A 72089-nucleotide genomic window follows, 5' to 3' on the forward strand; every position below is an offset into this window, starting at 1 on the left:
CATCACATCCAATTTTGCCTGGGAACAAACAGATTAAATAAATCTTAGACTTAAATAAGCCACTCCTTCTCAAACAAGTAAACTCTGCCCATTTTGCGCAGTAGATGGTCTGTTAATATCTAGTATTTAGACAAAGTCATAATTTAAATTGCTTTTAACCTTCATTCATCGCTTCAACCAACATTACTCGCTCTTATTACCAACTTGTATCGATTTAACTGAGCGTTTAATACTTCCTATCAGGTCTCAAGTCAAGATTTGGCAAAATACAATTTCAGCAAATCCAATTTTGCCAGGCAACAAAAAGAGATTAAATAAACTAAATAAGTCTTCTTCCCATTAAATAAATCAGAAAAGTCTGTCTTGCAACCAGTCCTCTTCAAACAAGTAAAGTCTGCCCGTTTTGTGCCGTAGATTTTGTGTCTATGCCTAGTATTTATACAAAATCATAATTTAAACGACTTCATTCCTTCATTCACTTTGGAAATTTGGAATTGCAGCAAATCGAATTTTGCCAGGGAACAAAAATAGATCAATTAAACTAAATAAGTCTTCTTCCCATTAAATAAATTAAAAAAGTCTGTCTTGTAACCAGTCCTTTTCAAACAAGTAAAGTCTGCCCATTTTGTGCCGTAGATTTTGTGTTTATGCCTAGTATTTATACAAAATCATAATTTAAAGGATTTCATTCCTTCATTCACTTTGGAAATTTGGAATTGCAGCACGTCAAATTTTGCCTGGGAAGAAAAGTAGATTAAATAAATTTAATAAGTCTTACTACTTCCCAATAAATAAATTAAATACGTCTTACTTGTTCCCACTCCTTTTCAAAAAAGTAGTTTAAAACGAGGGCCCTTCACTCAACCTTTAACCTCAACACCGCACATCACATTGTGTTGTATCTGTGAATGTTGGTTGTGGCCAAATGATAGTTTTCTTTCATTCGTTTAGGTTCCACGGTGTTTGTTGGCTATATGTTTTCCACTGTCAGAAGGATGAAAATACAAAGTACAACGCTTGGACGTGGGCGACGACGTCACCGGTGAGTCCTTCCTTCCTATTTATTTACCTTCTAGGTGCTAGGTGCCGCACTGAACAACATTATGCCGCACTGAACAACATTATGCCGCACTGAACAACATTATGCCGCACTGAACAACACCATGCCGCACTGAACAACACCATGCCGCACTGAACAACATTATGCCGCACTGAACACCATGCCGCACTGAACAACACCATCCCGCACTGAACAACACCATCCCGCACTGAACAACACCATCCCGCACTGAACAACACCATGCCGCACTGAACAACACCATGCCGCACTGAACAACACCATGCCGCACTGAACAACACCATGCCGCACTGAACAACACCATGCCGCACTGAACAACACCATGCCGCACTGAACAACACCATGCCGCACTGAACAACACCATGCCGCACTGAACAACACCATCCCGCACTGAACAACATTATGCCGCACTGAACAACATTATGCCGCACTGAACAACATTATGCCGCACTGAACAACATTATGCCGCACTGAACAACATTATGCCGCACTGAAAAACACCATGCCGCACTGAACAACACCATGCCGCACTGAACAACACCATGCCGCACTGAACAACACCATGCCGCACTGAACAACACCATGCCGCACTGAACAACACCATGCCGCACTGAACAACACCATGCCGCACTGAACAACACCATGCCGCACTGAACAACACCATGCCGCACTGAACAACACCATGCCGCACTGAACAACACCATCCCGCACTAAACAACACCATGCCGCACTGAACAACATTATGCCGCACTGAACAACATTATGCCGCACTGAACAACATTATGCCGCACTGAACAACATCATGTCGCACTGAACAACACCATGCCGCACTGAACAACACCATGCCGCACTGAACAACACCATCCCGCACTGAACAACACCATGCCGCACTGAACTACACCATGCCGCACTGAACAACACCATGCCGCACTGAACAACACCATGCCGCACTGAACAACACCATGCCGCACTGAACAACACCATGCCGCACTGAACAACACCATGCCGCACTGAACAACACCATGCCGCACTGAACAACACCATGCCGCACTGAACAACACCATGCCGCACTGAACAACACCATGCCGCACTGAACAACACCATGCCGCACTGAACAACACCATGCCGCACTGAACAACACCATGCCGCACTGAACAACACCATGCCGCACTGAACAACACCATGCAGCACTGAACAACACCATGCAGCACTGAACAACATTATACCGCACTGAACAACATTATGCCGCACTGAACAACATTATGCCGCACTGAACAACACCATGCCGCACTGAACAACATTATGCCGCACTGAACAACATTATGCCGCACTGAACACCATGCCGCACTGAACAACACCATCCCGCACTGAACAACACCATCCCGCACTGAACAACACCATGCCGCACTGAACAACACCATGCCGCACTGAACAACACCATGCCGCACTGAACAACACCATGCCGCACTGAACAACACCATGCCGCACTGAACAACACCATGCCGCACTGAACAACACCATGCCGCACTGAACAACACCATCCCGCACTGAACAACATTATGCCGCACTGAACAACATTATGCCGCACTGAACAACATTATGCCGCACTGAACAACATTATGCCGCACTGAACAACATTATGCCGCACTGAACAACATTATGCCGCACTGAACAACACCATGCCGCACTGAACAACACCATGCCGCACTGAACAACACCATGCCGCACTGAACAACACCATGCCGCACTGAACAACACCATGCCGCACTGAACAACACCATGCCGCACTGAACAACACCATGCCGCACTGAACAGCACCATGCCGCACTGAACAGCACCATGCCGCACTGAACAGCACCATGCCGCACTGAACAACACCATGCCGCACTGAACAACACCATGCCGCACTGAACAACACCATGCCGCACTGAACAACATTACGCCGCACTGAACAACACCATGCCGCACTTAACAACACCATGCCGCACTGAACAACACCATGCCGCACTGAACAACACCATGCCGCACTGAACAACACCATGCTGCACTGAACAACACGACGCCGCACTGAACAACACGACGCCGCACTGAACAACACCATGCCGCACTGAACAACACCATGCCGCACTGAACAACACCATGCCGCACTGAACAACACCATGCCGCACTGAACAACACCATGCCGCACTGAACAACACCATGCCGCACTGAACAACACCATCCCGCACTGAACAACACCATGCCGCACTGAACAACATTATGCCGCACTGAACAACATTATGCCGCACTGAACAACATTATGCCGCACTGAACAACATCATGTCGCACTGAACAACACCATGCCGCACTGAACAACACCATGCCGCACTGAACAACACCATCCCGCACTGAACAACACCATGCCGCACTGAACTACACCATGCCGCACTGAACAACACCATGCCGCACTGAACTACACCATGCCGCACTAAACTACACCATGCCGCACTGAACAACACCATGCCGCACTGAACAACACCATGCCGCACTGAACAACACCATGCCGCACTGAACAACACCATGCCGCACTGAACAACACCATGCCGCACTGAACAACACCATGCCGCACTGAACAACACCATGCCGCACTGAACAACACCATCCCGCACTGAACAACACCATCCCGCACTGAACAACACCATCCCGCACTGAACAACACCATGCCGCACTGAACAACATTATGCCCCACTGAACAACATTATGCCCCACTGAACAACAATATACCGCACTGAACAACATTATGCCGCACTGAACAACACCATGCCGCACTGAACAACATTATGCCGCACTGAACAACATTATGCCGCACTGAACACCATGCTGCACTGAACAACACCATGCCGCACTGAACAACACCATGCCGCACTGAACAACACCATGCCGCACTGAACAACACCATGCCGCACTGAACAACACCATGCCGCACTGAACAACACCATGCCGCACTGAACAACACCATGCCGCACTGAACAACACCATGCCGCACTGAACAACACCATGCCGCACTGAACAACACCATGCCGCACTGAACAACACCATGCCGCACTGAACAACACCATGCCGCACTGAACAACACCATGCCGCACTGAACAACACCATGCCGCACTGAACAACACCATGCCGCACTGAACAACACCATCCCGCACTGAACAACATTATGCCGCACTGAACAACATTATGCCGCACTGAACAACATTATGCCGCACTGAACAACATCATGTCGCACTGAACAACACCATGCCGCACTGAACAACACCATGCCCCACTGAACAACATTACGCCGCACTGAACAATATTACGCCGCACTGAACAACACCATGCCGCACTGAACAACACCATGCCGCACTGAACAACACCATGCCGCACTGAACAACACCATCCCGCACTGAACAACACCATGCCGCACTGAACAACACCATGCCGCACTGAACAACACCATGCCGCACTTAACAACACCATGCCGCACTTAACAACACCATGCCGCACTTAACAACACCATGCCGCACTGAACAACAACATGCCGCACTGAACAACAACATGCCGCACTGAACAACAACATGCCGCACTGAACAACAACGCCGCACAGAACAACACGACGCCGCACAGAATAACGCAATACCGCACAGAACAACACCATGCCGCACAAACAGTTTTAGATAATATTACGTCGCAGTCATGCGACGCGGACATGACGTCAATAGGCGGAACTCATGCCAAAATTATAATCCGTGGGCGTGGCTTGCAACAGGAAGTAGGAAAGCGGCAATGCTGGCAAACAAGACACAGCGGTTAGTAACACGACGACTAACAAGACAAATATTTTTGTTTTCAGCTTGCAACTTGACCGTCTAGAGCGTACAAGGTAATTACAACTCATTGTTTTGAAAAATATGTTTTTTTGTTGGCCTGAAAAGCGAGGCAGTGTGGCATTTGGGAGGAACGTCGAACTCGGCGTCTGCTTCCAGCCACAGACGCCAAATTTCGACGATTATTTCGACTGGTCAACGTTTGTAAATTATTGCGTTGATTAAAAACTTTATTTAACTCTACTCTTAACTTTGCCGTTTCAGATATGCGGGTATTACACCGCGGAAATGACGTCAATAGGCTGAACTCTGGCCAAAATTCAAATCTGTGGGCGCAATGGCCTTGAGCGAGACAACGGATACAAACACGACGATTATCAACAGAAATATCTTTATTTTCTGCTTGCAAGTGGACCGTCTAGAGCGTACACGGTAAGTACAACTCATTGTGTTTTAAAAGATTTATGTTTGTGTAGTTTGCGTTGCGTTGTATCTGTGAATGTTGGTTGAGGCTAAATGTTAATGTTTAATTTCCTTCCTTTAGGTTCCACGGGTCAACGGCCCGATGTGGCGCAATGTCTGCTCAGGTGAGGAGCGGGGGCGCTTTGCTGGCGGAAGTGGAGGAGACGCGGCGGTGTCGGGAGACCGAGCGGTGTCGCCTCCACCAGGAGCGCGGAAGAAGCCCTGGCAGCGGCCCAGCAGGCCTGGCAGTCCCGAGCGGCCGAGCTCCGATCGGCTCATCACCAGCATCGGGAGGAGCTGAGCCGAACCAAGAGAGACTGCGAGAGGGAGATCCGCCGACTGGTAGGACTGATCAGATGCGCGGTGCGTGGCTATGTTCCCAATTTCGTTGTATACCTGCAGTGCAATGACACCTAAGGCATTCTATTCTATTCTATTTCACAAGAAGAAAACGTCCGGTTGCTCGCTTCGCTTTTGTCACAGCAATGGTGTTCTAGTCGATTCAAGATAAAAATTGGCCGGTTGCTCTCTTTGTTTTTGTCACAATTCTGGCAAATGAGTTTGCCCGCCTGCCTGAGCGCTCCCCGTTTGTACATCCAGATGGATGAGATCAAGCTGAAAGACAGAGCGGTTAGTGTTTTGGATAAATCCCTGGGGCCGGCCACGTCCACCGCCTTCAGCTGCAGACTCAGGCTGCCGAGCAGCAGATCGCTGCCCTGAGGGATTCCCAAAGGGCGGGCCTAAACTACCCTGGAAGTGGGGTCAACGGCGCTACTAGCAATCCTCTTCATAGCGTAAGCCACCTCATCACACACTTGCAGTACGCATGACTTAGTTCGTTGCTGGAGGAAGGTAGCACAAAAACAGTTTTGAACTTTGAACGAGTGGTTGTGTGTGTGTGTTGCGGGGCGTTTTCAGTCTCAGGAGGATCGGGACACGCGAAGGTTTCATCTGAAAATCGCTGAGCTCAGCGCAGTCATCAGGAAACTGGAGGATCGAAACGCCCTGCTTTCTGAAGAGCGCAATGAACTGGTAATTTATTGACGGCACGCTTGAAGGTTTGCGCTACGTTTGATGCGCGCCATCCAGCGAGGCACCCATTGCGCTTGCTTATTAGTTGAGCGGCGCGGCGAGTCGGTTGCCTGGTAGATGTCTTTTATTGGGAGCCAAAGCCACGATTCCGTTCAAACCGATGCAAAAGGAATGGATACGTTCTGGCCCGCGTGTTGTGCGTCTTTCGCATCCCGCACTTCATGCTTGCAGCTTAAGCGACTGAGAGAAACAGAAAGCCAGTTTCTGCCACTCCTGTACAAAAACAAACGCCTGAGCAGGAAGAATGAAGAACTCTCACTGGTGCTGTGTCGCCTTGAAAACAAAGTGCGCTTTGTCACCCAGGAGAACGAGGAGATGGCAAGCTTGGTAAGTCGACGCGGACAACGGCGGCGTGCCAACAGAGTCCACTGCATTTGTGTTCCACAGAGAAGGCCTAGTTCGCTCAATGACCTGGAGCGCGGTTGCGGCCAGCAGGACGGTGAAATGGAGTTCCTTCAAGTTGTGGAGCAGCGGCACATCATCGACGACTTGTCCAAGGTCTTCAGGCAGGTGACTCGGTGCACGTACGGCAGCGCCGCGCTCGCTCGCTGTCGCCAGGAAACCTTTTCCGTCCAAAGCTTGGCCGGCGGCCGCCATCCAAAAAATTGGCCCCTTAAACTCCGACCTTTCAAGCAGGAGCATTGTGCGCACGCGTTTGAACACGCTTTAGACTTGTTTTGCCGTTTTCAGCAGCTCAAAGCTCCCGTTTTGTCAGCGCCTTTGCCACTCGCTGTGCGCTGAAAACGACGGACTCGCCCGGCTGCTCAGCCCGTCAACCATGAGCCGCGAGCGCGACGTCATTGTCCGTAGGCAGCTAGTGGCAAAATGCACCCTGTTAGAGTTGCGCTCGCTCCAACTTATTTTGCAAGAACCACACGGGAGACAAGTAAGTTCTTTTGGACACCTGCAGGTGGAGAGTCCATCCGTTGTACGAATGAAGTCTGACTCTCGGCTCCCGCACGAGCATTTTTATTAAGAGAAACAGGGTGGGTGTAAGAGTGGATTGAATAGAGAAAGCCCTTGATGTTAGGGTTTTCAGGTTAGTTTGATCCTATGATTATGTTGGAAGGTAGACTGTAATAATTAAATCAATCACGTCTGGCCCTCACAATGCAGAGTCTGTTTCCCACAATAGTGTAAAACACCCCCTGCTCTGATCTTATCAGAGGCCGGGGGTTCACCAAACCTGTCCACTCCCACCCCCACTCTGTTCCTCCTAATAAATATGCCCTTGCAGGAAGGAGAGTTCAGACTTCATTCGATAATCGCTGTTCAGACAGCGACGAATGGACTCTCCACCTGCAGGTGTCTAAAAGAACTTGCTTGTCTTCTGTTTGGTTCTTGCAAAATAAGTTGGAGTGAGCAAATCTCTAACACTTGACCTCTAGTCAAAACATAGCAAGGGATGTTTTACGACTTTGTGTAGGAAGGGATAAGCGATAGGGATAAATAAGGGATAAATAATATTATTTATTACAGGTTGCAGTCAAAGTCAAAGCAACATAATCATACGATAAAGATAATCTGGAAAACCCTGACACACCCTGTAGTTGTCACTTTTGGAAAAGACGAGCGTCCCTCCAATCATCGCCGGTGACGGGTTTTTCAGGCTCTGGAGACAGGAGCTCATGTCAGAAATGTCATCGTGAGTCGCGTTTGTTTCTGCGCCGGAGCCGTTCGTTCCCTTTGCATCCAAAGAATCTCAAAGGCGGATTATTTGTGTCGACAGGAGAGAGATTTGCTGCTACGATACCGACGTCGAGAATCTCTGAGGAGGAACAAAGCGTGAGGTCCTGCAAGGTGAGTCTGTTTGTTTGCGGCTGCTTGGTGTTGCGCAAGATGAAATGGCCTTTTTCTCGCTATCGTTCCTCTCGTCGATTCATCGTGAGGTGTCGCTTCAGTTTGTTCAGAGAGATGTTTGCTTCCGCGCCCGCAGGTCATCGAAACATTTTACGGCTACGACGAAGACGTGTTGGTGGACTCGGACGGATCGTCCTTGTCTTTTCACACCGACAGAACCCCCGACACGGAACCCGAAGAGGTAGCCCGCCATTTCTGCCAGCGTATTGGCGCCAAACATTCCTCTTCAGCCTGGAATCGGACTCGTCTTTGCGTCGCGGGTGCTTTGTCGCCGGTCTGACTGATTCTGGTACTAGTGCTGTGTTGCATTGGTGTGTGCATGAGGAGGCGGAGCTTCGCTACCGCCAGCTGACGCAAGAATATCAAGCGCTGCAACGAGCCTACGCTCTGCTAGCCCAGACCAGCGGAGGGGACTACGACGCCGAGAAGGAGATCAAGGTGGCGCCCCTTCCCGCAACCCCCGGCCGGGTCGCAGCCTCCCCGTTCTCACCCAGCCTCGGGTGTTCTCTGGTCTGAAAGGAGGAGGAGGAGCCTCCCTCCTCCTCCTTTCAGACCAGAGAAAAGCTGATGGTAGTGTCAAACGCACCTCTTTCAATAATCACTCTTCCCTTAAATATCTACGAAAGTTATTTAATTCTCTAACATGTTCGGAGTTACTTTTTACGCGGCCCGTCAAAAGGGGAAACGGGCCTGCGCCCTTCAAATAATTAAATTACTTTCAGTTCTACACCAAACCGATAATCCGATTCAAACACTTCCGTTAATTTATTCAGACGAAGCAAACTTTCAAACGGATTGAAATTCACTCGTGTCTCAAATAACTACGAAAGTTATTCAATTCTCTAAAATTGTCTGATGTTACTTTTATTTATTACGGTCCTATGTTATACCATAATAACCCCCCGCACATTAATCAAATTGTCAAATCAACCCCGAACCATCGATTGTACATTCAGTACAAATCAGCGCACAACAAAGTAGATGAATATACACAACACATTTATTGAAGAAACATGAAATAGAATTACAAATCTTAATCACTCCAGAAACCGAACAATTTCACCCACTGATACCCGTGTTAATAAAATCATTCAATCCCAGAACAATTCGATTGCAAAACACAGTTCATGAAAGAGGGAATCAATTTTTAGCCAAGCAAAGAAATCAAGAAGTAAAAATCACATTTGTGCTTCTCCAAACAATTTATGTCACGCCACTATTCTCATAGTGACGGGTCCCTTGATCGAATTGACTAACAATATTGCTTTAAGCTGTTACAGAATACATTTTTAGCCAAGCAAAGAAATCAAAAAGTAAAAATCACATTTGTGCGTCCATGCGTGACTCACAATCCGACACCGTGTTCCTGTTTTATTTCTATTTTAACTTGCTTAGCTTATTTTGGCCCCTTTTTTGGTCTCATGTTTTGGTCTGGCGCCATCTTTTGGACAAATTTGGAATTTCAGCTCTGCCAATTTATTCCTGTGAACAATCCATATTTTACCATTTGCACCATCTCTTCCCCCCATGTTACATGACAGTAGAAATGGGTCACTATCAAAGCAGAGTAGCAGATCTGGAGTCAGCGCTGAAGCAACAAGGACAGGTAAGCTTATCAATGAGCACACCTTTTTCTCAGACAAAATAGCTACATTCTTCAGTCACTCATTCGTCTGGCATTACTGGACCAACACCCCCCCCCTGAACGTGGCTGGGAAAATGTGGAGAAAAGCAAATGTCATTTTCCAGTCAACCAAAGAATTTGTGGATGAAAATGACACAACATTCCAAAGCTGTCCACGCGTTTGTCTCTTCTAGAATGTCAAGTGGGTGGAGGAGAAGCAGCTGCTGCGTCAGAGCAATCAGCAGTTGGCCGAAAAGGTGACGGAAAGAAAGGCGCTGGGCGGAGTCGCTTGGCGTCACACCCGTCCGGAAGCCCCGCAGATGAGGTCTGACTGTCTTTTCAGGTCAGGCGGATGGAGGCGGAAGAAGCGCGTCTGAAAGAGCACATCCAGGATATCCGAGACCAAAACGAACTGCTTGAGTTCCGCATCCTGGAGCTGGAGGTGGGAAGACTCGCACAAGCGTTTTGAGGCCAGAGATGTGACGGACGGACGGACGGACGGACGGATGCATGCCTCTGCCTTTCAGGAGAGGGAGTGGCGCTCCCCCGTCTTGAAATTTCTGCAAGTCCGTTTCCCAGACGGCCTCAGCCCTTTGCAGATCTACTGCGAGGCCGACGGCGTGAGCGTACGTAAGGCGTCCCTCGCAACCCTAACCTTAACCTGAGGTCCCAGAACACCTTACATTGCTCCTTGCGCCTTTCCCCAGGACATCGTCATCAGTGATCTGATGAAGAAGCTGGACATCCTGGGCGATAACGCCGTAAGTGTATGTCGAACTCCTTATGTTCGCACTCCACGAGACTCGGCGGCTCAAATGTGACTTTTGGAAGGCTTTGCGCTGAAAGAACCTTGTTGACGCTGTGCCTTTGGGCTCTTGCAGAATCTCACCAACGAGGAGCAGGTGGTCGTGATTCACGCCAGGACCCTTCCCACCCTAGCCGAGAAGGTAACGCGCACGTCCACGCACGCTCTCGCATTCTGCTTATGTGACAGCAGCCTTTCCTCAGTGGTTAGAATACATCAAAGTGACCAAGTCAGCACTTCAACAGAAGATGTTGGACATTGAAAGTGAGAAGGTAGACAGAGACGCGACATCAGCCAAGGGGAACTCGGGGCAATGTGCCCCAACAATTCTGACCTTGAGCTGTGCTAGGATATGTTCTGCAACCAGAAGGGCTACCTGGATGAAGAGTTGGACTTCAGGAAGCGTTCCATGGACCAGGCTCATAAGGTAAGCCGCCCTCAAATCTCCCGCCGGACTACTGATGGACGAGGATTGCGGCCCAGAGGATCATGGAGCTGGAGGCCATGTTGTACGAGGCGCTACCGCAGCGGGACTGCCCCGCCACGGACGGCGAAAAAGCCAGCCACGCTGGCGTGAATGACGTGCTGACGGCGGATCAGAGACAAGAGCTTAGGAGCGCCGTGGACCAATGGAAGCGAGCCCTGATGTGGGAGTTGAGGGAGCGCGACGCTTGCATCCTCCAAGAGAGAATGGATCTGCTGCACAGCGCGCAACAGGTAAGGGCCCAAAGCCAGCCCGGCACTTACTTGCACGCTTACTGGCTTTTGAAGGCTACTTTCCATTTGTCCGTCCTAGAGGAACAAAGAGCTGAAAGAATTCATCGAAGCTCACAAGAGACAAATCAAACAATTGGAGGAGAAGTTTCTGTTTCTCTTTCTAGTCTTCTCCTTGGCCTTCATTCTGTGGCCCTAACACCAGCTGGTGAGTGAGCTCCAGCGGCACCGCACTCGACACCTCCGATACACTGCCAGCCGGTCTCAGACGTTGGCAGACGCTCCGATGCCGACGTATACCCCCCGCCACGGTGACAGAGGCACCGCGTCACACCGGCGCTCATCCAATCAGAAGGCAGGAAAGGCAAATTCACATGCAGGGCACTCTTGAACCAGAAGAGAGCGCCACAAAAAACGGTTGTTGCCCCAAACGCGCACTAAAAAGGGTCAGAATAACAAGAGTCCCACCGGCCAGCCGGGGCCACCCGTCCATCCATTTCTTCAGGGGGGGAAAAAATTGGAGTCACCGGTGAGTACATTTTGCATTTAGCTCTGCTTTTCTGCTTCTGTCTTCAAGTGTGTGGCATCCTGCGACCAAAGATTCAGCCAACCCCAAAGCGGTTGACCTCAACGTCCCACCACCATTCCTACCAGAGCAGGTGACGTGATGCTTTGGACATCCTTCCGTCTCAGATGCCCAAAAGTACTCTTTGCCACATCTGCGGCAATACGGTGTCTTTTCAAAGGTGCAAATAAATCCAGCGTGGGCGGAACACGCACGTCTTCGGTTTTTCCCGCTTTGTTTGTGTGACAGCTGTTGTGAAAATTTTACACAAATAAAGTTGTATAGTACAGGTTTGGCCAAGCCGCAACTCCCGAACCGCATGCGGCTCTTTTATGTTCATATCAACATTTGTGTGTGTGTGTGTAGGTGTGTGTGTGTGTGTGTGGGGGGGGGGGGGGGGTTGTGCGTGTTGGCTTCACTTGAGTTCAATTTAGTATTTTCGTCAAAAGCGCATGTGGTGAAATTCCACAAAGTAGGATGGGCAAACACATTCCAGTAAACTATTAGTGTCAATTGGGCTCTCGAAATGGCAGGGAAAAGATGCACAGCAAAACGAAAATATGTAGATGAACACAGGACGTTTTTATCAGAGTGGGAAAGTTTCTATTTTTTGTTGAACGTGATGGCAAACCATTCTGCCTGATACGTCAGACCTCAGCGCATTTCAAAGATTCAAATCTTCAGCGCCATGCACTTCAGCTCACTCCATGCTAACATTGATCAGGCGTCGAACCCGCAACATCATGCTTAAGAGGTGGACATGCTAACCAGTGCGCCATTATGTCAACGCATAACAACTGTAAGAACTTCCGCCGGAATTCAAATCCGCGGGGAGAGTTAACTTGTTTAAAAGGGAGTGGGCAGAAGAATTATTTAATTTATTTAAATCTATTTGGAGTGTGCGCCATTATGTCAATGCATAACAACTGTAAGTCTACTAAACAAAACAGCGGTTGCTATATGACGTCTGCCACGTCGTGGTCACGTGACGCGGACGTGACGTCGACGCCTACTTTACATCCCACCGATCACAGGACCCCTCGGCTGCATAACCGCGCCCCCTTCCCAACCAATCGGATTTGCTATACGCGAAAACGACGCCAATGGGCGGGCTCTTCCGCCAGAATTTAAATCCGTGGGCGTGGCTCGCAACAGGAAGTAGGAAAATGGCGATGTTGACAAAGACACAGCGGATGGTAACATACGACTAACGAGAGAAATATTTTTATTTTCTGCTTGCAACTGGACCGTCCAGAGCGTACACGGTAAGTACAACTCATCGTTTTTAAAAAGAAGTACTTTTGTTGCCCTGAAAAGCGAGTGAGTGTGGCGTTTGGGGGGAACGTCGAATTTCGACGATTCTTTCTGGTCAACGGTTGTAAATGATTGCGTTGATTAAAAAAGAAAACTTGATGTAACTCTACTTTTAACTGCCGTTTCAGATAAGCGGGTATTACGTCGCAGTCATGTGCCGCGGATATGACGTAATTGGCTGACCTTCCACCAAAATTCAAATCTGTTGGCGCGATGGCCGTGAGCCACTGAGCAACGACGAATATCAACAGAAATATCTTTATTTTCTGCTTGCAACTGGACCGTCTACAGCGTACACGGTAAGTAACACTCATTGTGTTTAAAGAGATTTACGTTTGTAATAGCAACGTGTAGCTGAGGCGCTAGCAGAAGTGTAGCCGCGTTGCGTTGTACGTGTGAATATTGGTCCAGGCGAAATGTTAATGTTTAATTTCATTCCTTTAGGTTCCACGGTGTTTGTTGGCTGCAAGTTTTCCACTGCAAGAAGAGGCTCGTATCATTGACCAGGAGCGAGCTACAACGGTGAGTAGCCATAACATTTATGTTAAACACTTCCTATTTCATGTCTAACAGTACTTGATTTAACAAATAACCATAAATAAATACAGTGTGGGCACTGAAGTTAACATATGTGATTATACTGCCTAATCTGTCACCGAGTATATTGTTGCAAAGTAATATAAGATCCAAAGTTGTAATTCAGAATAGTTTTCAAAAGAAGGCCATTAGAATTATATACAAGTCTGATTACCCTGAACATAACAACAAGCTATTAATTAAATCACAAATTCTTCAATTCAAAGATTTGGTAGATTATCAGAATAATAATGTCTAACAGTAATTGATTTAACACATCACGATAAGTAGATTGAGTGTGGGCACTCTCAAGTTAACATATGTGATTATACTGCCTAATCTGTTACAGAGTATGTTGTTGCCAAGTAATGTAGAATAGATCCAAAGTAGTAATCCAGAATAGTTTTGAAAAGGCCATTAGAATAATAAACAAATCTGATTACCTTGAACATAATAGTTAAGTGTTGAATATGTCCTATGAAGTCAAAATTTGGCACCATCATGTGGTGAAATTTGGAATTGCATCACATCCAATTTTGCCTGGGAACAAACAGATTAAATAAATCTTAGACTTAAATAAGCCACTCCTTCTCAAACAAGTAAACTCTGCCCATTTTGCGCAGTAGATGGTCTGTTAATATCTAGTATTTAGACAAAGTCATAATTTAAATTGCTTTTAACCTTCATTCATCGCTTCAACCAACATTACTCGCTCTTATTACCAACTTGTATCGATTTAACTGAGCGTTTAATACTTCCTATCAGGTCTCAAGTCAAGATTTGGCAAAATACAATTTCAGCAAATCCAATTTTGCCAGGCAACAAAAAGAGATTAAATAAACTAAATAAGTCTTCTTCCCATTAAATAAATCAGAAAAGTCTGTCTTGCAACCAGTCCTCTTCAAACAAGTAAAGTCTGCCCGTTTTGTGCCGTAGATTTTGTGTCTATGCCTAGTATTTATACAAAATCATAATTTAAACGACTTCATTCCTTCATTCACTTTGGAAATTTGGAATTGCAGCAAATCGAATTTTGCCAGGGAACAAAAATAGATCAATTAAACTAAATAAGTCTTCTTCCCATTAAATAAATTAAAAAAGTCTGTCTTGTAACCAGTCCTTTTCAAACAAGTAAAGTCTGCCCATTTTGTGCCGTAGATTTTGTGTTTATGCCTAGTATTTATACAAAATCATAATTTAAAGGATTTCATTCCTTCATTCACTTTGGAAATTTGGAATTGCAGCACGTCAAATTTTGCCTGGGAAGAAAAGTAGATTAAATAAATTTAATAAGTCTTACTACTTCCCAATAAATAAATTAAATACGTCTTACTTGTTCCCACTCCTTTTCAAAAAAGTAGTTTAAAACGAGGGCCCTTCACTCAACCTTTAACCTCAACACCGCACGTCACATTGTGTTGTATCTGTGAATGTTGGTTGTGGCCAAATGATAGTTTTCTTTCATTCGTTTAGGTTCCACGGTGTTTGTTGGCTATATGTTTTCCACTGTCAGAAGGATGAAAATACAAAGTACAACGCTTGGACGTGGGCGACGACGTCACCGGTGAGTCCTTCCTTCCTATTTATTTACCTTCTAGGTGCTAGGTGCCGCACTGAACAACATTATGCCGCACTGAACAACATTATGCCGCACTGAACAACACCATGCCGCACTGAACAACACCATGCCGCACTGAACAACATTATGCCGCACTGAACACCATGCCGCACTGAACAACACCATCCCGCACTGAACAACACCATCCCGCACTGAACAACACCATCCCGCACTGAACAACACCATGCCGCACTGAACAACACCATGCCGCACTGAACAACACCATGCCGCACTGAACAACACCATGCCGCACTGAACAACACCATGCCGCACTGAACAACACCATGCCGCACTGAACAACACCATCCCGCACTGAACAACATTATGCCGCACTGAACAACATTATGCCGCACTGAACAACATTATGCCGCACTGAACAACATTATGCCGCACTGAACAACATTATGCCGCACTGAACAACATTATGCCGCACTGAAAAACACCATGCCGCACTGAACACCATGCCGCACTGAACACCATGCCGCACTGAACAACACCATGCCGCACTGAACAACACCATGCCGCACTGAACAACACCATGCCGCACTGAACAACACCATGCCGCACTGAACAACACCATGCCGCACTGAACAACACCATCCCGCACTAAACAACACCATGCCGCACTGAACAACATTATGCCGCACTGAACAACATTATGCCGCACTGAACAACACCATGCCGCACTGAACAACATCATGTCGCACTGAACAACACCATGCCGCACTGAACAACACCATGCCGCACTGAACAACACCATCCCGCACTGAACAACACCATGCCGCACTGAACTACACCATGCCGCACTGAACAACACCATGCCGCACTGAACAACACCATGCCGCACTGAACAACACCATGCCGCACTGAACAACACCATGCCGCACTGAACAACACCATGCCGCACTGAACAACACCATGCCGCACTGAACAACACCATGCCGCACTGAACAACACCATGCCGCACTGAACAACACCATGCCGCACTGAACAACACCATGCCGCACTGAACAACACCATGCCGCACTGAACAACACCATGCCGCACTGAACAACACCATGCAGCACTGAACAACACCATGCAGCACTGAACAACATTATACCGCACTGAACAACATTATGCCGCACTGAACAACATTATGCCGCACTGAACACCATGCCGCACTGAACAACACCATCCCGCACTGAACAACACCATCCCGCACTGAACAACATTATGCCGCACTGAACACCATGCCGCACTGAACAACACCATCCCGCACTGAACAACACCATCCCGCACTGAACAACACCATGCCGCACTGAACAACACCATGCCGCACTGAACAACACCATGCCGCACTGAACAACACCATGCCGCACTGAACAACACCATGCCGCACTGAACAACACCATGCCGCACTGAACAACACCATGCCGCACTGAACAACACCATGCCGCACTGAACAACATTATGCCGCACTGAACAACATTATGCCGCACTGAACAACATTATGCCGCACTGAACAACATTATGCCGCACTGAACAACATTATGCCGCACTGAACAACACCATGCCGCACTGAACAACACCATGCTGCACTGAACAACACCATGCCGCACTGAACAACACCATGCCGCACTGAACAACACCATGCCGCACTGAACAACACCATGCCGCACTGAACAACACCATGCCGCACTGAACAACACCATGCCGCACTGAACAGCACCATGCCGCACTAAACAGCACCATGCCGCACTGAACAACACCATGCCGCACTGAACAACACCATGCCGCACTGAACAACACCATGCCGCACTGAACAACACCATGCCGCACTGAACAACATTACGCCGCACTTAACAACACCATGCCGCACTTAACAACACCATGCCGCACTGAACAACACCATGCCGCACTGAACAACACCATTCCGCACTGAACAACACCATGCCGCACTGAACAACACGACGGCGGTGGCACGGTGGTGCTCCGCCCGCAGGTCCTGACTTCTCTCTCTCTCCAGACAGCTGACCTGACATGACTTAGACTTAGACTTAGACAAACTTTATTGTCATCTTGTCTGCACATGGTGCATACAAAACGAAATTCCGTTGCATACGTCTTACAACAAAGTAGTGATATTGCAGTTGAATAGAAGTAACATATCCTATGAAAATATATATATATACATATACTATATATATATATATATATATATATATATATATATATATATATATATATATATATATATATATATATATATTAAAAATAAGTATAAAGTGCAGCAGTGATAATTATGCAATAGTGCAAGTAGGCAAAACAGTATTCAAGAGTGTGCAGAGGAATGCTAAACCATGTATTAAACTTCTATTTAAAGGGTTTATACAAGTTCAGTAAAGTTGGTAGTGCGAGATAGTGCAAGATAGAGGTCCGTAGTGTCATAAAGTACAGTTCTGTGAATGTGTGATGCAGAGTTCAGTTTAGAGCTCAACAGTTCTAGTGTTCAACAGTCTGATGACAGCAGGGAAAAAGCTGTTGCAGAACCTGGTGGACCTGCAGCGGATGCTGCAAACCTCTTCCCAGAGGGCAGCAGGGAGAACAGTCCATGGTGGGGGTGTGATGGGTCATTGATGATGTTACGGGCACGGGACATGCAGCGCTGAGATGAAATGTCCTGAATGGAGGGAAGAGGAGCCCCTATGATCCTCTCTGCTGTCCTCACCACTCTCCTCACGTTCTTCCAATCGGAGGCGGTGCAGCCTCCACACCACACAGAGAGACAGCTTGTCAGAATGCTCTCTATGGTGCTCCTGTAGAACGTCCTCATGATGGGTGGGGGCAGGTGGGCTCTCCTCATCCTCCGCAGGAAGTACAAGCGCTTCTGTGCCCTCTTGACCAGTGCCGTAGTGTTCATAGTCCAGGTGAGGTCTTCTGTGATGTGGACCCCCAGGAATTTGGTGCTGCTGACCACCTCCACAGCTGAGCTGTTGATGATCAGTGGAGCGTGGTGAGGCTGTTTTTTCCTGAAGTCGACGATGATCTCCTTCATCTTCTCCTCATTCAGGATCAGGCTGTTTTCTCTGCACCAGCCCACCAGCTGCTCCACCTCCTCTCTGTAGTCCAGGTCGTTGTTGTCTCTGATGAGCCCCACCACCGTTGTGTCGTCTGCTGACTTCACGATGTGATTGGTGGTGAACCTGAGGACGCAGTCGTGTGTCATCAGGGTGCACAGCAGGGGGCTCAGGACGCAGCCCTGAAGGGAGCCTGTGCTGAGGGTGATGACATCAGAGGTGTTCTGTCCGACCCGGACTGACTGAGGTCTGTTGGTGAGGAAGTCTAGCAGCCAGTTGCGAAGGGGGGTGTTGAAGCCCAGGTGTTCCAATTTTCCTACCAGATGCTGTGGGATGATGGTGTTAAACGCTGAGCTGAAGTCCAGGAACAGCCTCCGCACATGCGTGTTCTTCTCCTCCAGGTGAGCCAGGCTCAGGTGAAGAACGGAGGAGATGGCTTCCTGAGTGGAGCGGTTTTGCCGGTCGGCAAACTGGAACGGGTCAAATAATAGGGGGAGTCTGGAAACGATGTGACCTTTAAGCAGCCTTTCGAAGCACTTCATCATAACCGGAGTCAGTGCAACAGGCCGGTAATCATTAAATGAGGTGATTTGAGGTTTCTTCGGCACCGGAATGATGGAGGCAGTCTTAAAGCACGCCGGCACTGTGGCTTGGCCCAGCGAGGTGTTAAAAATGTCTGTGATGACCCCAGCCAGATGACTTGCACATTCCCTGAACACACGCCCAGGAATGTTGTCCGGGCCAGGGGCCTTACAGGGGTTGACTCTCCTCAGGTTCTTCAACACATCGGCGGAGTCAAGGCAGAGTACCTCCTCTTCCTGATGGGGGACAGTTTTAACTGCTGGAGTGCCGTTTAGTGCCTCGAACCTCCCAAAGAAGTTATTTAGACCATTTAGAAAGTCAGCATCAACTATGTACACCCACCGGGGGGGGGGAGGGTGAGTTGTCGTCTGTAATCGCCCGTATGCCTTGCCACATACTCCTGATGTTTTTGACGTCGTGGAAACGATCCTGAAATTTTCGACTGCGGTCTCGCTTCGCTATTCTGATGGCACGGTTCAAGTTGGCTCTCGCTGTCCTCAGTGTCTCCTTGTCGCCAGACTTGAAGGCAGAGTTCCGCGCTCGTAGCGTTTGACGTACCTCCTCAGTCATCCAGGGTCGTTGGTTGCCCCGGGTGATGATATTCTTAGTGGTGCTGACGTCCTCGGTGCATTTGTTGATGTAGGCTGACACAGTCATGGCACACGCATGTCTAATCTACATCGGGAAAAGTGGGAGGGAGGGAGGCAGGCAGGGAGGCAGGCAGGGAGGCAGGCAGGGAGGCAGGCAGGGAGGCAGGCAGGGAGGCAGGCAGGGAGGCAGGCAGGGAGGCAGGCAGTGTCTGTCTGTTGAGGTTTTCACCTTGTTCTTCTCCTGCTGAAGTTCTAACTGGACGTCCATCAGTTTGTTTCTCAGCTCGTCATTGGCGGCCTGAAGGGCGTCCGTTCGCTCCGCCTTGGCCCGCCCTGCCGGAGCTCGTTTGGACATCTCTTACTCGAGTCTCGCCCGGTCGTCAGTCAGAGATCACAACATTTGTACCTGGAGAGCACAAACGCAGCGCTGTTTTCCACTGGCTTCGAACTCAACTTCAATCGGTACCGTAACTTACAACATCATAAACATAGAACTAGCTTGACTTATTCATTGAATAAATGCATTTGGTTCTTCAAAACTGCATCACGCAACATAGCGTGACCGAGACGGCCGTTATCCACCTGCGTGAAGTTATTTGGTGAAATGAATGAGATGTTTAAGACACCATCGTTCTGTCTCTATGTAGATGAAGGGAAATAATCGATTGCTGAAGGTCCAAAGGTGTTGTGATAAACAAATAAACATATTAGTGATTAGTGACATATTTGTGATAAACATATTAGGCAGGATAATCACATATGTTAACGTGACTGCCCACACTGTATTTATTTATGGTTATTTGTTAAATCGAGTACTGTTAGACATGAAATAGGAAGTGTTTAACATAAATGGAAGACGAAAGGGGTACTCACCATTGTAGCTCCTGCTGGTCAATGATACGAGCCTCTTCTTGCAGTGGAAAACATACAGCCAACAAACACCGTGGAACCTAAAGGAATGAAATTAAACATTAACATTTAGCCTAAACCAACATTCACAGATACAACGCAACGCAAACTACACAAACGTAAATCTTTTTAAACACAATGAGTTGTACTTACCGTGTACGCTCTAGACGGTCCACTTGCAAGCAGAAAATAAAGATATTTCTGTTGATAATCGTCGTGTTTGTATCCGGTGTCTCGCTCAAGGCCATTGCGCCCACAGATTTGAATTTTGGCGAGAGTTCAGCCTATTGACGTCATTTCCGCGGTGTAATACCCGCATATCTGAAACGGCAAAGTTAAGAGTAGAGTTAAATAAAGTTTTTAATCAACGCAATAATTTACAAACGTTGACCAGTCGAAATAATCGTCGAAATTTGGCGTCTGTGGCTGGAAGCAGACGCCGAGTTCGACGTTCCTCCCAAATGCCACACTGCCTCGCTTTTCAGGGCTAAAAAAAAACAGTTGTAATTACCTTGTACGCTCTAGACGGTCAAGTTGCAAGCTGAAAACAAAAATATTTGCCTTGTAAGTCATCGTGTTACTAACCGCTGTGTCTTGTTTGCCAGAATTGCCGCTTTCCTACTTCCTGTTGCAAGCCACGCCCACGGATTATAATTTTGCCGTGAGTTCCGCCTATTGACGTCATGTCCGCGTCACATGACTGCGACGTAATATTATCTAAAACTGTTTGTGCGGTATTGTGTTGTTCTGTGCGGTATTGTGTTATTCTGTGCGGCGTCGTGTTGTTCTGTGCGGCGTCGTGTTGTTCAGTGCGACGTCGTGTTGTTCAGTGCGGCATGGTGTTGTTCAGTGCGGCATGGTGTTGTTCAGTGCGGCATGGTGTTGTTCAGTGCGGCATGGTGTTGTTCAGTGCGGCATAATGTTGTTCAGTGCGGCATAATGTTGTTCAGTGCGGCATGGTGTTGTTCAGTGCGGCATGGTGTTGTTCAGTGCGGCATGGTGTTGTTCAGTGCGGCATAATGTTGTTCAGTAAGCCATAATGTTGTTCAGTGCGGCATGGTGTTGCTCAGTGCGGCATGGTGTTGTTCAGTGCGGGATGGTGTTGTTCAGTGCGGCATGGTGTTGTTCAGTGCGGCATGGTGTTGTTCAGTGCGGCATGGTGTTGTTCAGTGCGGCATAATGTTGTTCAGTGCGCCATAATGTTGTTCAGTGCGGCATGGTGTTGTTCAGTGCGGGATGGTGTTGTTCAGTGCAGGATGGTGTTGTTCAGTGCGGCATGGTGTTGTTCAATGCGGGATCGTGTTGTTCAGTGCGGCATGGTGTTGTTCAGTGCGGCATGGTGTTGTTCAGTGCGGCATGGTGTTGTTCAGTGCGGCATGGTGTTGTTCAGTGCGGCATGGTGTTGTTCAGTGCGGCATGGTGTTGTTCAGTGCGGCATAATGTTGTTCAGTGCGGCATAATGTTGTTCAGTGCGGCATAATGTTGTTCAGTGCGGCATAATGTTGTTCAGTGCGGCATAATGTTGTTCAGTGCGGGATGGTGTTGTTCATTGCGGCATGGTGTTGTTCAGTGCGGCATGGTGTTGTTCAGTGCGGCATGGTGTTGTTCAGTGCGGCATGGTGTTGTTCAGTGCGGGATGGTGTTGTTCAGTGCGGGATGGTGTTGTTCAGTGCGGCATGGTGTTGTTCAATGCGGCATGGTGTTGTTCAGTTCGGGATGGTGTTGTTCAGTTCGGGATGGTGTTGTTCAGTGCGGCATGGTGTTGTTCAGTGCGGCATAATGTTTTTCAGTGCGGCATGTTGTTGTTCAGTGCGGCATGGTGTTGTTCAGTGCGGCATAATGTTGTTCAGTGCGGCATGGTGTTGTTCAGTGCGGAATGGTGTTGTTCAGTGCGGCATGGTGTTGTTCAGTGCGGCATGGTGTTGTTCAGTGCGGCATGGTGTTGTTCAGTGCGGCATGGTGTTGTTCAGTGCGGGATGGTGTTCAATGCGGGATGGTGTTCAATGCGGGATCGTGTTGTTCAGTGCGGCATGGTGTTGTTCAGTGCGGCATGGTGTTGTTCAGTGCGGCATGGTGTTGTTCAGTGCGGCATGGTGTTGTTCATTTCGGCATAATGTTGTTCAGTGCGGCATAATGTTGTTTAGTGCGGCATGGTGTTGTTCAGTGCGGGATGGTGTTGTTCAGTGCGGGATGGTGTTGTTCAGTGCGTTATAATGTTGTTCAGTGCGGCATGGTGTTGTTCAGTGCGGCATGGTGTTGTTCAGTGCGGCATGGTGTTGTTCAGTGCGGCATAATGTTGTTCAGTGCGGCATAATGTTGTTCAGTGCGGGATGGTGTTGTTCAGTGCGGGATGGTGTTGTTCAGTGCGGCATGGTGTTGTTCAGTGCGGAATGGTGTTGTTCAGTGCAGGATGGTGTTGTTCAGTGCGGCATGGTGTTGTTCAGTGCGGCATAATGTTGTTCAGTGCGGCATGGTGTTGTTCAGTGCGGCATGGTGTTGTTCAGTGCGGCATGGTGTTGTTCAGTGCGGCATGGTGTTGTTCAGTGCGGCATGGTGTTGTTCAGTGCGGCATGGTGTTGTTCAGTGCGGCATAATGTTCAGTGAGGCATAATGTTGTTCAGTGCGGCATAATGTTGTTCAGTGCGGCATGGTGTTGTTCAGTGCGGGATGGTGTTGTTCAGTGCAGGATGGTGTTGTTCAGTGCGGCATGGTGTTCAGTGCGGGATGGTGTCTTTCAGTGCGGCATGGTGTCGTTCAGTGCGGCATGGTGTCTTTCAGTGCGGCATGGTGTCGTTCAGTGAGGCATGGTGTTGTTCAGTGCGGCATGGTGTTGTTTAGTGCGGCATGGTGTTGTTCAGTGCGGGATGGTGTTGTTCAGTGTGGCATGGTGTTCAGTGCGGCATGGTGTTGTTCAGTGCGGTATCGTGTTGTTCAGTGCGGTATCGTGTTTCTCAGTGCGGTATCGTGTTGTTCAGTGCAGTATCGTTGTGTTGTTCGTATTGTGTTGTGTTGTTCGTAATGTGTTGTGTTGTTCGTATTGTGTTGTGTTGTTCGTATTGTGTTGTGTTGTTCGTATTGTGTTGTGTTGTTCGTATTGTGTTGTGTTGTTCATATTGTGTTGTTCATATTGTGTTGAGTTGTTCGTATTGTGTTGTGTTGTTCGTATTGTGTTGCCTTTAACACTTAGCCTCTAACACTTAGCCTCTAACACTTAGCCTCTAGCATCTAGAAGGTAAATAAATAGGAAGGAAGGACTCCCCGGTGACGTCTTCGCCCACGTCCAAGCGTTGTACTTTGTATTTTCATCCTTCTGACAGTGGAAAACATAGCCAACAAACACCGTGGAACCTAAACGAATGAAAGAAAACTATCATTTGGCCACAACCAACATTCACAGATACAACACAATGTGACGTGCGGGGTTGAGGTTAAAGGTTGAGTGAAGGGCCCTCGTTTTAAACTACTTTTTTGAAAAGGATTGGGAACAAGTAAGACGTATTTAATTTATTTAATGGGAAGTAGTAAGAGCTATTGAATTTAATCTATGTATTATATTCTATTGTATTGTATTCTGTTGTATTCTTTTGGATTGTATTCACACTAACCCCACTAAAACTTCAGCCCACAAAAACTCGCCTCTGGCGCCTAGCCTCTGGCACTTAGCCTCTAACACATAGCCTTTAACACTTAGCCTTTAACACTTAGCCTTTAACACTTAGCCTTTAACACTTAGCCTTTAACACTTAGCCTAGAAGGTGAATAAATAGGGTTAAAGGTTGAGTGAAGGGCCCTCGTTTTAAACTACTGTTTTGAAAAGGAGTGGGAACAAGTAAGACGTATTTAATTTATTTAATGGGAAGTAGTAAGACTTATTAAATTTATTTAATCTACTTTTCTTCCCAGGCAAAATTTGATGTGCTGCAATTCCAAATTTCCAAAGTGAATGAAGGAATGAAGTCCTTTAAATTATGATTTTGTATAAATACTAGGCATTAACACAAAATCGACGGCACAAAATGGGCAGACTTTACTTGTTTGAAAAGGACTGGTTACAAGACAGACTTTTTTAATTTATTTAATGGGAAGAAGACTTAGTTTAATTGATCTATTTTTGTTCCCTGGCAAAATTCGATTTGCTGCAATTCCAAATTTCCAAAGTGAATGAAGGCAAGAAGTCGTTTAAATTATGATTTTGTTTAAATACTAGGCATGGACACAAAATCTACGGCACAAAATGGGCAGACTTTACTTGTTTGAAGAGGACTGGTTACAAGACAGACTTTTCTGATTTATTTATTGGGAAGAAGACTTATTTAGTTTATTTAATCTATTTTTGTTCCCTGGCAAAATTGGATTTGCTGAAATTGTATTTTGCCAAATCTCGATTTGAGACCTGATAGGAAGTATTAAACGCTTAGTTAAATCAATACAAGTTGGTAATAAGAGCGAGTAATGTTGGTTGAACCGATGAATGAAGGTTGAAAGCAAATTAAATTATGACTTTGTATAAATACTAGATATTAACAGAACATCTACTGCGCAAAATGGGCAGAGTTTACTTGTTTGAGAAGGAGTGGTTTATTCAAAACTAAGATTTATGTAATCTGTTTGTTCCCAGGCAAAATTGGATGTGATGCAATTCCAAATTTCACCACATGATGGTGCCCAATTTTGACTTTATAGGACATATTAAACACTTAGCTTGTTATTATGTTCAAGGTAATCAGATTTGTTTATCATTCTAATGGCCTCTTCAAAACTATTCTGGATTACTACTTTGGATCTATTCTACATTACTTGGCAACAACATACTCTGTAACAGATTAGGCAGTATAATCACATATGTTAACTTGAGAGTGCCCACACTCAATCTACTTATCGTGATGTGTTAAATCAATTACTGTTAGACATTATTTGTCTGATAATCTACCAAATCTTTGAATTGAAGAATTTGTGATTTAATTAATAGCTTGTTCAGGGTAATCAGACTTGTATATAATTCTAATGGCCTTCTTTTGAAAACTATTCTGAATTACAACTTTGGATCTTATATTACTTTGCAACAATCTACTCGGTGACAGATTAGGCAGTATAATCACATATGTTAACTTCAGTGCCCACACTGTATTTATTTATGGTTATTTGTTAAATCAAGTACTGTTAGACATGAAATAGGAAGTGTTTAACATAAATGTTATGGCTACTCACCATTGTAGCTCGCTCCTGGTCAATGATACGAGCCTCTTCTTGCAGTGGAAAACTTGCAGCCAACAAACACCGTGGAACCTAAAGGAATGAAATTAAACATTAACATTTCGCCTCGACCAATTTTCACACGTACAACGCAACGCGCCTACACTTCTGCTATTACAAACGTAAATCTCCTTAAACACAATGAGTGTTACTTACCGTGTACGCTCTAGGCAAAATTGGATGTGATGCAATTCCAAATCCATCTGAAACGGCAGTTAAAAGTAGAGTTACATCAAGTTTTCTTTTTTAATCAACACAATCATTTACAACCGTTGACCAGAAAGAATCGTCGAAATTCGACGTCCCCCACAAACGCCACGCTCACTCGCTTTTCAGGGCAACAAAAGTACTTCTTTTTAAAAACGATGAGTTGTACTTACCGTGTACGCTCTGGACGGTCCAGTTGCAAGCAGAAAATAAAAATATTTCTCTTGTTAGTCGTATGTTACCATCCGCTGTGTCTTTGTCAACATCGCCTCCGTTTTCCTACTTCCTGCTGCGAGCCACGCCCACGGATTTAAATTTGGGCGGAAGCTCTTTCCATTGGCGTCGTTTTCGCGTATAGCAAATCCGATTGGTTGGGAAGGGGGCACGGTTATGCAGCCGAGGGGTCCTGTGATCGGTGGGATGTAAAGTAGGCGTCGACGTCACGTCCGCGTCACGTGACCACGACGTGGCAGACGTCATATAGCAACCGCTGTTTTGTTTAGTAGACTTACAGTTGTTATGCATTGACATAATGGCGCACACACCAAATAGATTTAAATAAATTAAATAATTCTTCTGCCCACTCTCTTTTAAACAAGTTAACTCTCCCCGCGGATTTGAATTCCGGCGAAAGTTACGCCCATCGACGTCACGTATGTCACGTGACCACGACGTGGCAGATGTCATATAGCAACCGCTGTTTTGTTTAGTAGATTTACAGTTGTTATGCATTGGCATAATGGTGTGCACTCAAAATAGATTTAAATAAATTAAATATTTCTTCTGCCCACTCCCTTTTAAACAAGTTAACTCTGCCCACGTCCATTGACGTCTTGTCTGCGTCACGTGACCACGACGTAGCGACGTCATATAGTAACCGCTGTTTTGATCAGTAGACTTACAGTTATTATGCGTTGACATAATGGCGCACTGGTTAGCATGGCCACCTCTTAAGCATGATGTTGCGGGTTCGACGCCTGATCAATGTTAGCATGGAGTGAGCTGAAGTGCATGGCGCTGAAGATTTGAATCTTTGAAATGCGCTGAGGTGTGACATATCAGGCAGAATGGTTTGCCATCACGTTCAACAAAAAATAGAAACTTTCCCACTCTGATTAAAACGTCCTGTGTTCATCTACGTATTTTCGTTTTGCTGTGCATCTTTTCCCTGCCATTTCGAGAGCCCAATTGACACTCATAGTTTAAAGAAATGTGTTTGCCCATCCTACTTTGTGGAATTTCACCACATGCGCTTTTGACCAAAATACCAAATTGAACTCAAGTGAAGCCAACACGCACAACCCCCCCCCACACACACACACACAAATGTTGATATGAACATAAAAGAGCCGCATGCGGTTCGGGAGTTGCGGCTTGGCCAAACCTGTACTATACAACTTTATTTGTATAAAATTTTCACAACAGCTGTCACACAAACAAAGCGGGAAAAACCGAAGACGTGCGTGTTCCGCCCACGCTGGATTTATTTGCACCTTTGAAAAGACACCGTATTGCCGCAGATGTGGCAAAGAGTACTTTTGGGCATCTGAGACGGAAGGATGTCCAAAGCATCACGTCACCTGCTCTGGTAGGCATGGTGGTGGGACGTTGAGGTCAACCGCTTTGGGGTTGGCTGAATCTTTGATCGCAGGATGCCACACACTTGAAGACAGAAGCAGAAAAGCAGAGCTAAATGCAAAATGTACTCACCGGTGACTCCAATTTTTTTCCCCCCTGAAGAAACAGCTGGACGGGTGGCCCCGGCTGGCCAGTGGGACTCTTGTTATTCTGACCCTTTTTAGTGCGCGTTTGGGGCAACAACCGTTTTTTGTGGCGCTCTCTTCTGGTTCAAAAGTGCCCTGCATGTGAATTTGCTTTTCCTGCCTTCTGATTGGATGAGCGCCGGTGTGACGCGGTGCCTCTGTCACCGTGGCGGGGGGTATACGTTGGCATCGGAGCGTCTGCCAACGTCTGAGACCGGCTGGCAGTGTATCGGAGGTGTCGAGTGCGGTGCCGCTGGAGCTCACTCACCAGCTGGTGTTAGGGCCACAGAATGAAGGCCAAGGAGAAGAATAGAAAGAGAAACAGAAACTTCTCCTCCAATTGTTTGATTTGTCTCTTCTGAGCTTCGATGAATTCTTTCAGCTCTTTGTTCCTCTAGGACGGACAAATGGAAAGTGGCATTCAAAAGCCAGTAAGCGTGCAAGTAAGTGCCGGGCTGGCTTTGGGCCCTTACCTGTTGCGCGCTGTGCAGCAGATCCATTCTCTCTTGGAGGATGCAAGCGTCGCGCTCCCTCAACTCGCACATCAGGGCTCGCTTCCATTGGTCCACGGCGCTCCTAAGCTCTTCTCTCTGATCCGCCGTCAGCACGTCATTCACGCCAGCGTGGCTGGCTTTTTCGCCGTCCGTGGCGGGGCAGTCCCGCTGCGGTAGCGCCTCGTACAACATGGCCTCCAGCTCCAGGATCCTCTGGGCCGCAATCCTCGTCCATCAGTGGTCCGGCGGGAGATTTGAGGGCGGCTTACCTTATGAGCCTGGTCCATGGAACACTTCCTGAAGTCCAACTCTTCATCCAGGTAGCCCTTCTGCTTGCAGAACATATCCTAGCACAGCTCAAGGTCAGAATTGTTGGGGCACATTGCCGGAGTTCCCCTTGGCTGATGTCGCGTGTCTGTCTACCTTCTCACTTTCAATGTCCAACATCTTCTGTTGAAGTGCTGACTTGGTCACTTTGATGTATTCTAACCACTGAGGAAAGGCTGCTGTCACATAAGCAGAATGCGAGAGCGTGCGTGGACGTGCGCGTTACCTTCTCGGCTAGGGTGAGAAGGGTCCTGGCGTGAATCACGACCACCTGCTCCTCGTTGGTGAGATTCTGCAAGAGCCCAAAGGCACAGCGTCAACAAGCTTCTTTCAGCGCAAAGCCTTCCAAAAGTCACATTTGAGCCGCCGAGTCTCGTGGAGTGCGAACATAAGGAGTTCGACATACACTTACGGCGTTATAGCCCAGGATGTCCAGCTTCTTCATCAGATCACTGATGACGATGTCCGGGGGAAAGGCGCAAGGAGCAATGTAAGGTGTTCTGGGACCTCGGGTTAAGGTTAGGGTTGCGAGGGACGCCTTACGTACGCTCACGCCCTCGGCCTCGCAGTAGATCTGCAAAGGGCTGAGGCCGTCTGGGAAACGGACTTGCAGAAACTTCAAGACGGGGGAGCGCCACTCCCTCTCCTGAAAGGCAGAGGCATGCATCCGTCCGTCCGTCCGTCCGTCCGTCCGTCCGTCCGTCCGTCCGTCACATCTCTGGCCTCAACACGCTTGTGCGAGTCTTCCCACCTCCAGCTCCAGGATGCGGAACTCAAGCAGTTCGTTTTGGTCTCGGATATCCTGGATGTGCTCTTTCAGACGCGCTTCTTCCGCCTCCATCCGCCTGACCTGAAAAGACAGTCAGACCTCATCTGCGGGGCTTCCCGACAGGTGTGACGCCAAGCGACTCCGCCCAGCGCCTTTCTTTCCGTCACCTTTTCGGCCAACTGCTGATTGCTCTGACGCAGCAGCTGCTTCTCCTCCACCCACTTGACATTCTAGAAGAGACAAACGCGTGGACAGCTTTAAATAAATTAAAAAAGTCTGTCTTGTAACCAGTCCTTTTCAAACAAGTAAAGTCTGCCCATTTTGTGCCGTCGATTTTGTGTTTATGCCTAGTATTTATACAAAATCATAATTTAAAGGACTTCATTCCTTCATTCACTTTGGAAATTTGGAATTGCAGCACATCAAATTTTGCCTGGGAAGAAAAGTAGATTAAATAAATTTAATAAGTCTTACTACTTCCCATTAAATAAATTAAATACGTCTTACTTGTTTCCACTCCTTTTCAAAACAGTAGTTTAAAACGAGGGCCCTTCACTCAATCTTTAACCTCAACCCCGCACGTTGTGTTGTATCTGTGAATGTTGGTTGTGGCCAAATGATAGTTTTCTTTCATTCGTTTAGGTTCCAAGAAAACTTGATGTAACTCTACTTTTAACTGCCGTTTCAGATAAGCGGGTATTACGTCGCAGTCATGTGCCGCGGATATGACGTAATTGCCGGAACCTCCGCCAAAATTCAAATCTGTTGGCGCGATGGCCGTGAGCCACTGAGCAGCGACGATTATCAACAGAAATATCTTTATTTTCTGCTTGCAACTGGACCGTCTAGAGCGTACACGGTAAGTAACACTCATTGTGTTTAAGGAGATTTACGTTTGTAATAGCAGAAGTGTAGCCGCGTTGCGTTGTACGTGTGAAAATTGGTCGAGGCGAAATGTTAATGTTTAATTTCATTCCTTTAGGTTCCACGGTGTTTGTTGGCTGCAAGTTTTCCACTGCAAGAAGAGGCTCGTATCATTGACCAGGAGCGAGCTACAATGGTGAGTAGCCATAACATTTATGTTAAACACTTCCTATTTCATGTCTAACAGTACTTGATTTAACAAATAACCATAAATAAATACAGTGTGGGCACTGAAGTTAACATATGTGATTATACTGCCTAATCTGTCACCGAGTAGATTGTTGCAAAGTAATATAAGATCCAAAGTTGTAATTCAGAATAGTTTTCAAAAGAAGGCCATTAGAATTATATACAAGTCTGATTACCCTGAACATAACAACAAGCTATTAATTAAATCACAAATTCTTCAATTCAAAGATTTGGTAGATTATCAGACAAATAATGTCTAACAGTAATTGATTTAACACATCACGATAAGTAGATTGAGTGTGGGCACTCTCAAGTTAACATATATGATTATACTGCCTAATCTGTTACAGAGTATGTTGTTGCCAAGTAATGTAGAATAGATCCAAAGTAGTAATCCAGAATAGTTTTGAAGAGGCCATTAGAATAATAAACAAATCTGATTACCTTGAACATAATAACAAGCTAAGTGTTTAATATGTCCTATGAAGTCGAAATTGGGCACCGTCATGTGGTGAAATTTGGAATTGCATCACATCCAATTTTGCCTGGGAACAAACAGATTAAATAAATCTTAGTTTTGAATAAGCCACTCCTTCTCAAACAAGTAAACTCTGCCCATTTCGCGCAGTAGATGTTCTGTTAATATCTAGTATTTATACAAAGTCATAATTTAAATTGCTTTCAACCTTCATTCATCGGTTCAACCAACATTACTCGCTCTTACTACCAACTTGTATTGATTTAACTAAGCGTTTAATACTTCCTATCAGGTCTCAAGGCAAGATTTGGCAAAATACAGTTTCAGCAAATCCAATTTTGCCAGGGAACAAAAATAGATTAAATAAACTAAATAAGTCTTCTTCCCAATAAATAAATCAGAAAAGTCTGTCTTGTAACCAGTCCTCTTCAAACAAGTAAAGTCTGCCCATTTTGTGCCGTAGATTTTGTGTCCATGCCTAGTATTTAAACAAAATCATAATTTAAACGACTTCTTGCCTTCATTCACTTTGGAAATTTGGAATTGCAGCAAATCGAATTTTGCCAGGGAACAAAAATAGATCAATTAAACTAAGTCTTCTTCCCATTAAATAAATTAAAAAAGTCTGTCTTGTAACCAGTCCTTTTCAAACAAGTAAAGTCTGCCCATTTTGTGCCGTCGATTTTGTGTTAATGCCTAGTATTTATACAAAATCATAATTTAAAGGACTTCATTCCTTCATTCACTTTGGAAATTTGGAATTGCAGCACATCAAATTTTGCCTGGGAAGAAAAGTAGATTAAATAAATTTAATAAGTCTTACTACTTCCCATTAAATAAATTAAATACGTCTTACTTGTTCCCACTCCTTTTCAAAACAGTAGTTTAAAACGAGGGCCCTTCACTCAACCTTTAACCCTATTTATTCACCTTCTAGGCTAAGTGTTAAAGGCTAAGTGTTAAAGGCTAAGTGTTAAAGGCTAAGTGTTAGAGGCTAAGTGCCAGAGGCTAGGCGCCAGAGGCGAGTTTTTGTGGGCTGAAGTTTTAGTGGGGTTAGTGTGAATACAATCCAAAAGAATACAACAGAATACAATACAATAGAATATAATACATAGATTAAATTCAATAGCTCTTACTACTTCCCATTAAATAAATTAAATACGTCTTACTTGTTCCCAATCCTTTTCAAAAAAGTAGTTTAAAACGAGGGCCCTTCACTCAACCTTTAACCTCAACCCCGCACGTCACATTGTGTTGTATCTGTGAATGTTGGTTGTGGCCAAATGATAGTTTTCTTTCATTCGTTTAGGTTCCACGGTGTTTGTTGGCTATGTTTTCCACTGTCAGAAGGATGAAAATACAAAGTACAACGCTTGGACGTGGGCGAAGACGTCACCCGTGAGTCCTTCCTTCCTATTTATTTACCTTCTAGATGCTAGAGGCTAAGTGTTAGAGGCTAAGTGTTAGAGGCTAAGTGTTAAAGGCAACACAATACGAACAACACAACACAATACGAACAACTCAACACAATATGAACAACACAATATGAACAACACAACACAATACGAACAACACAACACAATACGAACAACACAACACAATACGAACAACACAACACATTACGAACAACACAACACAATACGAACAACACAACGATACTGCACTGAACAACACGATACCGCACTGAGAAACACGATACCGCACTGAACAACACGATACCGCACTGAACAACACCATGCCGCACTGAACACCATGCCACACTGAACAACACCATCCCGCACTGAACAACACCATGCCGCACTAAACAACACCATGCCGCACTGAACAACACCATGCCTCACTGAACGACACCATGCCGCACTGAAAGACACCATGCCGCACTGAACGACACCATGCCGCACTGAAAGACACCATCCCGCACTGAACACCATGCCGCACTGAACAACACCATGCCGCACTGAACAACACCATCCTGCACTGAACAACACCATCCCGCACTGAACAACATTATGCCGCACTGAACAACATTATGCCTCACTGAACAACACCATGCCGCACTGAACAACACCATGCCGCACTGAACAACACCATGCCGCACTGAACAACACCATGCCGCACTGAACAACACCATGCCGCACTGAACAACACCATGCCGCACTGAACAACACCATGCCGCACTGAACAACACCATGCCGCACTGAACAACATTATGCCGCACTGAACAACACCATGCCGCACTGAACAACACCATCCTGCACTGAACAACACCATTCCGCATTGAACACCATGCCGCACTGAACAACACCATCCCGCACTGAACAACACCATCCCGCACTGAACAACATTATGCCGCACTGAACAACATTATGCCGCACTGAACAACACCATGCCGCACTGAACAACACCATGCCGCACTGAACAACACCATGCCGCACTGAACAACATTATAACGCACTGAACAACACCATCCCGCACTGAACAACACCATGCCGCACTAAACAACATTATGCCGCACTGAACAACATTATGCCGAAATGAACAACACCATGCCGCACTGAACAACACCATGCCGCACTGAACAACACCATGCCGCACTGAACAACATCATGCCGCACTGAACAACACGATCCCGCATTGAACACCATCCCGCACTGAACAACACCATGCCGCACTGAACAACACCATGCCGCACTGAACAACACCATGCCGCACTGAACAACACCATGCCGCACTGAACAACACCATGCCGCACTGAACAACACCATGCCGCACTGAACAACACCATTCCGCACTGAACAACACCATGCCGCACTGAACAACATTATGCTGCACTGAACAACACCATGCCGCACTGAACAACAACATGCCGCACTGAACAACACCATGCCGCACTGAACAACACCATGCCGCACTGAACAACACCATCCCGAACTGAACAACACCATGCCGCATTGAACAACACCATGCCGCACTGAACAACACCATCCTGCACTGAACAACACCATCCCGCACTGAACAACACCATGCCGCACTGAACAACACCATGCCGCACTGAACAACACCATGCCGCAATGAACAACACCATCCCGCACTGAACAACATTATGCCGCACTGAACAACATTATGCCGCACTGAACAACATTATGCCGCACTGAACAACATTATGCCGCACTGAACAACATTATGCCGCACTGAACAACATTATGCCGCACTGAACAACACCATGCCGCACTGAACAACACCATGCCGCACTGAACAACACCATGCCGCACTGAACAACACCATGCCGCACTGAACAACACGATCCCGCATTGAACAACACCATGCCGCACTGAACAACACCATCCTGCACTGAACAACACCATCCCGCACTGAACAACACCATGCCGCACTGAACAACATTATGGCGCACTGAACAACATTATGCCGCACTGAACAACACCATGCCGCACTGAACAACACCATGCCGCACTGAACAACACCATCCCGCACTGAACAACACCATGCTGCACTGAGCAACACCATGCCGCACTGAACAACACCATCCCGCACTGAACAACACCATGCCGCACTGAACAACACCATTCCGCACTGAACAACACCATGCCGCACTGAACAACATTACGCTGCACTGAACAACACCATGCCGCACTGAACAACACCATGCCGCACTGAACAACACCATGCCGCACTGAACAACACCATGCCGCATTGAACAACACCATGCCGCATTGAACAACACCATGCCGCACTGAACAACACCATCCTGCACTGAACAACACCATGCCGCATTGAACAACACCATGCCGCACTGAACAACACCATCCTGCACTGAACAACACCATCCCGCACTGAACAACACCATCCCGCATTGAACAACACCATCCTGCACTGAACAACACCATGCCGCACTGAACAACACCATGCCGCACTGAACAACACCATTCCGCACTGAACAACACCATGCCGCACTGAACAACACCATCCTGCACTGAACAACACCATCCCGCACTGAACAACACCATGCCGCATTGAACAACACCATGCCGCATTGAACAACACCATCCTGCACTGAACAACACCATCCTGCACTGAACAACACCATGCCGCACTGAACAACACCATGCCGCACTGAACAACACCATGCCGCACTGAACAACACCATGCCGCACTGAACAACACCATGCCGCACTGAACAACATTATGCCGCACTGAACAACATTATGTCGCACTGAACAACACCATGCCGCACTGAACAACACCATGCTGCACTGAACAACATTATGCCGCACTGAAAAACACCATGCCGCACTGAACAACACCATCCCGCACTGAACAACACCATGCCGCATTGAACAACACCATGCCGCACTGAACAACACCATGCTGCACTGAACAACACCATGCTGCACTGAACAACACGATCCTGCATTGAACAACACCATGCCGCACTGAACAACACCATCCTGCACTGAACAACACCATCCTGCACTGAACAACACCACCCCGTACTGAACAACACGATCCCGCATTGAACAACACCATCCCACACTGAACAACACCATGCCGCACTGAACAACACCATTCCGCACTGAACAACACCATTCCGCACTGAACAACACCATGCCGCACTGAACAACACCATGCCGCACTGAACAACACCATGCCGCACTGAACAACACCATGCCGCATTGAACAACACCATGCCGCACTGAACAACACCATCCTGCACTGAACAACACCATCCCGCACTGAACAACACCATGCCGCATTGAACAACACCATGCCGCACTGAACAACACCATCCTGCACTGAACAACACCATCCTGCACTGAACAACACCATCCCGCACTGAACAACACCATGCCGCACTGAACAACATTATGGCTTACTGAACAACATTATGCCGCACTGAACAACACCATGCCGCACTGAACAACACCATGCCGCACTGAACAACACCATGCCGCACTGAACAACATTATGCCGCACTGAACAACATTATGCCGCACTGAACAACACCATGCCGCACTGAACAACACCATGCCGCACTGAACAACACCATGCCGCACTGAACAACACGACGTCGCACTGAACAACACGACGCCGCACAGAATAACACAATACCGCACAGAACAACACAATACCGCACAAACAGTTTTAGATAATATTACGTCGCAGTCATGTGACGCGGACATGACGTCAATAGGCGGAACTCACGGCAAAATTATAATCCGTGGGCGTGGCTTGCAACAGGAAGTAGGAAAGCGGCAATTCTGGCAAACAAGACACAGCGGTTAGTAACACGATGACTTACAAGGCAAATATTTTTGTTTTCAGCTTGCAACTTGACCGTCTAGAGCGTACAAGGTAATTACAACTGTTTTTTTTTTAGCCCTGAAAAGCGAGGGAGTGTGGCGTTTGGGAGGAATGTCGAACTCGGCGTCTGCTTCCAGCCACAGACGCCAAATTTCGACGATTATTTCGACTGGTCAACGGTTGTAAATTATTGCGTTGACTAAAAACTTTATTTAACTCTACTCTTAACTTTGCCGTTTCAGATATGCGGGTATTACACCGCGGAAATGACGTCAATAGGCTGAACTCTCGCCAAAATTCAAATCTGTGGGCGCAATGGCCTTGAGCGAGACACCGGATACAAACACGACGATTATCAACAGAAATATCTTTATTTTCTGCTTGCAAGTGGACCGTCTAGAGCGTACACGGTAAGTACAACTCATTGTGTTTAAAAAGATTTACGTTTGTGTAGTTTGCGTTGCGTTGTATCTGTGAATGTTGGTTTAGGCTAAATGTTAATGTTTAATTTCATTCCTTTAGGTTCCACGGTGTTTGTTGGCTGTATGTTTTCCACTGCAAGAAGAGGCTCGTATCATTGACCAGCAGGAGCTACAATGGTGAGTACCCCTTTCGTCTTCCATTTATGTTAAACACTTCCTATTTCATGTCTAACAGTACTCGATTTAACAAATAACCATAAATAAATACAGTGTGGGCAGTCACGTTAACATATGTGATTATCCTGCCTAATATGTTTATCACAAATATGTCACTAATCACTAATATGTTTATTTGTTTATCACAACACCTTTGGACCTTCAGCAATCGATTATTTCCCTTCATCTACATAGAGACAGAACGATGGTGTCTTAAACATCTCATTCATTTCACCAAATAACTTCACGCAGGTGGATAACGGCCGTCTCGGTCACGCTATGTTGCGTGATGCAGTTTTGAAGAACCAAATGCATTTATTCAATGAATAAGTCAAGCTAGTTCTATGTTTATGATGTTGTAAGTTACGGTACCGATTGAAGTTGAGTTCGAAGCCAGTGGAAAACAGCGCTGCGTTTGTGCTCTCCAGGTACAAATGTTGTGATCTCTGACTGACGACCGGGCGAGACTCGAGTAAGAGATGTCCAAACGAGCTCCGGCAGGGCGGGCCAAGGCGGAGCGAACGGACGCCCTTCAGGCCGCCAATGACGAGCTGAGAACCAAACTGATGGACGTCCAGTTAGAACTTCAGCAGGAGAAGAACAAGGTGAAAACCTCAACAGACAGACACTGCCTGCCTCCCTGCCTGCCTCCCTGCCTGCCTCCCTGCCTGCCTCCCTCCCTCCCAGTTTTCCCGATGTAGATTAGACATGCGTGTGCCATGACTGTGTCAGCCTACATCAACAAATGCACCGAGGACGTCAGCACCACTAAGAATATCATCACCCGGGGCAACCAACGACCCTGGATGACTGAGGAGGTACGTCAAACGCTACGAGCGCGGAACTCTGCCTTCAAGTCTGGCGACAAGGAGACACTGAGGACAGCGAGAGCCAACTTGAACCGTGCCATCAGAATAGCGAAGCGAGACCGCAGTCGAAAATTTCAGGATCGTTTCCACGACGTCAAAAACATCAGGAGTATGTGGCAAGGCATACGGGCGATTACAGACGACAACTCACCCTCCCCCCCCCCCCGGTGGGTGTAGTTGATGCTGACTTTCTAAATGGTCTAAATAACTTCTTTGGGAGGTTCGAGGCACTAAACGGCACTCCAGCAGTTAAAACTGTCCCCCATCAGGAAGAGGAGGTACTCTGCCTTGACTCCGCCGATGTGTTGAAGACCCTGAGGAGAGTCAACCCCTGTAAGGCCCCTGGCCCGGACAACATTCCTGGGCGTGTGTTCAGGGAATGTGCAAGTCATCTGGCTGGGGTCATCACAGACATTTTTAACACCTCGCTGGGCCAAGCCACAGTGCCGGCGTGCTTTAAGACTGCCTCCATCATTCCGGTGCCGAAGAAACCTCAAATCACCTCATTTAATGATTACCGGCCTGTTGCACTGACTCCGGTTATGATGAAGTGCTTCGAAAGGCTGCTTAAAGGTCACATCGTTTCCAGACTCCCCCTATTATTTGACCCGTTCCAGTTTGCCGACCGGCAAAACCGCTCCACTCAGGAAGCCATCTCCTCCGTTCTTCACCTGAGCCTGGCTCACCTGGAGGAGAAGAACACGCATGTGCGGAGGCTGTTCCTGGACTTCAGCTCAGCGTTTAACACCATCATCCCACAGCATCTGGTAGGAAAATTGGAACACCTGGGCTTCAACACCCCCCTTCGCAACTGGGTGCTAGACTTCCTCACCAACAGACCTCAGTCAGTCCGGGTCGGACAGAACACCTCTGATGTCATCACCCTCAGCACAGGCTCCCTTCAGGGCTGCGTCCTGAGCCCCCTGCTGTGCACCCTGATGACACACGACTGCGTCCTCAGGTTCACCACCAATCACATCGTGAAGTCAGCAGACGACACAACGGTGGTGGGGCTCATCAGAGACAACAACGACCTGGACTACAGAGAGGAGGTGGAGCAGCTGGTGGGCTGGTGCAGAGAAAACAGCCTGATCCTGAATGAGGAGAAGATGAAGGAGATCATCGTCGACTTCAGGAAAAAACAGCCTCACCACGCTCCACTGATCATCAACAGCTCAGCTGTGGAGGTGGTCAGCAGCACCAAATTCCTGGGGGTCCACATCACAGAAGACCTCACCTGGACTATGAACACTACGGCACTGGTCAAGAGGGCACAGAAGCGCTTGTACTTCCTGCGGAGGATGAGGAGAGCCCACCTGCCCCCACCCATCATGAGGACGTTCTACAGGAGCACCATAGAGAGCATTCTGACAAGCTGTCTCTCTGTGTGGTGTGGAGGCTGCACCGCCTCCGATTGGAAGAACGTGAGGAGAGTGGTGAGGACAGCAGAGAGGATCATAGGGGCTCCTCTTCCCTCCATTCAGGACATTTCATCTCAGCGCTGCATGTCCCGTGCCCGTAACATCATCAATGACCCATCACACCCCCACCATGGACTGTTCTCCCTGCTGCCCTCTGGGAAGAGGTTTGCAGCATCCGCTGCAGGTCCACCAGGTTCTGCAACAGCTTTTTCCCTGCTGTCATCAGACTGTTGAACACTAGAACTGTTGAGCTCTAAACTGAACTCTGCATCACACATTCACAGAACTGTACTTTATGACACTACGGACCTCTATCTTGCACTATCTCGCACTACCAACTTTACTGAACTTGTATAAACCCTTTAAATAGAAGTTTAATACATGGTTTAGCATTCCTCTGCACACTCTTGAATACTGTTTTGCCTACTTGCACTATTGCATAATTATCACTGCTGCACTTTATACTTATTTTTAATATATATATATATATATATAGTATATGTATATATATATATTTTCATAGGATATGTTACTTCTATTCAACTGCAATATCACTACTTTGTTGTAAGACGTATGCAACGGAATTTCGTTTTGTATGCACCATGTGCAGACAAGATGACAATAAAGTTTGTCTAAGTCTAAGTCATGTCAGGTCAGCTGTCTGGAGAGAGAGAGAAGTCAGGACCTGCGGGCGGAGCACCACCGTGCCACCGCCGCCATGACGGAACTCAAAAGCAAACTCCATGAGGAGAAGCAGAAAGAGTTAGCCATTACCAGGGAGACATTACTGCGGCAGCATGAAATGGAGCTGATGAGAGTGATCAAAATCAAAGATGGAGAGATCCAGCGACTGAATGCCTTGGTCCTCAGCCTGAGGGACGGCTCCATGGACAAGGTGATCCGCTCTATCCGTGTCTGACTATCCGCACGCCACGTCGGGCTTCGATGCGGCCGCTACCGTATTGTGTAGCTTGTCCCCAGTAAGCGTCGCGGCGCTCCGTTGCGGTCTCAACGGCCCGGTGTGGCGCAATGTCTGCTCAGGTGAGGAGGGGGGGCGCTTTGCTGGCGGAGGTGGAGGAGACGCGGCGGTGTCGGGAGACCGAGCGGTGTCGCCTCCACCAGGAGCGCGGAAGAAGCCCTGGCAGCGGCCCAGCAGGCCTGGCAGTCCCGAGCGGCCGAGCTCCGATCGGCTCATCACCAGCATCGGGAGGAGCTGAGCCGAACCAAGAGAGACTGCGAGAGGGAGATCCGCCGACTGGTAGGACTGATCAGATGTGCGGTGCGTGGCTATGTTCCCAATTTCGTTGTATACCTGCAGTGCAATGACACCTAAGGCATTCTATTCTATTCTATTTCACAAGAAGAAAATGTCCGGTTGCTCGCTTCGCTTTTGTCACAGCAAAGGTGTTCTAGTCGATTCAAGAAAAAAATTGGCCGGTTGCTCTCTTTGTTTTTGTCACAATTCTGGCAAATGAGTTTGCCCGCCTGCCTGAGCGCTCCCCGTTTGTACATCCAGACGGATGAGATCAAGCTGAAAGACAGAGCGGTTAGTGTTTTGGATGAAGCCCTGGGGCCGGCCACGTCCACCGCCTTCAGCTGCAGACTCAGGCTGCCGAGCAGCAGATCGCTGCCCTGAGGGATTCCCAAAGGGCGGGCCTAAACTACCCTGGAAGTGGGGTCAACGCCGCTACTAGCAATCCTCTTCATTGCGTAAGCCACCTCATCACACACTTGCAGTACGCATGACTTAGTTCGTTGCTGGAGGAAGGTAGCACAAAAACAGTTTTGAACTTTGAACGAGTGCTTGTGTGTGTGTGTTGCGGGGCGTTTTCAGTCTCAGGAGGATCGGGACACGCGACGGTTTCATCTGAAAATCGCTGAGCTCAGCGCAGTCATCAGGAAACTGGAGGATCGAAACGCCCTGCTTTCTGAAGAGCGCAATGAACTGGTAATTTATTGACGGCACGCTTGAAGGTTTGCGCTACGTTTGATGCGCGCCATCCAGCGAGGCACCCATTGCGCTTGCTTATTAGTTGAGCGGCGCGGCGAGTCGGTTGCCTGGTAGATGTCTTTTATTGGGAGCCAAAGCCACGATTCCGTTCAAACCGATGCAAAAGAAATGGATACGTTCTGGCCCGCGTGTTGTGCGTCTTTCACATCCCGCACTTCATGCTTGCAGCTAAAGCGACTGAGAGAAACAGAAAGCCAGTTTCTGCCACTCCTGTACAAAAACAAACGCCTGAGCAGGAAGAATGAAGAACTCTCGCTGGTGCTGTGTCGCCTTGAAAACAAAGTGCGCTTTGTCACCCAGGAGAACGAGGAGATGGCAAGCTTGGTAAGTCGACGCGGACAACGGCGGCGTGCCAACAGAGTCCACTGCATTTGTGTTCCACAGAGAAGGCCTAGTTCGCTCAATGACCTGGACCGCGGTTGCGGCCAGCAGGACGGTGAAATGGAGTTCCTTCAAGTTGTGGAGCAGCGGCACATCATCGACGACTTGTCCAAGGTCTTCAGGCAGGCGACTCGGTGCACGTACGGCAGCGCCGCGCTCGCTCGCTGTCGCCAGGAAACCTTTTCCGTCCAAAGCTTGGCCGGCGGCCGCCATCCAAAAAATTGGCCCCTTAAATTCCGACCTTTCAAGCAGGAGCATTGTGCGCACGCGTTTGAACACGCTTTAGACTTGTTTTGCCGTTTTCAGCAGCTCAAAGCTCCCGTTTTGTCAGCGCCTTTGCCACTCGCTGTGCGCTGAAAACGACGGACTTGCCCGGCTGCTCAGCCCGTCAACCATGAGCCGCGAGCGCGACGTCATTGTCCGTAGGCAGCTAGTGGCAAAATGCACCCTGTTAGAGTTGCGCTCGCTCCAACTTATTTTGCAAGAACCACACGGGAGACAAGTAAGTTCTTTTGGACACCTGCAGGTGGAGAGTCCATCCGTTGTACGAATGAAGTCTGACTCTCGGCTCCTGCACGAGCATTTTAATTAAGAGAAACAGGGTGGGTGTAAGAGTGGATTGAATAGAGGAAGCCCTTGACCTCTAGTCAAAACATAGCAAGGGGTGTTTTACGACTTTGTGTAGGAAGGGATAAGCGATAGGGATAAATAAGGGATAAATAATATTATTTATTACAGGTCGCAGTCAAAGTCAAAGCAACACAATGATACGATAAAGATAATCTGGAAAACCCTGACACACCCTGTAGTTGTCACTTTTGGAAAAGACGAGCGTCCCTCCAATCATCGCCGGTGACGTGTTTTTCAGGCTCTGGAGACAGGAGCTCATGTCAGAAATGTCATTGTGAGTCGCGTTTGTTTCTGCGCCGGAGCCGTTCGTTCCCTTTGCATCCAAAGAATCTCAAAGGCGGATTATTTGTGTCGACAGGAGAGAGATTTGCTGCTACGATACCGACGTCGAGAATCTCTGAGGAGGAACAAAGCGTGAGGTCCTGCAAGGTGAGTCTGTTTGTTTGCGGCTGCTTGGTGTTGCGCAAGATGAAATGGCCTTTTTCTCGCTATCGTTCCTCTCGTCGATTCATCGTGAGGTGTCGCTTCAGTTTGTTCAGAGAGATGTTTGCTTCCGCGCCCGCAGGTCATCGAAACATTTTACGGCTACGACGAAGACGTGTTGGTGGACCCGGACGGATCGTCCTTGTCTTTTCACACCGACAGAACCCCCGACACGGAACCCGAAGAGGTAGCCCGCCATTTCTGCCAGCGTATTGGCACCAAACATTCCTCTTCAGCCTGGAATCGGACTCGTCTTTGCGTCGCGGGTGCTTTGTCGCCGGTCTGACTGATTCTGGTACTAGTGCTGTGTTGCATTGGTGTGTGCATGAAGAGGCGGAGCTTCGCTACCGCCAGCTGACGCAAGAATATCAAGCGCTGCAACGAGCCTACGCTCTGCTAGCCCAGACCAGCGAAGGGGACTACGACGCCGAGAAGGAGATCAAGGTGGCGCCCCTTCCCGCAACCCCCGGCCGGGTCGCAGCCTCCCCGTTCTCACCCAGCCTCGGGTGTTCTCTGGTCTGAAAGGAGGAGGAGGAGCCTCCCTCCTCCTCCTTTCAGACCAGAGAAAAGCTGATGGTAGAAATGGGTCACTATCAAAGCAGAGTAGCAGATCTGGAGTCAGCGCTGAAGCAACAAGGACAGGTAAGCTCATCAATGAGCACACCTTTTTCTCAGACAAAATAGCTACATTCTTCAGTCACTCATCCGTCTGGCATTACTGGACCAACCCCCCCCCCCCGAACGTGGCTGGGAAAATGCGGAGAAAAGCAAATGTCATTTTCCAGTCAACCAAAGAATTTGTGGATGAAAATGACACAACATTCCAAAGCTGTCCACGCGTTTGTCTCTTCTAGAATGTCAAGTGGGTGGAGGAGAAGCAGCTGCTGCGTCAGAGCAATCAGCAGTTGGCCGAAAAGGTGACGGAAAGAAAGGCGCTGGGCGGAGTCGCTTGGCGTCACACCTGTCGGGAAGCCCCGCAGATGAGGTCTGACTGTCTTTTCAGGTCAGGCGGATGGAGGCGGAAGAAGCGCGTCTGAAAGAGCACATCCAGGATATCCGAGACCAAAACGAACTGCTTGAGTTCCGCATCCTGGAGCTGGAGGTGGGAAGACTCGCACAAGCGTGTTGAGGCCAGAGATGTGACGGACGGACGGACGGACGGACGGACGGACGGACGGACGGACGGATGCATGCCTCTGCCTTTCAGGAGAGGGAGTGGCGCTCCCCCGTCTTGAAGTTTCTGCAAGTCCGTTTCCCAGACGGCCTCAGCCCTTTGCAGATCTACTGCGAGGCCGAGGGCGTGAGCGTACGTAAGGCGTCCCTTGCAACCCTAACCTTAACCCGAGGTCCCAGAACACCTTACATTGCTCCTTGCGCCTTTCCCCCGGACATCGTCATCAGTGATCTGATGAAGAAGCTGGACATCCTGGGCTATAACGCCGTAAGTGTATGTCGAACTCCTTATGTTCGCACTCCACGAGACTCGGCGGCTCAAATGTGACTTTTGGAAGGCTTTGCGCTGAAAGAAGCTTGTTGACGCTGTGCCTTTGGGCTCTTGCAGAATCTCACCAACGAGGAGCAGGTGGTCGTGATTCACGCCAGGACCCTTCTCACCCTAGCCGAGAAGGTAACGCGCACGTCCACGCACGCTCTCGCATTCTGCTTATGTGACAGCAGCCTTTCCTCAGTGGTTAGAATACATCAAAGTGACCAAGTCAGCACTTCAACAGAAGATGTTGGACATTGAAAGTGAGAAGGTAGACAGACACGCGACATCAGCCAAGGGGAACTCCGGCAATGTGCCCCAACAATTCTGACCTTGAGCTGTGCTAGGATATGTTCTGCAAGCAGAAGGGCTACCTGGATGAAGAGTTGGACTTCAGGAAGTGTTCCATGGACCAGGCTCATAAGGTAAGCCGCCCTCAAATCTCCCGCCGGACCACTGATGGACGAGGATTGCGGCCCAGAGGATCCTGGAGCTGGAGGCCATGTTGTACGAGGCGCTACCGCAGCGGGACTGCCCCGCCACGGACGGCAAAAAAGCCAGCCACGCTGGCGTGAATGACGTGCTGACGGCGGATCAGAGAGAAGAGCTTAGGAGCGCCGTGGACCAATGGAAGCGAGCCCTGATGTGCGAGTTGAGGGAGCGCGACGCTTGCATCCTCCAAGAGAGAATGGATCTGCTGCACAGCGCGCAACAGGTAAGGGCCCAAAGCCAGCCCGGCACTTACTTGCACGCTTACTGGCTTTTGAATGCCACTTTCCATTTGTCCGTCCTAGAGGAACAAAGAGCTGAAAGAATTCATCGAAGCTCAGAAGAGACAAATCAAACAATTGGAGGAGAAGTTTCTGTTTCTCTTTCTATTCTTCTCCTTGGCCTTCATTCTGTGGCCCTAACACCAGCTGGTGAGTGAGCTCCAGCGGCACCGCACTCGACACCTCCGATACACTGCCAGCCGGTCTCAGACGTTGGCAGACGCTCCGATGCCAACGTATACCCCCCGCCTACTTTACATCCCACCGATCACAGGACCCCTCGGCTGCATAACCGTGCCCCCTTCCCAACCAATCGGATTTGCTATACGCGAAAACGACGCCAATGGAAAGAGCTTCCGCCCAAATTTAAATCCGTGGGCGTGGCTCGCAGCAGGAAGTAGGAAAACGGAGGCGATGTTGACAAAGACACAGCGGATGGTAACATACGACTAACAAGAGAAATATTTTTATTTTCTGCTTGCAACTGGACCGTCCAGAGCGTACACGGTAAGTACAACTCATCGTTTTTAAAAAGAAGTACTTTTGTTGCCCTGAAAAGCGAGTGAGCGTGGCGTTTGTGGGGGACGTCGAATTTCGACGATTCTTTCTGGTCAACGGTTGTAAATGATTGTGTTGATTAAAAAAGAAAACTTGATGTAACTCTACTTTTAACTGCCGTTTCAGATGGATTTGGAATTGCATCACATCCAATTTTGCCTAGAGCGTACACGGTAAGTAACACTCATTGTGTTTAAGGAGATTTACGTTTGTAATAGCAGAAGTGTAGCCGCGTTGCGTTGTACGTGTGAAAATTGGTCGAGGCGAAATGTTAATGTTTAATTTCATTCCTTTAGGTTCCACGGTGTTTGTTGGCTGCAAGTTTTCTACTGCAAGAAGAGGCTCGTATCATTGACCAGGAGCGAGCTACAATGGTGAGTAGCCATTACATTTATGTTAAACACTTCCTATTTCATGTCTAACAGTACTTGATTTAACAAATAACCATAAATAAATACAGTGTGGGCACTGAAGTTAACATATGTGATTATACTGCCTAATCTGTCACCGAGTAGATTGTTGCAAAGTAATATAAGATCCAAAGTTGTAATTCAGAATAGTTTTCAAAAGAAGGCCATTAGAATTATATACAAGTCTGATTACCCTGAACATAACAACAAGCTATTAATTAAATCACAAATTCTTCAATTCAAAGATTTGGTAGATTATCAGACAAATAATGTCTAACAGTAATTGATTTAACACATCACGATAAGTAGATTGAGTGTGGGCACTCTCAAGTTAACATATATGATTATACTGCCTAATCTGTTACAGAGTATGTTGTTGCCAAGTAATGTAGAATAGATCCAAAGTAGTAATCCAGAATAGTTTTGAAGAGGCCATTAGAATAATAAACAAATCTGATTACCTTGAACATAATAACAAGCTAAGTGTTTAATATGTCCTATGAAGTCGAAATTGGGCACCGTCATGTGGTGAAATTTGGAATTGCATCACATCCAATTTTGCCTGGGAACAAACAGATTAAATAAATCTTAGTTTTGAATAAGCCACTCCTTCTCAAACAAGTAAACTCTGCCCATTTCGCGCAGTAGATGTTCTGTTAATATCTAGTATTTATACAAAGTCATAATTTAAATTGCTTTCAACCTTCATTCATCGGTTCAACCAACATTACTCGCTCTTACTACCAACTTGTATTGATTTAACTAAGCGTTTAATACTTCCTATCAGGTCTCAAGGCAAGATTTGGCAAAATACAGTTTCAGCAAATCCAATTTTGCCAGGGAACAAAAATAGATTAAATAAACTAAATAAGTCTTCTTCCCAATAAATAAATCAGAAAAGTCTGTCTTGTAACCAGTCCTCTTCAAACAAGTAAAGTCTGCCCATTTTGTGCCGTAGATTTTGTGTCCATGCCTAGTATTTAAACAAAATCATAATTTAAACGACTTCTTGCCTTCATTCACTTTGGAAATTTGGAATTGCAGCAAATCGAATTTTGCCAGGGAACAAAAATAGATCAATTAAACTAAGTCTTCTTCCCATTAAATAAATTAAAAAAGTCTGTCTTGTAACCAGTCCTTTTCAAACAAGTAAAGTCTGCCCATTTTGTGCCGTCGATTTTGTGTTAATGCCTAGTATTTATACAAAATCATAATTTAAAGGACTTCATTCCTTCATTCACTTTGGAAATTTGGAATTGCAGCACATCAAATTTTGCCTGGGAAGAAAAGTAGATTAAATAAATTTAATAAGTCTTACTACTTCCCATTAAATAAATTAAATACATCTTACTTGTTCCCACTCCTTTTCAAAACAGTAGTTTAAAACGAGGGCCCTTCACTCAACCTTTAACCCTATTTATTCACCTTCTAGGCTAAGTGTTAAAGGCTAAGTGTTAAAGGCTAAGTGTTAAAGGCTAAGTGTTAGAGGCTAAGTGCCAGAGGCTAGGCGCCAGAGGCGAGTTTTTGTGGGCTGAAGTTTTAGTGGGGTTAGTGTGAATACAATCCAAAAGAATACAACAGAATACAATACAATAGAATATAATACATAGATTAAATTCAATAGCTCTTACTACTTCCCATTAAATAAATTAAATACGTCTTACTTGTTCCCAATCCTTTTCAAAAAAGTAGTTTAAAACGAGGGCCCTTCACTCAACCTTTAACCTCAACCCCGCACGTCACATTGTGTTGTATCTGTGAATGTTGGTTGTGGCCAAATGATAGTTTTCTTTCATTCGTTTAGGTTCCACGGTGTTTGTTGGCTATGTTTTCCACTGTCAGAAGGATGAAAATACAAAGTACAACGCTTGGACGTGGGCGAAGACGTCACCCGTGAGTCCTTCCTTCCTATTTATTTACCTTCTAGATGCTAGAGGCTAAGTGTTAGAGGCTAAGTGTTAGAGGCTAAGTGTTAAAGGCAACACAATACGAACAACACAACACAATACGAACAACTCAACACAATATGAACAACACAATATGAACAACACAACACAATACGAACAACACAACACAATACGAACAACACAACACAATACGAACAACACAACACAATACGAACAACACAACACATTACGAACAACACAACACAATACGAACAACACAACGATACTGCACTGAACAACACGATACCGCACTGAGAAACACGATACCGCACTGAACAACACGATACCGCACTGAACAACACCATGCCGCACTGAACACCATGCCACACTGAACAACACCATCCCGCACTGAACAACACCATGCCGCACTAAACAACACCATGCCGCACTGAACAACACCATGCCTCACTGAACGACACCATGCCGCACTGAAAGACACCATGCCGCACTGAACGACACCATGCCGCACTGAAAGACACCATCCCGCACTGAACACCATGCCGCACTGAACAACACCATCCTGCACTGAACAACACCATCCCGCACTGAACAACACCATGCCGCACTGAACAACATTATGCCGCACTGAACAACATTATGCCTCACTGAACATTATGCCGCACTGAACAACACCATGCCGCACTGAACAACACCATGCCGCACTGAACAACACCATGCCGCACTGAACAACACCATGCCGCACTGAACAACACCATGCCGCACTGAACAACACCATGCCGCACTGAACAACATTATGCCGCACTGAACAACACCATGCCGCACTGAACAAAACCATCCTGCACTGAACAACACCATTCCGCATTGAACACCATGCCGCACTGAACAACACCATCCCGCACTGAACAACACCATCCCGCACTGAACAACATTATGCCGCACTGAACAACATTATGCCGCACTGAACAACATTATGCCGCACTGAACAACACCATGCCGCACTGAACAACACCATGCCGCACTGAACAACACCATGCCGCACTGAACAACACCATCCCGCACTGAACAACACCATGCCGCACTGAACAACACCATGCCGCACTGAACAACATTATGCCGAAATGAACAACATTATGCCGAAATGAACAACACCATGCCGCACTGAACAACACCATGCCGCACTGAACAACACCATGCCGCACTGAACAACACCATGCCGCACTGAACAACACCATGCCGCACTGAACAACACGATCCCGCATTGAACACCATCCCGCACTGAACAACACCATGCCGCACTGAACAACACCATGCCGCACTGAACAACACCATGCCGCACTGAACAACACCATGCCGCACTGAACAACACCATGCCGCACTGAACAACACCATGCCGCACTGAACAACACCATTCCGCACTGAACAACACCATGCCGCACTGAACAACATTATGCTGCACTGAACAACACCATGCCGCACTGAACAACAACATGCCGCACTGAACAACACCATGCCGCACTGAACAACACCATGCCGCACTGAACAACACCATGCCGCACTGAACAACACCATGCCGCATTGAACAACACCATGCCGCACTGAACAACACCATCCTGCACTGAACAACACCATCCCGCACTGAACAACACCATGCCGCACTGAACAACACCATGCCGCACTGAACAACACCATGCCGCAATGAACAACACCATCCCGCACTGAACAACATTATGCCGCACTGAACAACATTATGCCGCACTGAACAACATTATGCCGCACTGAACAACATTATGCCGCACTGAACAACATTATGCCGCACTGAACAACATTATGCCGCACTGAACAACACCATGCCGCACTGAACAACACCATGCCGCACTGAACAACACCATGCCGCACTGAACAACACCATGCCGCACTGAACAACACGATCCCGCATTGAACAACACCATGCCGCACTGAACAACACCATCCTGCACTGAACAACACCATCCCGCACTGAACAACACCATGCCGCACTGAACAACATTATGGCGCACTGAACAACATTATGCCGCACTGAACAACACCATGCCGCACTGAACAACACCATGCCGCACTGAACAACACCATGCCGCACTGAACAACACCATCCCGCACTGAACAACACCATGCCGCACTGAGCAACACCATGCCGCACTGAACAACACCATCCCGCACTGAACAACACCATGCCGCACTGAACAACACCATTCCGCACTGAACAACACCATGCCGCACTGAACAACATTACGCTGCACTGAACAACACCATGCCGCACTGAACAACACCATGCCGCACTGAACAACACCATGCCGCACTGAACAACACCATGCCGCATTGAACAACACCATGCCGCATTGAACAACACCATGCCGCACTGAACAACACCATCCTGCACTGAACAACACCATGCCGCATTGAACAACACCATGCCGCACTGAACAACACCATCCTGCACTGAACAACACCATCCCGCACTGAACAACACCATCCCGCATTGAACAACACCATCCTGCACTGAACAACACCATGCCGCACTGAACAACACCATGCCGCACTGAACAACACCATTCCGCACTGAACAACACCATGCCGCACTGAACAACACCATCCTGCACTGAACAACACCATCCCGCACTGAACAACACCATGCCGCATTGAACAACACCATGCCGCATTGAACAACACCATCCTGCACTGAACAACACCATCCTGCACTGAACAACACCATGCCGCACTGAACAACACCATGCCGCACTGAACAACACCATGCCGCACTGAACAACACCATGCCGCACTGAACAACACCATGCCGCACTGAACAACATTATGCCGCACTGAACAACATTATGTCGCACTGAACAACACCATGCCGCACTGAACAACACCATGCCGCACTGAACAACATTATGCCGCACTGAAAAACACCATGCCGCACTGAACAACACCATCCCGCACTGAACAACACCATGCCGCATTGAACAACACCATGCCGCACTGAACAACACCATGCTGCACTGAACAACACCATGCTGCACTGAACAACACGATCCTGCATTGAACAACACCATGCCGCACTGAACAACACCATCCTGCACTGAACAACACCATCCTGCACTGAACAACACCACCCCGTACTGAACAACACGATCCCGCATTGAACAACACCATCCCACACTGAACAACACCATGCCGCACTGAACAACACCATTCCGCACTGAACAACACCATTCCGCACTGAACAACACCATGCCGCACTGAACAACACCATGCCGCACTGAACAACACCATGCCGCACTGAACAACACCATGCCGCACTGAACAACACCATGCCGCATTGAACAACACCATGCCGCACTGAACAACACCATCCTGCACTGAACAACACCATCCCGCACTGAACAACACCATGCCGCATTGAACAACACCATGCCGCACTGAACAACACCATCCTGCACTGAACAACACCATCCTGCACTGAACAACACCATCCCGCACTGAACAACACCATGCCGCACTGAACAACATTATGGCTTACTGAACAACATTATGCCGCACTGAACAACACCATGCCGCACTGAACAACACCATGCCGCACTGAACAACACCATGCCGCACTGAACAACATTATGCCGCACTGAACAACATTATGCCGCACTGAACAACACCATGCCGCACTGAACAACACCATGCCGCACTGAACAACACCATGCCGCACTGAACAACACGACGTCGCACTGAACAACACGACGCCGCACAGAATAACACAATACCGCACAGAACAACACAATACCGCACAAACAGTTTTAGATAATATTACGTCGCAGTCATGTGACGCGGACATGACGTCAATAGGCGGAACTCACGGCAAAATTATAATCCGTGGGCGTGGCTTGCAACAGGAAGTAGGAAAGCGGCAATTCTGGCAAACAAGACACAGCGGTTAGTAACACGATGACTTACAAGGCAAATATTTTTGTTTTCAGCTTGCAACTTGACCGTCTAGAGCGTACAAGGTAATTACAACTGTTTTTTTTTTAGCCCTGAAAAGCGAGGGAGTGTGGCGTTTGGGAGGAATGTCGAACTCGGCGTCTGCTTCCAGCCACAGACGCCAAATTTCGACGATTATTTCGACTGGTCAACGGTTGTAAATTATTGCGTTGACTAAAAACTTTATTTAACTCTACTCTTAACTTTGCCGTTTCAGATATGCGGGTATTACACCGTGGAAATGACGTCAATAGGCTGAACTCTCGCCAAAATTCAAATCTGTGGGCGCAATGGCCTTGAGCGAGACACCGGATACAAACACGACGATTATCAACAGAAATATCTTTATTTTCTGCTTGCAAGTGGACCGTCTAGAGCGTACACGGTAAGTACAACTCATTGTGTTTAAAAAGATTTACGTTTGTGTAGTTTGCGTTGCGTTGTATCTGTGAATGTTGGTTTAGGCTAAATGTTAATGTTTAATTTCATTCCTTTAGGTTCCACGGTGTTTGTTGGCTGTATGTTTTCCACTGCAAGAAGAGGCTCGTATCATTGACCAGCAGGAGCTACAATGGTGAGTACCCCTTTCGTCTTCCATTTATGTTAAACACTTCCTATTTCATGTCTAACAGTACTCGATTTAACAAATAACCATAAATAAATACAGTGTGGGCAGTCACGTTAACATATGTGATTATCCTGCCTAATATGTTTATCACAAATATGTCACTAATCACTAATATGTTTATTTGTTTATCACAACACCTTTGGACCTTCAGCAATCGATTATTTCCCTTCATCTACATAGAGACAGAACGATGGTGTCTTAAACATCTCATTCATTTCACCAAATAATTTCACGCAGGTGGATAACGGCCGTCTCGGTCACGCTATGTTGCGTGATGCAGTTTTGAAGAACCAAATGCATTTATTCAATGAATAAGTCAAGCTAGTTCTATGTTTATGATGTTGTAAGTTACGGTACCGATTGAAGTTGAGTTCGAAGCCAGTGGAAAACAGCGCTGCGTTTGTGCTCTCCAGGTACAAATGTTGTGATCTCTGACTGACGACCGGGCGAGACTCGAGTAAGAGATGTCCAAACGAGCTCCGGCAGGGCGGGCCAAGGCGGAGCGAACGGACGCCCTTCAGGCCGCCAATGACGAGCTGAGAACCAAACTGATGGACGTCCAGTTAGAACTTCAGCAGGAGAAGAACAAGGTGAAAACCTCAACAGACAGACACTGCCTGCCTCCCTGCCTGCCTCCCTGCCTGCCTCCCTGCCTGCCTCCCTCCCTCCCAGTTTTCCCGATGTAGATTAGACATGCGTGTGCCATGACTGTGTCAGCCTACATCAACAAATGCACCGAGGACGTCAGCACCACTAAGAATATCATCACCCGGGGCAACCAACGACCCTGGATGACTGAGGAGGTACGTCAAACGCTACGAGCGCGGAACTCTGCCTTCAAGTCTGGCGACAAGGAGACACTGAGGACAGCGAGAGCCAACTTGAACCGTGCCATCAGAATAGCGAAGCGAGACCGCAGTCGAAAATTTCAGGATCGTTTCCACGACGTCAAAAACATCAGGAGTATGTGGCAAGGCATACGGGCGATTACAGACGACAACTCACCCTCCCCCCCCCCGGTGGGTGTAGTTGATGCTGACTTTCTAAATGGTCTAAATAACTTCTTTGGGAGGTTCGAGGCACTAAACGGCACTCCAGCAGTTAAAACTGTCCCCCATCAGGAAGAGGAGGTACTCTGCCTTGACTCCGCCGATGTGTTGAAGACCCTGAGGAGAGTCAACCCCTGTAAGGCCCCTGGCCCGGACAACATTCCTGGGCGTGTGTTCAGGGAATGTGCAAGTCATCTGGCTGGGGTCATCACAGACATTTTTAACACCTCGCTGGGCCAAGCCACAGTGCCGGCGTGCTTTAAGACTGCCTCCATCATTCCGGTGCCGAAGAAACCTCAAATCACCTCATTTAATGATTACCGGCCTGTTGCACTGACTCCGGTTATGATGAAGTGCTTCGAAAGGCTGCTTAAAGGTCACATCGTTTCCAGACTCCCCCTATTATTTGACCCGTTCCAGTTTGCCGACCGGCAAAACCGCTCCACTCAGGAAGCCATCTCCTCCGTTCTTCACCTGAGCCTGGCTCACCTGGAGGAGAAGAACACGCATGTGCGGAGGCTGTTCCTGGACTTCAGCTCAGCGTTTAACACCATCATCCCACAGCATCTGGTAGGAAAATTGGAACACCTGGGCTTCAACACCCCCCTTCGCAACTGGGTGCTAGACTTCCTCACCAACAGACCTCAGTCAGTCCGGGTCGGACAGAACACCTCTGATGTCATCACCCTCAGCACAGGCTCCCTTCAGGGCTGCGTCCTGAGCCCCCTGCTGTGCACCCTGATGACACACGACTGCGTCCTCAGGTTCACCACCAATCACATCGTGAAGTCAGCAGACGACACAACGGTGGTGGGGCTCATCAGAGACAACAACGACCTGGACTACAGAGAGGAGGTGGAGCAGCTGGTGGGCTGGTGCAGAGAAAACAGCCTGATCCTGAATGAGGAGAAGATGAAGGAGATCATCGTCGACTTCAGGAAAAAACAGCCTCACCACGCTCCACTGATCATCAACAGCTCAGCTGTGGAGGTGGTCAGCAGCACCAAATTCCTGGGGGTCCACATCACAGAAGACCTCACCTGGACTATGAACACTACGGCACTGGTCAAGAGGGCACAGAAGCGCTTGTACTTCCTGCGGAGGATGAGGAGAGCCCACCTGCCCCCACCCATCATGAGGACGTTCTACAGGAGCACCATAGAGAGCATTCTGACAAGCTGTCTCTCTGTGTGGTGTGGAGGCTGCACCGCCTCCGATTGGAAGAACGTGAGGAGAGTGGTGAGGACAGCAGAGAGGATCATAGGGGCTCCTCTTCCCTCCATTCAGGACATTTCATCTCAGCGCTGCATGTCCCGTGCCCGTAACATCATCAATGACCCATCACACCCCCACCATGGACTGTTCTCCCTGCTGCCCTCTGGGAAGAGGTTTGCAGCATCCGCTGCAGGTCCACCAGGTTCTGCAACAGCTTTTTCCCTGCTGTCATCAGACTGTTGAACACTAGAACTGTTGAGCTCTAAACTGAACTCTGCATCACACATTCACAGAACTGTACTTTATGACACTACGGACCTCTATCTTGCACTATCTCGCACTACCAACTTTACTGAACTTGTATAAACCCTTTAAATAGAAGTTTAATACATGGTTTAGCATTCCTCTGCACACTCTTGAATACTGTTTTGCCTACTTGCACTATTGCATAATTATCACTGCTGCACTTTATACTTATTTTTAATAAATATATATATATATATATATATATATATATATATATATATATATATATATATATATATATATATAGTATATGTATATATATATATTTTCATAGGATATGTTACTTCTATTCAACTGCAATATCACTACTTTGTTGTAAGACGTATGCAACGGAATTTCGTTTTGTATGCACCATGTGCAGACAAGATGACAATGAAGTTTGTCTAAGTCTAAGTCATGTCAGGTCAGCTGTCTGGAGAGAGAGAGAAGTCAGGACCTGCGGGCGGAGCACCACCGTGCCACCGCCGCCATGATGGAACTCAAAAGCAAACTCCATGAGGAGAAGCAGAAAGAGTTAGCCATTACCAGGGAGACATTACTGCGGCAGCATGAAATGGAGCTGATGAGAGTGATCAAAATCAAAGATGGAGAGATCCAGCGACTGAATGCCTTGGTCCTCAGCCTGAGGGACGGCTCCATGGACAAGGTGATCCGCTCTATCCGTGTCTGACTATCCGCACGCCACGTCGGGCTTCGATGCGGCCGCTACCGTATTGTGTAGCTTGTCCCCAGTAAGCGTCGCGGCGCTCCGTTGCGGTCTCAACGGCCCGGTGTGGCGCAATGTCTGCTCAGGTGAGGAGGGGGGGCGCTTTGCTGGCGGAGGTGGAGGAGACGCGGCGGTGTCGGGAGACCGAGCGGTGTCGCCTCCACCAGGAGCGCGGAAGAAGCCCTGGCAGCGGCCCAGCAGGCCTGGCAGTCCCGAGCGGCCGAGCTCCGATCGGCTCATCACCAGCATCGGGAGGAGCTGAGCCGAACCAAGAGAGACTGCGAGAGGGAGATCCGCCGACTGGTAGGACTGATCAGATGTGCGGTGCGTGGCTATGTTCCCAATTTCGTTGTATACCTGCAGTGCAATGACACCTAAGGCATTCTATTCTATTCTATTTCACAAGAAGAAAATGTCCGGTTGCTCGCTTCGCTTTTGTCACAGCAAAGGTGTTCTAGTCGATTCAAGAAAAAAATTGGCCGGTTGCTCTCTTTGTTTTTGTCACAATTCTGGCAAATGAGTTTGCCCGCCTGCCTGAGCGCTCCCCGTTTGTACATCCAGACGGATGAGATCAAGCTGAAAGACAGAGCGGTTAGTGTTTTGGATGAAGCCCTGGGGCCGGCCACGTCCACCGCCTTCAGCTGCAGACTCAGGCTGCCGAGCAGCAGATCGCTGCCCTGAGGGATTCCCAAAGGGCGGGCCTAAACTACCCTGGAAGTGGGGTCAACGCCGCTACTAGCAATCCTCTTCATTGCGTAAGCCACCTCATCACACACTTGCAGTACGCATGACTTAGTTCGTTGCTGGAGGAAGGTAGCACAAAAACAGTTTTGAACTTTGAACGAGTGCTTGTGTGTGTGTGTTGCGGGGCGTTTTCAGTCTCAGGAGGATCGGGACACGCGACGGTTTCATCTGAAAATCGCTGAGCTCAGCGCAGTCATCAGGAAACTGGAGGATCGAAACGCCCTGCTTTCTGAAGAGCGCAATGAACTGGTAATTTATTGACGGCACGCTTGAAGGTTTGCGCTACGTTTGATGCGCGCCATCCAGCGAGGCACCCATTGCGCTTGCTTATTAGTTGAGCGGCGCGGCGAGTCGGTTGCCTGGTAGATGTCTTTTATTGGGAGCCAAAGCCACGATTCCGTTCAAACCGATGCAAAAGAAATGGATACGTTCTGGCCCGCGTGTTGTGCGTCTTTCACATCCCGCACTTCATGCTTGCAGCTAAAGCGACTGAGAGAAACAGAAAGCCAGTTTCTGCCACTCCTGTACAAAAACAAACGCCTGAGCAGGAAGAATGAAGAACTCTCGCTGGTGCTGTGTCGCCTTGAAAACAAAGTGCGCTTTGTCACCCAGGAGAACGAGGAGATGGCAAGCTTGGTAAGTCGACGCGGACAACGGCGGCGTGCCAACAGAGTCCACTGCATTTGTGTTCCACAGAGAAGGCCTAGTTCGCTCAATGACCTGGACCGCGGTTGCGGCCAGCAGGACGGTGAAATGGAGTTCCTTCAAGTTGTGGAGCAGCGGCACATCATCGACGACTTGTCCAAGGTCTTCAGGCAGGCGACTCGGTGCACGTACGGCAGCGCCGCGCTCGCTCGCTGTCGCCAGGAAACCTTTTCCGTCCAAAGCTTGGCCGGCGGCCGCCATCCAAGAAACTGGCCCCTTAAATTCCGACCTTTCAAGCAGGAGCATTGTGCGCACGCGTTTGAACACGCTTTAGACTTGTTTTGCCGTTTTCAGCAGCTCAAAGCTCCCGTTTTGTCAGCGCCTTTGCCACTCGCTGTGCGCTGAAAACGACGGACTTGCCCGGCTGCTCAGCCCGTCAACCATGAGCCGCGAGCGCGACGTCATTGTCCGTAGGCAGCTAGTGGCAAAATGCACCCTGTTAGAGTTGCGCTCGCTCCAACTTATTTTGCAAGAACCACACGGGAGACAAGTAAGTTCTTTTGGACACCTGCAGGTGGAGAGTCCATCCGTTGTACGAATGAAGTCTGACTCTCGGCTCCTGCACGAGCATTTTAATTAAGAGAAACAGGGTGGGTGTAAGAGTGGATTGAATAGAGGAAGCCCTTGACCTCTAGTCAAAACATAGCAAGGGGTGTTTTACGACTTTGTGTAGGAAGGGATAAGCGATAGGGATAAATAAGGGATAAATAATATTATTTATTACAGGTCGCAGTCAAAGTCAAAGCAACACAATGATACGATAAAGATAATCTGGAAAACCCTGACACACCCTGTAGTTGTCACTTTTGGAAAAGACGAGCGTCCCTCCAATCATCGCCGGTGACGTGTTTTTCAGGCTCTGGAGACAGGAGCTCATGTCAGAAATGTCATTGTGAGTCGCGTTTGTTTCTGCGCCGGAGCCGTTCGTTCCCTTTGCATCCAAAGAATCTCAAAGGCGGATTATTTGTGTCGACAGGAGAGAGATTTGCTGCTACGATACCGACGTCGAGAATCTCTGAGGAGGAACAAAGCGTGAGGTCCTGCAAGGTGAGTCTGTTTGTTTGCGGCTGCTTGGTGTTGCGCAAGATGAAATGGCCTTTTTCTCGCTATCGTTCCTCTCGTCGATTCATCGTGAGGTGTCGCTTCAGTTTGTTCAGAGAGATGTTTGCTTCCGCGCCCGCAGGTCATCGAAACATTTTACGGCTACGACGAAGACGTGTTGGTGGACCCGGACGGATCGTCCTTGTCTTTTCACACCGACAGAACCCCCGACACGGAACCCGAAGAGGTAGCCCGCCATTTCTGCCAGCGTATTGGCACCAAACATTCCTCTTCAGCCTGGAATCGGACTCGTCTTTGCGTCGCGGGTGCTTTGTCGCCGGTCTGACTGATTCTGGTACTAGTGCTGTGTTGCATTGGTGTGTGCATGAAGAGGCGGAGCTTCGCTACCGCCAGCTGACGCAAGAATATCAAGCGCTGCAACGAGCCTACGCTCTGCTAGCCCAGACCAGCGAAGGGGACTACGACGCCGAGAAGGAGATCAAGGTGGCGCCCCTTCCCGCAACCCCCGGCCGGGTCGCAGCCTCCCCGTTCTCACCCAGCCTCGGGTGTTCTCTGGTCTGAAAGGAGGAGGAGGAGCCTCCCTCCTCCTCCTTTCAGACCAGAGAAAAGCTGATGGTAGAAATGGGTCACTATCAAAGCAGAGTAGCAGATCTGGAGTCAGCGCTGAAGCAACAAGGACAGGTAAGCTCATCAATGAGCACACCTTTTTCTCAGACAAAATAGCTACATTCTTCAGTCACTCATCCGTCTGGCATTACTGGACCAACCCCCCCCCCCCCCCCCCCCCCCCCGAACGTGGCTGGGAAAATGCGGAGAAAAGCAAATGTCATTTTCCAGTCAACCAAAGAATTTGTGGATGAAAATGACACAACATTCCAAAGCTGTCCACGCGTTTGTCTCTTCTAGAATGTCAAGTGGGTGGAGGAGAAGCAGCTGCTGCGTCAGAGCAATCAGCAGTTGGCCGAAAAGGTGACGGAAAGAAAGGCGCTGGGCGGAGTCGCTTGGCGTCACACCTGTCGGGAAGCCCCGCAGATGAGGTCTGACTGTCTTTTCAGGTCAGGCGGATGGAGGCGGAAGAAGCGCGTCTGAAAGAGCACATCCAGGATATCCGAGACCAAAACGAACTGCTTGAGTTCCGCATCCTGGAGCTGGAGGTGGGAAGACTCGCACAAGCGTGTTGAGGCCAGAGATGTGACGGACGGACGGACGGACGGACGGACGGACGGACGGACGGACGGACGGACGGACGGATGCATGCCTCTGCCTTTCAGGAGAGGGAGTGGCGCTCCCCCGTCTTGAAGTTTCTGCAAGTCCGTTTCCCAGACGGCCTCAGCCCTTTGCAGATCTACTGCGAGGCCGAGGGCGTGAGCGTACGTAAGGCGTCCCTTGCAACCCTAACCTTAACCCGAGGTCCCAGAACACCTTACATTGCTCCTTGCGCCTTTCCCCCGGACATCGTCATCAGTGATCTGATGAAGAAGCTGGACATCCTGGGCTATAACGCCGTAAGTGTATGTCGAACTCCTTATGTTCGCACTCCACGAGACTCGGCGGCTCAAATGTGACTTTTGGAAGGCTTTGCGCTGAAAGAAGCTTGTTGACGCTGTGCCTTTGGGCTCTTGCAGAATCTCACCAACGAGGAGCAGGTGGTCGTGATTCACGCCAGGACCCTTCTCACCCTAGCCGAGAAGGTAACGCGCACGTCCACGCACGCTCTCGCATTCTGCTTATGTGACAGCAGCCTTTCCTCAGTGGTTAGAATACATCAAAGTGACCAAGTCAGCACTTCAACAGAAGATGTTGGACATTGAAAGTGAGAAGGTAGACAGACACGCGACATCAGCCAAGGGGAACTCCGGCAATGTGCCCCAACAATTCTGACCTTGAGCTGTGCTAGGATATGTTCTGCAAGCAGAAGGGCTACCTGGATGAAGAGTTGGACTTCAGGAAGTGTTCCATGGACCAGGCTCATAAGGTAAGCCGCCCTCAAATCTCCCGCCGGACCACTGATGGACGAGGATTGCGGCCCAGAGGATCCTGGAGCTGGAGGCCATGTTGTACGAGGCGCTACCGCAGCAGGACTGCCCCGCCACGGACGGCGAAAAAGCCAGCCACGCTGGCGTGAATGACGTGCTGACGGCGGATCAGAGAGAAGAGCTTAGGAGCGCCGTGGACCAATGGAAGCGAGCCCTGATGTGCGAGTTGAGGGAGCGCGACGCTTGCATCCTCCAAGAGAGAATGGATCTGCTGCACAGCGCGCAACAGGTAAGGGCCCAAAGCCAGCCCGGCACTTACTTGCACGCTTACTGGCTTTTGAATGCCACTTTCCATTTGTCCGTCCTAGAGGAACAAAGAGCTGAAAGAATTCATCGAAGCTCAGAAGAGACAAATCAAACAATTGGAGGAGAAGTTTCTGTTTCTCTTTCTATTCTTCTCCTTGGCCTTCATTCTGTGGCCCTAACACCAGCTGGTGAGTGAGCTCCAGCGGCACCGCACTCGACACCTCCGATACACTGCCAGCCGGTCTCAGACGTTGGCAGACGCTCCGATGCCAACGTATACCCCCCGCCACGGTGACAGAGGCACCGCGTCACACCGGCGCTCATCCAATCAGAAGGCAGGAAAAGCAAATTCACATGCAGGGCACTTTTGAACCAGAAGAGAGCGCCACAAAAAAACGGTTGTTGCCCCAAACGCGCACTAAAAAGGGTCAGAATAACAAGAGTCCCACTGGCCAGCCGGGGCCACCCGTCCAGCTGTTTCTTCAGGGGGGAAAAAAATTGGAGTCACCGGTGAGTACATTTTGCATTTAGCTCTGCTTTTCTGCTTCTGTCTTCAAGTGTGTGGCATCCTGCGATCAAAGATTCAGCCAACCCCAAAGCGGTTGACCTCAACGTCCCACCACCATGCCTACCAGAGCAGGTGACGTGATGCTTTGGACATCCTTCCGTCTCAGATGCCCAAAAGTACTCTTTGCCACATCTGCGGCAATACGGTGTCTTTTCAAAGGTGCAAATAAATCCAGCGTGGGCGGAACACGCACGTCTTCGGTTTTTCCCGCTTTGTTTGTGTGACAGCTGTTGTGAAAATTTTATACAAATAAAGTTGTATAGTACAGGTTTGGCCAAGCCGCAACTCCCGAACCGCATGCGGCTCTTTTATGTTCATATCAACATTTGTGTGTGTGTGTGTGTGTGTGTGTGTGTGGGGGGGGGGGGTTGTGCATGTTGGCTTCACTTGAGTTCAATTTGGTATTTTGGTCAAAAGCGCATGTGGTGAAATTCCACAAAGTAGGATGGGCAAACACATTTCTTTAAACTATGAGTGTCAATTGGGCTCTCGAAATGGCAGGGAAAAGATGCACAGCAAAACGAAAATACGTAGATGAACACAGGACGTTTTAATCAGAGTGGGAAAGTTTCTATTTTTTGTTGAACGTGATGGCAAACCATTCTGCCTGATATGTCAGACCTCAGCGCATTTCAAAGATTCAAATCTTCAGCGCCATGCACTTCAGCTCACTCCATGCTAACATTGATCAGGCGTCGAACCCGCAACATCATGCTTAAGAGGTGGCCATGCTAACCAGTGCGCCATTATGTCAACGCATAATAACTGTAAGTCTACTGATCAAAACAGCGGTTACTATATGACGTCGCTACGTCGTGGTCACGTGACGCAGACAAGACGTCAATGGACGTGGGCAGAGTTAACTTATTTAAAAGGGAGTGGGCAGAAGAAATATTTAATTTATTTAAATCTATTTTGAGTGCACACCATTATGCCAATGCATAACAACTGTAAATCTACTAAACAAAACAGCGGTTGCTATATGACATCTGCCACGTCGTGGTCACGTGACATACGTGACGTCGATGGGCGTAACTTTCGCCGGAATTCAAATCCGCGGGGAGAGTTAACTTGTTTAAAAGAGAGTGGGCAGAAGAATTATTTAATTTATTTAAATCTATTTGGTGTGTGCGCCATTATGTCAATGCATAACAACTGTAAGTCTACTAAACAAAACAGCGGTTGCTATATGACGTCTGCCACGTCGTGGTCACGTGACGCGGACGTGACGTCGACGCCTACTTTACATCCCACCGATCACAGGACCCCTCGGCTGCATAACCGTGCCCCCTTCCCAACCAATCGGATTTGCTATACGCGAAAACGACGCCAATGGAAAGAGCTTCCGCCCAAATTTAAATCCGTGGGCGTGGCTCGCAGCAGGAAGTAGGAAAACGGCGGCGATGTTGACAAAGACACAGCGGATGGTAACATACGACTAACAAGAGAAATATTTTTATTTTCTGCTTGCAACTGGACCGTCCAGAGCGTACACGGTAAGTACAACTCATCGTTTTTAAAAAGAAGTACTTTTGTTGTCCTGAAAAGCGAGTGAGCGTGGCGTTTGTGGGGGACGTCGAATTTCGACGATTCTTTCTGGTCAACGGTTGTAAATGATTGTGTTGATTAAAAAAGAAAACTTGATGTAACTCTACTTTTAACTGCCGTTTCAGATAGATTTGGAATTGCATCACATCCAATTTTGCCTAGAGCGTACACGGTAAGTAACACTCATTGTGTTTAAGGAGATTTACGTTTGTAATAGCAGAAGTGTAGCCGCGTTGCGTTGTACGTGTGAAAATTGGTCGAGGCGAAATGTTAATGTTTAATTTCATTCCTTTAGGTTCCACGGTGTTTGTTGGCTGCAAGTTTTCCACTGCAAGAAGAGGCTCGTATCATTGACCAGGAGCGAGCTACAATGGTGAGTAGCCATAACATTTATGTTAAACACTTCCTATTTCATGTCTAACAGTACTTGATTTAACAAATAACCATAAATAAATACAGTGTGGGCACTGAAGTTAACATATGTGATTATACTGCCTAATCTGTCACCGAGTAGATTGTTGCAAAGTAATATAAGATCCAAAGTTGTAATTCAGAATAGTTTTCAAAAGAAGGCCATTAGAATTATATACAAGTCTGATTACCCTGAACAAGCTATTAATTAAATCACAAATTCTTCAATTCAAAGATTTGGTAGATTATCAGACAAATAATGTCTAACAGTAATTGATTTAACACATCACGATAAGTAGATTGAGTGTGGGCACTCTCAAGTTAACATATGTGATTATACTGCCTAATCTGTTACAGAGTATGTTGTTGCCAAGTAATGTAGAATAGATCCAAAGTAGTAATCCAGAATAGTTTTGAAGAGGCCATTAGAATGATAAACAAATCTGATTACCTTGAACATAATAACAAGCTAAGTGTTTAATATGTCCTATGAAGTCAAAATTGGGCACCATCATGTGGTGAAATTTGGAATTGCATCACATCCAATTTTGCCTGGGAACAAACAGATTACATAAATCTTAGTTTTGAATAAACCACTCCTTCTCAAACAAGTAAACTCTGCCCATTTTGCGCAGTAGATGTTCTGTTAATATCTAGTATTTATACAAAGTCATAATTTAAATTGCTTTCAACCTTCATTCATCGGTTCAACCAACATTACTCGCTCTTATTACCAACTTGTATTGATTTAACTAAGCGTTTAATACTTCCTATCAGGTCTCAAATCGAGATTTGGCAAAATACAATTTCAGCAAATCCAATTTTGCCAGGGAACAAAAATAGATTAAATAAACTAAATAAGTCCTCTTCCCATTAAATAAATCAGAAAAGTCTGTCTTGTAACCAGTCCTCTTCAAACAAGTAAAGTCTGCCCATTTTGTGCCGTAGATTTTGTGTCTATGCCTAGTATTTAAACAAAATCATAATTTAAACGACTTCTTTCCTTCATTCACTTTGGAAATTTGGAATTGCAGCAAATCGAATTTTGCCAGGGAACAAAAATAGATCAATTAAACTAAATAAGTCTTCTTCCCATTAAATAAATTAAAAAAGTCTGTCTTGTAACCAGTCCTTTTCAAACAAGTAAAGTCTGCCCATTTTGTGCCGTCGATTTTGTGTTTATGCCTAGTATTTATACAAAATCATAATTTAAAGGACTTCATTCCTTCATTCACTTTGGAAATTTGGAATTGCAGCACATCAAATTTTGCCTGGGAAGAAAAGTAGATTAAATAAATTTAATAAGTCTTACTACTTCCCATTAAATAAATTAAATACGTCTTACTTGTTTCCACTCCTTTTCAAAACAGTAGTTTAAAACGAGGGCCCTTCACTCAATCTTTAACCTCAACCCCGCACGTTGTGTTGTATCTGTGAATGTTGGTTGTGGCCAAATGATAGTTTTCTTTCATTCGTTTAGGTTCCAAGAAAACTTGATGTAACTCTACTTTTAACTGCCGTTTCAGATAAGCGGGTATTACGTCGCAGTCATGTGCCGCGGATATGACGTAATTGCCGGAACCTCCGCCAAAATTCAAATCTGTTGGCGCGATGGCCGTGAGCCACTGAGCAGCGACGATTATCAACAGAAATATCTTTATTTTCTGCTTGCAACTGGACCGTCTAGAGCGTACACGGTAAGTAACACTCATTGTGTTTAAGGAGATTTACGTTTGTAATAGCAGAAGTGTAGCCGCGTTGCGTTGTACGTGTGAAAATTGGTCGAGGCGAAATGTTAATGTTTAATTTCATTCCTTTAGGTTCCACGGTGTTTGTTGGCTGCAAGTTTTCCACTGCAAGAAGAGGCTCGTATCATTGACCAGGAGCGAGCTACAATGGTGAGTAGCCATAACATTTATGTTAAACACTTCCTATTTCATGTCTAACAGTACTTGATTTAACAAATAACCATAAATAAATACAGTGTGGGCACTGAAGTTAACATATGTGATTATACTGCCTAATCTGTCACCGAGTAGATTGTTGCAAAGTAATATAAGATCCAAAGTTGTAATTCAGAATAGTTTTCAAAAGAAGGCCATTAGAATTATATACAAGTCTGATTACCCTGAACATAACAACAAGCTATTAATTAAATCACAAATTCTTCAATTCAAAGATTTGGTAGATTATCAGACAAATAATGTCTAACAGTAATTGATTTAACACATCACGAAAAGTAGATTGAGTGTGGGCACTCTCAAGTTAACATATATGATTATACTGCCTAATCTGTTACAGAGTATGTTGTTGCCAAGTAATGTAGAATAGATCCAAAGTAGTAATCCAGAATAGTTTTGAAGAGGCCATTAGAATAATAAACAAATCTGATTACCTTGAACATAATAACAAGCTAAGTGTTTAATATGTCCTATGAAGTCGAAATTGGGCACCGTCATGTGGTGAAATTTGGAATTGCATCACATCCAATTTTGCCTGGGAACAAACAGATTAAATAAATCTTAGTTTTGAATAAGCCACTCCTTCTCAAACAAGTAAACTCTGCCCATTTCGCGCAGTAGATGTTCTGTTAATATCTAGTATTTATACAAAGTCATAATTTAAATTGCTTTCAACCTTCATTCATCGGTTCAACCAACATTACTCGCTCTTACTACCAACTTGTATTGATTTAACTAAGCGTTTAATACTTCCTATCAGGTCTCAAGGCAAGATTTGGCAAAATACAGTTTCAGCAAATCCAATTTTGCCAGGGAACAAAAATAGATTAAATAAACTAAATAAGTCTTCTTCCCAATAAATAAATCAGAAAAGTCTGTCTTGTAACCAGTCCTCTTCAAACAAGTAAAGTCTGCCCATTTTGTGCCGTAGATTTTGTGTCCATGCCTAGTATTTAAACAAAATCATAATTTAAACGACTTCTTGCCTTCATTCACTTTGGAAATTTGGAATTGCAGCAAATCGAATTTTGCCAGGGAACAAAAATAGATCAATTAAACTAAGTCTTCTTCCCATTAAATAAATTAAAAAAGTCTGTCTTGTAACCAGTCCTTTTCAAACAAGTAAAGTCTGCCCATTTTGTGCCGTCGATTTTGTGTTAATGCCTAGTATTTATACAAAATCATAATTTAAAGGACTTCATTCCTTCATTCACTTTGGAAATTTGGAATTGCAGCACATCAAATTTTGCCTGGGAAGAAAAGTAGATTAAATAAATTTAATAAGTCTTACTACTTCCCATTAAATAAATTAAATACGTCTTACTTGTTCCCACTCCTTTTCAAAACAGTAGTTTAAAACGAGGGCCCTTCACTCAACCTTTAACCCTATTTATTCACCTTCTAGGCTAAGTGTTAAAGGCTAAGTGTTAAAGGCTAAGTGTTAAAGGCTAAGTGTTAAAGGCTAAGTGTTAAAGGCTAAGTGTTAGAGGCTAAGTGCCAGAGGCTAGGCGCCAGAGGCGAGTTTTTGTGGGCTGAAGTTTTAGTGGGGTTAGTGTGAATACAATCCAAAAGAATACAACAGAATACAATACAATAGAATATAATACATAGATTAAATTCAATAGCTCTTACTACTTCCCATTAAATAAATTAAATACGTCTTACTTGTTCCCAATCCTTTTCAAAAAAGTAGTTTAAAACGAGGGCCCTTCACTCAACCTTTAACCTCAACCCCGCACGTCACATTGTGTTGTATCTGTGAATGTTGGTTGTGGCCAAATGATAGTTTTCTTTCATTCGTTTAGGTTCCACGGTGTTTGTTGGCTATGTTTTCCACTGTCAGAAGGATGAAAATACAAAGTACAACGCTTGGACGTCACCGGTGAGTCCTTCCTTCCTATTTATTTACCTTCTAGATGCTAGAGGCTAAGTGTTAGAGGCTAAGTGTTAGAGGCTAAGTGTTAGAGGCTAAGTGTTAAAGGCAACACAATACGAACAACACAACACAATACGAACAACTCAACACAATATGAACAACACAATATGAACAACACAACACAATACGAACAACACAACACAATACGAACAACACAACACAATACGAACAACACAACACATTACGAACAACACAACACAATACGAACAACACAACGATACTGCACTGAACAACACGATACCGCACTGAGAAACACGATACCGCACTGAACAACACGATACCGCACTGAACAACACCATGCCGCACTGAACACCATGCCACACTGAACAACACCATCCCGCACTGAACAACACCATGCCGCACTAAACAACACCATGCCGCACTGAACAACACCATGCCTCACTGAACGACACCATGCCGCACTGAAAGACACCATGCCGCACTGAACGACACCATGCCGCACTGAAAGACACCATGCCGCACTGAACAACACCATCCTGCACTGAACAACACCATCCCGCACTGAACAACACCATGCCGCACTGAACAACATTATGCCGCACTGAACAACATTATGCCGCACTGAACATTATGCCGCACTGAACAACACCATGCCGCACTGAACAACACCATGCCGCACTGAACAACACCATGCCGCACTGAACAACACCATGCCGCACTGAACAACACCATGCCGCACTGAACAACACCATGCCGCACTGAACAACATTATGCCGCACTGAACAACACCATGCCGCACTGAACAACACCATCCTGCACTGAACAACACCATTCCGCATTGAACACCATGCCGCACTGAACAACACCATCCCGCACTGAACAACACCATCCCGCACTGAACAACATTATGCCGCACTGAACAACATTATGCCGCACTGAACAACACCATGCCGCACTGAACAACACCATGCCGCACTGAACAACACCATGCCGCACTGAACAACATTATAACGCACTGAACAACACCATCCCGCACTGAACAACACCATGCCGCACTAAACAACATTAGGCCGCACTGAACAACATTATGCCGAAATGAACAACACCATGCCGCACTAAACAACACCATGCCGCACTGAACAACACCATGCCGCACTGAACAACACCATGCCGCACTGAACAACACGATCCCGCATTGAACACCATCCCGCACTGAACAACACCATGCCGCACTGAACAACACCATGCCGCACTGAACAACACCATGCCGCACTGAACAACACCATGCCGCACTGAACAACACCATGCCGCACTGAACAACACCATTCCGCACTGAACAACACCATGCCGCACTGAACAACATTATGCTGCACTGAACAACACCATGCCGCACTGAACAACAACATGCCGCACTGAAAAACATTATGCCGCACTGAACAACACCATGCCGCACTGAACAACACCATCCCGAACTGAACAACACCATGCCGCATTGAACAACACCATGCCGCACTGAACAACACCATCCTGCACTGAACAACACCATCCCGCACTGAACAACACCATGCCGCACTGAACAACACCATGCCGCACTGAACAACACCATGCCGCAATGAACAACACCATCCCGCACTGAACAACATTATGCCGCACTGAACAACATTATGCCGCACTGAACAACATTATGCCGCACTGAACAACATTATGCCGCACTGAACAACATTATGCCGCACTGAACAACACCATGCCGCACTGAACAACACCATGCCGCACTGAACAACACCATGCCGCACTGAACAACACCATGCCGCACTGAACAACACGATCCCGCATTGAACAACACCATGCCGCACTGAACAACACCATCCTGCACTGAACAACACCATCCCGCACTGAACAACACCATGCCGCACTGAACAACATTATGGCGCACTGAACAACATTATGCCGCACTGAACAACACCATGCCGCACTGAACAACACCATGCCGCACTGAACAACACCATGCCGCACTGAGCAACACCATGCCGCACTGAACAACACCATCCCGCACTGAACAACACCATGCCGCACTGAACAACACCATTCCGCACTGAACAACACCATGCCGCACTGAACAACATTACGCTGCACTGAACAACACCATGCCGCACTGAACAACACCATGCCGCACTGAACAACACCATGCCGCATTGAACAACACCATGCCGCATTGAACAACACCATGCCGCACTGAACAACACCATCCTGCACTGAACAACACCATGCCGCATTGAACAACACCATGCCGCACTGAACAACACCATCCTGCACTGAACAACACCATCCCGCACTGAACAACACCATCCCGCATTGAACAACACCATCCTGCACTGAACAACACCATGCCGCACTGAACAACACCATGCCGCACTGAACAACACCATGCCGCACTGAACAACACCATGCCGCACTGAACAACACCATTCCGCACTGAACAACACCATGCCGCACTGAACAACACCATCCTGCACTGAACAACACCATCCCGCACTGAACAACACCATGCCGCATTGAACAACACCATCCTGCACTGAACAACACCATCCTGCACTGAACAACACCATGCCGCACTGAACAACACCATGCCGCACTGAACAACACCATGCCGCACTGAACAACACCATGCCGCACTGAACAACATTATGCCGCACTGAACAACATTATGTCGCACTGAACAACACCATGCCGCACTGAACAACACCATGCTGCACTGAACAACATTATGCCGCACTGAAAAACACCATGCCGCACTGAACAACACCATCCCGCACTGAACAACACCATGCCGCATTGAACAACACCATGCCGCACTGAACAACACCATGCTGCACTGAACAACACCATGCTGCACTGAACAACACGATCCTGCATTGAACAACACCATGCCGCACTGAACAACACCATCCTGCACTGAACAACACCATCCTGCACTGAACAACACCACCCCGTACTGAACAACACGATCCCGCATTGAACAACACCATCCCACACTGAACAACACCATGCCGCACTGAACAACACCATTCCGCACTGAACAACACCATGCCGCACTGAACAACACCATGCCGCACTGAACAACACCATGCCGCACTGAACAACACCATGCCGCACTGAACAACACCATGCCGCATTGAACAACACCATGCCGCACTGAACAACACCATCCTGCACTGAACAACACCATCCCGCACTGAACAACACCATGCCGCATTGAACAACACCATGCCGCACTGAACAACACCATCCTGCACTGAACAACACCATCCCGCACTGAACAACACCATGCCGCACTGAACAACATTATGGCCTACTGAACAACATTATGCCGCACTGAACAACACCATGCCGCACTGAACAACACCATGCCGCACTGAACAACACCATGCCGCACTGAACAACATTATGCCGCACTGAACAACATTATGCCGCACTGAACAACACCATGCCGCACTGAACAACACCATGCCGCACTGAACAACACCATGCCGCACTGAACAACACGACGTCGCACTGAACAACACGACGCCGCACAGAACAACACGACGCCGCACAGAATAACACAATACCGCACAGAACAACACAATACCGCACAAACAGTTTTAGATAATATTACGTCGCAGTCATGTGACGCGGACATGACGTCAATAGGCGGAACTCACGGCAAAATTATAATCCGTGGGCGTGGCTTGCAACAGGAAGTAGGAAAGCGGCAATTCTGGCAAACAAGACACAGCGGTTAGTAACACGATGACTTACAAGGCAAATATTTTTGTTTTCAGCTTGCAACTTGACCGTCTAGAGCGTACAAGGTAATTACAACTGTTTGTTTTTTAGCCCTGAAAAGCGAGGGAGTGTGGCGTTTGGGAGGAATGTCGAACTCGGCGTCTGCTTCCAGCCACAGACGCCAAATTTCGACGATTATTTCGACTGGTCAACGGTTGTAAATTATTGCGTTGACTAAAAACTGTATTTAACTCTACTCTTAACTTTGCCGTTTCAGATATGCGGGTATTACACCGCGGAAATGACGTCAATAGGCTGAACTCTCGCCAAAATTCAAATCTGTGGGCGCAATGGCCTTGAGCGAGACACCGGATACAAACACGACGATTATCAACAGAAATATCTTTATTTTCTGCTTGCAAGTGGACCGTCTAGAGCGTACACGGTAAGTACAACTCATTGTGTTTAAAAAGATTTACGTTTATGTAGTTTGCGTTGCGTTGTATCTGTGAATGTTGGTTTAGGCTAAATGTTAATGTTTAATTTCATTCCTTTAGGTTCCACGGTGTTTGTTGGCTGTATGTTTTCCACTGCAAGAAGAGGCTCGTATCATTGACCAGCAGGAGCTACAATGGTGAGTACCCCTTTCGTCTTCCATTTATGTTAAACACTTCCTATTTCATGTCTAACAGTACTCGATTTAACAAATAACCATAAATAAATACAGTGTGGGCAGTCACGTTAACATATGTGATTATCCTGCCTAATATGTTTATCACAAATATGTCACTAATCACTAATATGTTTATTTGTTTATCACAACACCTTTGGACCTTCAGCAATCGATTATTTCCCTTCATCTACATAGAGACAGAACGATGGTGTCTTAAACATCTCATTCATTTCACCAAATAACTTCACGCAGGTGGATAACGGCCGTCTCGGTCACGCTATGTTGCGTGATGCAGTTTTGAAGAACCAAATGCATTTATTCAATGAATAAGTCAAGCTAGTTCTATGTTTATGATGTTGTAAGTTACGGTACCGATTGAAGTTGAGTTCGAAGCCAGTGGAAAACAGCGCTGCGTTTGTGCTCTCCAGGTACAAATGTTGTGATCTCTGACTGACGACCGGGCGAGACTCGAGTAAGAGATGTCCAAACGAGCTCCGGCAGGGCGGGCCAAGGCGGAGCGAACGGACGCCCTTCAGGCCGCCAATGACGAGCTGAGAACCAAACTGATGGACGTCCAGTTA

At 47.4% G+C, this 72089-nt stretch overlaps 3 protein-coding genes across 3 annotated transcripts in view; all 3 read left to right on the forward strand.

Moving 5' to 3' along the window:
- Positions 1-10519: 10519 nt before the first annotated feature.
- LOC125973736 (janus kinase and microtubule-interacting protein 3-like) lies at positions 10520-12263 on the forward strand. Its single transcript, XM_068651721.1, has 7 exons — positions 10520-10587; positions 10669-10722; positions 10843-10908; positions 10970-11038; positions 11116-11193; positions 11250-11688; positions 12058-12263. Exons 2-7 carry the CDS (start codon positions 10690-10692, stop codon positions 12141-12143), a joined length of 771 nt encoding a protein of 256 aa, XP_068507822.1. The 5' UTR covers positions 10520-10587; positions 10669-10689; the 3' UTR covers positions 12144-12263.
- Positions 12264-37533: 25270 nt separating this feature from the next.
- On the forward strand, positions 37534-45827 carry LOC137840498 (janus kinase and microtubule-interacting protein 3-like). Its single transcript, XM_068651518.1, has 13 exons — positions 37534-37659; positions 39997-40236; positions 43186-43293; positions 43408-43491; positions 43704-43766; positions 43853-43951; positions 44057-44154; positions 44236-44290; positions 44411-44476; positions 44538-44606; positions 44683-44760; positions 44817-45050; positions 45130-45827. Exons 1-13 carry the CDS (start codon positions 37534-37536, stop codon positions 45244-45246), a joined length of 1437 nt encoding a protein of 478 aa, XP_068507619.1. The 3' UTR covers positions 45247-45827.
- A 26160-nt stretch (positions 45828-71987) lies between these two features.
- Positions 71988-72089, forward strand: part of LOC125973206 (janus kinase and microtubule-interacting protein 3-like) — an 8357-nt gene continuing 8255 nt past the window's right edge. Inside the window, exon 1 of the mRNA XM_068651519.1 lies at positions 71988-72089. This exon is cut by the window's right edge and continues 24 nt beyond it. Within this exon, the coding sequence (XP_068507620.1) occupies positions 71988-72089 (102 nt within the window).

This window comes from Syngnathus scovelli, chromosome 8 (genome assembly GCF_024217435.2).
Source record: "Syngnathus scovelli strain Florida chromosome 8, RoL_Ssco_1.2, whole genome shotgun sequence".
Taxonomy (NCBI): Eukaryota; Metazoa; Chordata; class Actinopteri; order Syngnathiformes; family Syngnathidae; genus Syngnathus; species Syngnathus scovelli.

What these genes read in the sequence shown, in the direction of transcription:
- LOC125973736 (XM_068651721.1), top strand. Translation starts at nt 10,690, where the DNA reads ATGAAGAAGCTGGACATCCTGGGCGATAACGCC. An exon ending in ACATCCTGGGCGATAACGCC is followed by an intron (nt 10,723 to 10,842) that starts GTAAGTGTATGT and finishes GGGCTCTTGCAG; the next exon opens with AATCTCACCAACGAGGAGCA. An exon ending in CCATGGACCAGGCTCATAAG is followed by an intron (nt 11,194 to 11,249) that starts GTAAGCCGCCCT and finishes ATTGCGGCCCAG; the next exon opens with AGGATCATGGAGCTGGAGGC.
- LOC137840498 (XM_068651518.1), top strand. Translation starts at nt 37,534, where the DNA reads ATGTCCAAACGAGCTCCGGCAGGGCGGGCCAAGGCGGAGCGAACGGAC. An exon ending in ACATCCTGGGCTATAACGCC is followed by an intron (nt 44,291 to 44,410) that starts GTAAGTGTATGT and finishes GGGCTCTTGCAG; the next exon opens with AATCTCACCAACGAGGAGCA. An exon ending in TGCTGCACAGCGCGCAACAG is followed by an intron (nt 45,051 to 45,129) that starts GTAAGGGCCCAA and finishes TGTCCGTCCTAG; the next exon opens with AGGAACAAAGAGCTGAAAGA.